Below are 71508 nucleotides of genomic sequence, written 5' to 3'. Positions count from 1 at the left end.
TGCAGAGGGCCTTGCTTTGCTGCATCACCTTCATTAACCACCGTGCTGGAAGCTTCTCTGTCATGCCTGCTTCGATGGCTCCCCTCTCATCTGGCTTAGCTTCCCAGAGTTTATTTTTCCACTTATCTGTTGTGAGGGCTGAGGGGAGGCAGAGACACAGGGAGAGAAAGGGGAGATACTCGGGGCTTGGGATGTGTTTTTTAATCTGTTATTCTCCTGTATTGGCACGGGCGTCTCCAGTGCGGGGATTAAGCAGCAGACAGAGTGATGGAGCTCGGTGCTGACCCCGAGGTCGGCTGAGGACCGGAGGAGGAGAGAGGAGAAACAAAATAAATCATCTCATGGAATGAAAGGGAGAAAGGGCGGAGGATTGTGAGATTGTGTGTGCGGGACAGACAAAGGGAAGCGATACAGAGCGGAGGAATCGAGGTGCTGGTGGGGGTAAGGGTCTTTTTGAGGTAGGGAGTCTAAATCCCAAAACATGACCTCAGAAATCTGGAGGTACCTAAAAAAGTCGGCATGTAGGAGCAGTACTGTGCTTCCTCACCTCATTTCCACTTGGAAGAAGGTACTGAATAAGAAGAGTTCAAGGGTCGGTAGATTCAGGCCCGTTAGCTCCAAGGAAACATCATATTCCTCTGCAAGCAGTTTTGTATCTCTTATATCAGAGCAGAGACGCTGCTGTGTTTTCCCTTCAGGAATGGTGTCCTGTGGTTTTTAATTGGTCTCGGATGCATTTTCCATACGACCCAGTAAGAGAAAGATCAAGTTTGCGCTTGTTGTTTCAAGTGTCATTTATTGTTAGAGCATGTACACATCAGTGGGAGTCCACTTCCTCTCGAACTGTAAAAGAGTGTAGCATCAACAAACGCTCTGAAATAAGTCGAGTCAACATGCGCCAAGAATCCAGACATGGGGTCGACTCAAGTCAGCAATTATTAAAGAGGAGAAGTTTGAGCTTTTATGAAACTGTCTCAGCTTTTATGGATGTTGAATTCTGGTCATTAAAAGAGTTGTTGCTGTAATCACTCATCCCTTCATGGTCCATCTTCCTCCTGGTAGTTTCATGTTGATTCAAGGGGCTAGTATACTCGATCAGATCTGCTAGTTAGATGGTAAAACAGCTTCAGGAACCTGACATTCACAGAAATGTTATCTGCAGAGTTAAGCTGAGTCTATTTCTCATGTTTTAAAGGAGCAGTTCGCCCCTGGAAAAAGCCTCAGTCAGTAGAAGCTGGTGTTCTCTGAAATCAATAGAAGCAATAATATTTAAAATTGGCGCCGAAAGTTGTACAAACAGCTTATGGTTTCGCCCATGACACTGTGCACGATGCTAGTCTGCAGCTAGCTGCTACATCGTATTCGCTTCCACTAATGGTGCCAGTCTCAATGTGTAGAGGCTGCTGTTTGTGCAGATTCTTCTACATTACAGACGTTTTAGTTAAATTCACTTTTGTTCAACATTTAGTGGCTCCAACTCAAACATGATCCGCTCAGTGTCAGGCACAATTTTTTACTTGATAAGCCAGAAAAAGCTCAACACTAGGCCACAGCTCAGATCCAACACAGAAGTAGAAACTTTACAGGCGTTTTGTAACCTTCAATTTTATGCTTTCACTGGAAGTTTACGTACTTTTGCTTTTCAGCACAGCACTCCTGATCTTTGCTCCACTTCCAAATTCCTGGAAGCTATGGAAGCTTAATTCAATCATTTCTGTGTAGCTGCATCAACATGTCGCTGTACTCTACCATTATTCCAGCCTGGACAGATATTAAGGTGTTTTTCACAAATGGAAGACTGCTCCAAAATCAATAGCAATCAGAGGGAAAACTGATTGCAAATGCTCTGAATTCCTGATCCATGTTGTTCCCCTTATTGTCTGCAGACCTCACAGTGTCCCTGAGTCTCTGCACTCTGACATCGTCAGTGTTTAGTTTCCCTGCATTTCCTTCGCGGGGCTTTATTTGACAAGATTGCTTCCTGGCTCAAGGTCATCGCTCCTCATTCACCCTTCTCTCCTCCGCATATCGATGCCAGTAGAGCCATGCTTCTTGGCCGCTAAGGCAAAATCGATATCCCTGAGCGCTCGGCGCTTGTGCTCTAATATCCTCCAAACACCACCTGCCAAAATATTTATGCTGCATTCATAGGAGATGCTTAGAGTTAGACACAGAGGAACAAGGAAAGACACAGCTGGCGGCTCGGTCGGATCTTAAATAGAAGTCTGTGAAGCTCCTGATTTACACTTTATTGCTGTTGTTATTACATGTTGCAGGGTCAGTACAGCTACCTCAGCTTTGTTTTTGAGGAGTGTGAATATTATTGATGTGCAGGTAATAGCTGGGTGAATCACCTCATGTGGAACAGGGTCCTTTTTTCTTTCTCCACAAGAGCGAGGGCAGCTGTTCCTCCGATTGTTCTGTTTACTTAACAGCGACAGAGAGAGTAATGAGACTGGAAACGCTGGAGGGAGCAAGCTGGGACATGATTAAACGATACAGCATTTGCTTCCAGAAGCAGCGAGCACTTCTCCGCACACTGACCACTGGAAGATGGAGGATGTTTGCCACAGGTGTTTGGCATAAAAAAAGCTCCCAGCCCCGGCCAGATGGGCAGACAGAGAAAATACAGCTCGTGTTAATCTCTTGTTGTCTTTTTGCCCTTGAGGGCGAGTGTATGTGACAGCCGTGTGTTTGTATGAGGCGTATTGATGGTTTGACCTCTTGCCTTGATAAACTCCTCCGTGCTTCATCCTCACAGACAAACAAAAGCAAAGATCAACAGAGCTTTGGTATTCTGCCGGCGCACGTCCCATTGTGCCGCTTGTCACATGGCTGCGGGGGGGATCGAGGATGAGAGGGGGTGGCTGGGCTGGCCTCGGTGGTTAACATGCAAATGAGAGGTTTAATGGGTCTGGAAAGGTCACTAAGGTCAGGCTCTGTCATAATTCAGTGTCAGATTAAGGCACCATCAGTGTGACTGCGTGGGTGAGTGTGGGTGGCTGGTCAGCGTTGCAGCTGGACTTTTTCCTCATGTGACATTGATGGAAAGGCCTCTGATTGGCTGCTGCATGCCGCCCGTAAGTCCTGGTTGATGTCTGTTTAAGGGCTGAACCTAAATCTGAATTTTGTCAGTCCAATCGGATTTGGCTGTGCTTCGGCAAAACAAAGCTGTGACTATTTCTGTTTCAGTCCAGTAGCACACTAAACTCCTTCATCAGCCTTCAGGCAGCTTAGCTCGCAGATGAAGAAACACATGTTTCTAACATGCGACAGCTTTATTGCTTGTTTCTACTGCTTTTAAATGTGGATCCATTTGCTTAAAACCACATGAATGATACAAAGCTAACAAAAGGGCTAAGCACTGACACACAATCTATCCTCAACTTATTAGCATGTTGACGCAGGTTTTTCAGACCCGGGGAAGACCCGAGTGCGTCGATTGTCTATTTTCCCATTGCCAGTGAAGTATCCTCCTGTCGGTCTCTTTTCTGCTGCGTCACCGTCTGACGTCACAAACGCGCGAGAGACGGGGTTAGTAAACAGTGAAGATGTTACGGTGGTTAGGTCTTTATTGTGTCTATTACTCATTCAGTCTGTTTATCGAACTCAGCGCCAACAACTTTGGAACGATGTTCGAGGGCTGTCACGTCAGTGTGCGCCATAGCATCGCGCCGGCAAAGGGGCCAAGATAAGCGTGTCGGAGCCGAGGCAATAATTACCCGGTCTACTGCTGAGTCATTTGACCCGAGTCCAAATGCCGATTGTAACCTTTCCCACTCAGCAAAAAAGCCGTGTGTTAGCGGGTTTTATGACTAATGGGAAAGTGGCTTAAGTGTCGGAGAAACAATGATTGACATTGACATTTTTTATCTGCTTTATTCAGTGTTTTTATTGGTTTAAAATGCTGTTTGTTTAGGAGAGGAGAAGACCTATCATTTAACCAATTAACAGTTGAGGAATCCTAACGTAAGAACAAGCTAAGCACTGACAAACAAGCTAGCTGCAGCTCATCTCTCAGCCTGTCCTGCAGATGTTCTGTGCCCAGGTTTCGTGCTGGCTTTATTAAGTACTGAGTCTGTGTGTTTTGGAGTGGAGGAGACGTCTGTTGATAATTTATCTTCTATTACATCTCTAGAACTGAAGAGTCATTCTGAGAGTAAAGTTAACAGTCTCCTGCATTGCTCTGTGTGAAGTGATTCAACTCGGGGTTTTTCTCGACTGATGATTCGAATGGGTGACTTTAGGGGTCAGCACTTGTCTTACATCAATCAGGCACAATAAAAGAATGGCAACAGACACGCAGAGAGGCCAAAAGAAGACGCGGGGTTGGAGAGAGACAGACAGAAGCCAGGGACAGAGAGCGAATAAAGAGCCGAAGAACAAATGCTGATGATGATGGTGGCAGGCTGGCGTGATGGTGTGGGTGGGCAGGCTGTTTGGGAACAATCAATTTTGTATGATACCTTTTTTTTATTTTATTGATATGCTCCCTGGGGAGGTAAATGCCATCACGGCCTGCGCCATAGATGTCTGCTTGGTGGACGATTGATTGGTCTGGCATTTGATCCTCTGGCTCACAGTGAAGGATGGGGTGATGGAGTCATGAGGGCACCCATTGCCGCCCTCCCCACCCTTCCCTTCCCTCTGTTCCCCGCCCCTGTCTCACCCTCCTATCCCCTCCTCTCCGCTCCTTCCATCATTTATCTATCCCCCCCACCGCTATATATCCCTCACTGTCTTGTTTCCCCGCACAAGTGCCTGTTATAAACCAGCTGAAGTGAGGTTTTCTGAGGTTTAAAGGTTTTGTTCAGGGTTCTATTGCGCTAAAAGCCTTATAAATGGCAGACGGCTAAAAACAGCCATCTATTAAGCATCCCATCAGCTGTCCATGGTGGTGATTCATCCTGTTCTCATCTGCCTGTGAAAATTAAAACATTTTAGTATCCTGCTTTCAGGGATAACTCCGGTATTTTTAAACCTGGGATCTATTTTTAAATATGTAGTGGTGTAAATGACTAATAGGGACAAAGAGTTCTGGATTTGATTCGCTTCAGCCTGCAGCCATGAGACGGGCTGTAATGGCTACAGTGCAATGTAAGAGCAAATGCAGTGTGTTGTTCTGACAGGCTCGGCTTGTTATTCATCATTTCTGACAACATAATAAAAAGGATCCCCACAGAGATAGACCTTTTTGTTAAGGTGAGATCTGCCTTTGGGGGGTGCTGGTTTAGCTCAGTTGGTAGAGCGGGCGCCCCATGTACAGAGGCGACAGTCCTCGTCGCACTGATCGCAGGCTCGACTCCCGGTCTGCCGATCATTTGGTGCATGTCGTCCCCCACTCTCTACACCCCACATGTCCTGTCTGTCTTCAGCTGTCCAGTCAATTAAAGGCAAAAAGCCAAAAAAAAGATCCACTTTTGGAACAACAGACGAAGCCACCAGACTCCATTGAAAAAAGCTGAAATTTTACAGAACAGAGGAGTTACTGGTCTACCTCTGCCTCAAAGGGTTAGTTTGTTTGTATACTTATGACTCTGGGGTTTTAAAGTAATGCCGAAGATTTTCATTTAAATGTCTGTTAAGTCTCTATCGCTGAATGAGGTAACACAATGATGATTGAGCCTATGGCCCACTGATGAGAGCCTTTGCATGTGCAGTATTACAGACTGGGTGTCTGTGGTGACTTTTACTTAAACAATCCCAAGCGGCGCACAGTTAGTGACGCGTTTTCCATCAGCCAGCAGTGGTTGGTCTGCCAGAGAGGGTAGGTGGAGCTAAGCGGCTGCTTTTCCGCTCTCTGCAAGTGTTGCGAGTAAACAGTAATCTACTATGGCTGAACAAACAAAGAAAAGATGGATGACTACAGATACAACTTCAACAAGAAGTGAAAATCCAAAGAAGAAACAAACTCGACGCTCAGATGAAGCAAACAGTCTGAAAAGGAAAGCGACCGTCAGCCAGGAAAATCAAGAGTTACAGCCGGAGCCAACTGTGGACGTCACACATGCAGCACTGTCTGGATATCTGGGAAGTGTGCTCCCGCAATTACAGTTTATCGCCATAGGTGCCGCCAAAGAGAACGAACAGAAAAATGTAGATTACCACTTTAAAGTGGTAGCTTTGATCCAACTCAACTCAATAACACACAAAAAAACCCTGAACAGGTGATGGCAGCAGGAGACCAGCAACTGCAGTTTTCTGCGAGGTAAAATTAGTGTTTTTGTCAATGGAGTCTGGTGGGAGGAATATAACTACCATCTCTTGGTGGTTAAAAAAGGATCTTACCTGAACAAAAGTGCCTTCCTGTGTAGCAGTCCTGCCCGTAACATTGTTAGACAGTTTTATGGCAATACGACCCTTTTAGTGCGATCACATTTGCCCTGAAGATGTAGTTACAGCCCCTGGAGCAATTCCAAAATGTTTTGTATCTGCATTTTTTAATATTTGAATCAGTTTGTCTTTGGTAGAAAAAAATAATTATTCAATTTAATTCCCATTTAATGTATTTTCCAGGGTCGTAGTGCGCTAAAAGCCAAATTGTGCAGATAAAAACTGCCACCTATTTAGCACCCCTTTCAGCCGTCTGTTGTGCTGATTTCTTATGTTCCTGTGCTACATTGAAATGTTATTTTATTGCAGCTTCCAGCATTAATTTGCTAAGTAATCCGACGAGCACAGAACTACTCTGCCTTTTCTTCCTATTTCAGTTGAAGCTATTTAATTAACAGCCGAACACATGTGTAACACTCATTTAACGATGCAAAAGACACACAAGCAATAAAGGGCTGACGAAGACCGAGAGAATAAATCAATTACATATTTAATTTGCTACTTTAATAAGGCACTCGATGCGTATGAGATACGTTCTCTTAAACGGGTGATGAATGAAAAAGGAGCAGACATTACCACGTGGCATGTACGAATAAAAGAGTGCACTGGAAAAGGACGGGCAGAGTATGAGAGCTGTAATTGGATATGTGTGAATTAATTTGTTCAGTGAACATGCTATGAATCACATCAGGTCATAAAACCCAGATGGAGCAGAGGGGGCATTGGCACAAGGTGGTGAAGGCAGAGCTTTAACATATCAGCCTGGGAATATGCTTTCAGTGGTCTGCAGTGCCACCATGTGGAGAGAAGAGGGACTACAGGGATCACGTCACCCCTGTTTAAACCGCTTTACACTGGCTCCCTGCTTGTTTAAGGATTCATTCAAAGATCTTGGTTATAACCTTTAACCCCTTAATGACCTGGCTACAGGTTATATTTTAGAGCTTTTTAGTCTTTTATGAATCTTCGTTTAGTTTGAGATTCTCCTGCAGAGGTCTTCCATCTCTCCCAGAGTCCAGGTTGGAAACAACAAGCTTCTGGAACAACAGGAAATAAGGTTGTCTGAGTCTTCTTTAAAGTCTATTGTAAAGGAAGCATTTCCTGGTTTTATCTCAGCTTCCTGTTTTACTTTAATTGTCTTTAATTATAACTTTTAAATGTTGTGCTTCATGTTTTACAGTATTGGTTTCATGTTTCTTGCTGTGAATCACTTTAAACATTGATTTAATAAGTATGCAGGTTGGATGGAGGTGTTTTTGTGCTTAACATTTAGTGAAATCCCCCCTAAATCGGCCAAATATTCTACCTTTCAAATTAAAATTCCTTTTGAAACTACCGCCATTTATACAATCGCTAACATCCGTTTGTCCAATCTGTAGTGACATTTTTAAAGCTCTATACACAAGTAGCACCACATCTGACTGTTTGACAATTCATGTTGTTTTCACACAATAAGCAGTCACTTCGCAAGTTTCACAAAATTCTTAAATTTCCCTAAATACAAGCTCACCCAATACCAAAATGATTGATCTTTCTTGTCTCATTGACACACGCTTATACTTTAACAGCATGCAGCACAGACAACCTCATGTTCAAAACCTTAATTATAGCACCAAGACTGATTAGCATCATGTGTATTTTATTTTTACACTAAAGACCATGTATGTGAGATTATATGTTGGTTAGTAACGGTTATTTTCAATTTCTATTTTTTTTGTCATTTTCTGTTATTTTTAGGTCATTTATGTGATTAAGTTTTAAGGCCAGAAAAGTAAATTGTTTTATTGCAAGTGTTAACTTAACGCGACAATGGACGGCAGCATTACTGCTTACTTTATTTTATTATATTTAATATGTGCCTTATGTCTATTATTAACCCTTTTAATTGGAGCCTCCCAGCATGATAATTTCACATGATTGTACTTTTATAACCGGAGTGACAATAAACCTCTTGAATCTCTCTGGAAGCGAGATGATTTGATTCTGCTCATTAAACTTTTACTCCACTACTCTTTCCTGCTGTACATTGTATAAAGCAAGGAAGACTCATTTACTTTGGGATAGTATGTTTGTTGACCTAAACAACATTATGAAAGGTGTTAAGAGGATTCATTGTTTCAAGTGAAACATGAAAGGTAATGCAGTTGTTGTCACGATAACTGTTCTTTCAAAGGCATGTAAGTATTGATTTTTTTTCTCTTGGACAGAAAACGTGTGATTGTTTATTTAAAAATATATTATGAGCTCAAGTTTGTGTTTGTTTTTTGTGTAATATGTAAATGTAGACTTTCTATTTAATGAACACTGTGTGGTTTTGAGAAGGATATGGGTGACTTGCTTTAGATAAAGTAAAGAGTAAACACTTGTTAGTCATGTTAAAAAAAAAGAAAGAAAATCAGAGCTGGATAAATATTAGAACTGATGTCTTCTCCCCTTCGGGAGGAACATACTCTGTTTGAGACCGCTCTGTGTTCCTGAACCTGTGAAACCCGAACACCACTTTTTAAAGGATATTGATGAAAGTCCATTTCCTCCTGGGAACCTCGGTGTAAAAGAATGCAGAGTGGGAGAGCAGCCTGGAGTCGCTCCTATCACTGCCACCTCCTATAACCAAGTTTATGAAGACGTTTCTTTGGCGTGCTCCACGTAAACGTCAGTATAATAATCCTCAATAATCCCCACCAAGAGGGTGATGGAGGATGTATCTGACAGCTGGAACTATACCTTTCCCTGTGGATCGGAGAAGCTTTCCACCCGGGAGCAGGAACACAAGAATGTTTCTGTATGTTTCACCAGCCATTCATCACTGAGAAGAATGTGGATGGATCTAAAAGAGGATTCATGCTCATTAATTATGACTCAATGAGATATGATTCATCAGCAGTGGGAGAGAGATGTAATCTTAGCGCCCTTCTTTTAATCTCCTTACAGTCGTAGGTGTCTTTCTTGTGTCTAAAGTTCTCACACTTTTGAATTCGGTTGTTGCAGCAGAACAAAGACAAAACAGCAAGTCAGTAAATACGGTATGAAAATAAGAATGGATAAATTAAATAAAAATATAACGTATATACAGCTGTTACACAGGTAGGAGTGAGTGGCAGGATAAAGTGACAGTTATGAGATAAAGTGACGTGGTATGCAGGATGAGATAATACAGCATGATTCTAAGGTTTATGGTTCAATATAAGGTGCAGTATAAAAGTGGCAAATAAATACAGCGCGTGAGTAATATAATGATAATATAATATAACATACAGTATGGTGTGGTAGCCTAATAATAATAATGTAATAATGCATATTATGAACATATACTTACCAGTCAAAAGTTTGGACACATTTTCTCATACAAGTGAATGGGAAAGTGTGTCCAAACTTTTGATTATTAATTAGAAAACTAGTTAGGTAGTGTAAAGTGTCAAACTTTTATTTTGGAATTACTTTTCTTATTATTCATTTCTTTAATTATAATAATAACCTCATATTTTGTTCCATTTTAATTGTAATTCCCTTTAAATTATGCATTTTATGTCATCCTATATTGTACGTTATATTTTATCGAACATGTTTTTGTCATGTATGATGTTAGCCTATTTTTATATTTTGCTTTTATTTAGAAGAACGTGAGCATTTTGTGTCTCCTTTTTGTAACAAGTGTGTAAATGATTTCCTCTGTCAGATTGACTTTAACTTTATTAAATAAAATAACCGGAAAAATAGCTTGATCGAGCGGAACTATTAGCAAAACTAAGTTGATTCAGTCGGACTCATTTCAGTGCTGCACACTACAGAACATGGCGAACTTTGAAAACATGTTGAAGAGCAATAAGTATGACTCTTTATTGTAGCCGAAGTATAGTTTATTATTACATTATGAAGCACCGATAATGGAGGCATGTAGGTAAGTCGTGAAATTAACCCACATTTCAAAACGTATATGTTCATTTCAAACGTATTTCACATGTAATGCTGCCGTTTTGCCTCCTTGCTAGCTTCACCTGACGTCTGTTTAGTAACTAAATCAGGTACACGACGAAATATCAAACGTTTTTATCTTAGATATTTTAAGTGTAAGCTTGAGCCGAATATTTCTTATTAAATATGTGATTTTTTTTAACGTAATAACAAGAAGAAGTGGTAATAACGTTACATTTGTCGTGCCCTTGTTTTTATTAGCAGAAAGATCTGTTCAAACATCTCACACTGGAATCCCCTTGAAATGAATCCACACGTTCTCGTGATCTTTTGGAAGATCTTTGGCACATGGAAACATTACGTTGAGATATAGTTGTAATACACTTATAGCCAGGCAGATCTAGTTAAAGCTGAAGAATTCGCTTCACTCCTATTAAAGCTGCACTCCTATGAGAGTTCTTCGATTTAATTACAGTGTCCTTTATTCTGCAGCAGACAGGTCTGAAATCTACAGGAGAAGATGCTTTGTCTCCGGCTGCGTCTGTGGCTTCAGCCTGGGACTCAGGTTTGCACAGTTTCCCTGCAGAAGATCCATAAACTTGCTTCACTTCAGAAAGCCACAACGCTTCAGCCAAAGAAAGTCCAAAGCTTACTTTACCCCTTTAGTGACCTGGATGCTTACCTCGACAGGTAATTTGTCTTACTTCTAAACATCTGTATTTGGCTTGATTCTGTTCGGCACATACACGGTAATTGCCTTAAGGGTTTTAGGTTAATTATGATTTAATTTTCAGGTCCGTGGACAGGACACCATTCCAGCTCTTTCATCCCAGTTTGGAGGACATGCTGAAAGCAGAAAAGCTCTTTTACTCTTCACCGTCTCATAAGATTGATTACTACATTTCTGCAGAGAGGATTGACCATGCACCTGCACTGAAACAGCCAGAGGTCAGTGGGCAGCCTGCTAACAAGTGGGTCATGTTCAATGCTGTAAAAATGGATCGCTTTTTTAATTGTTATTCTCTTTCGTAATTTTTTTATGAAATACTAAAACAAGAACTTATAGGGAGAGTGGAAACAGCAGACCATTTATCCATTTACATAAGGTCCGGGTGAAATGCAGCCGGCAGTGGGAGCAGAGGGCCCTGAAAAAGAACTGCGAGAAGAGTTGTCTGGCAAAAAAGTTAGACGTGGCTCAACTTTCTGAAGCAAATGGAATTCTTAATCTTGGTTTATGTAAGATTTATGAGCGGAAGTTTTTCTATGTGATGTCTCTTTGTTCAGCCGTTAGCAGAACTTCTCATGCACGTTAAATCCTCGTCATATTGGTGAGTGTAGAACATGGAGTGTATAAGGAACTGCTGCTCTTATGATCTGTGTGAACCTGTGTGTCTGCAGCATGCTCTGGTTCACAGTCCTTGATCTGTTGTCACTGACATGTTAATGTTGTTTATGGCTGAATGCTGCTGATTGTGTGAGTTTAATTTTATGTGACTCGGTAGGCTGTGAAACTAAATAATAAAGAAAGTTGTCTCAAACTCAAGCAGGTATTCACGGCATAAATCATGGGTCCAAATTTACAGAAGGATCATCATGCTGTTTGCTGTAACGATTGAGACCTTAAACTAGTTCGTAAAATGTTTACTGATGTTAAAAATTCAAGTTAAAAGTGGAGTAACTTTGCATAGACTTCTTTACTGAGACTTTTTTACCCAACAAACAGAGTTGCCCTCTGCTGGTCATTGGAAAGAATGCATGTGTAAGGCATGTGTAAGGCATGTGAGGCTACGACCACTTTTCATATACAGTCTATGGTATTGATCTTTTTTTAAGCTGCAGACATGACTGGGATAACCAAGTCAAATAAAAGTTCACTTTATTCTTTTTTTGTGGCTTTTTTTTGGCTTTATTATATAGGACAGCTGAAGATCGACATCAATTGTGGGGAGGAGAGAGTGGGGGATGACTTGCACCAAAAGATCTGCAGATCAGGAGTCGAACCTGCGACCAGTGCGTCGAGCACTGTAGCCTCTGCATATGCGGCGGCTGCTCTACCAACTGAGCTAAACCAGCGCCCCGGTTCACTTTATTCTTTAATGACCTAAAGCCGCCCAGACCGCCAAAGTCTCCAATATTAAACCCTTTCATGTTACAGAGTCATTTAATTGACCCTTGCCTGCCTCGTCTGATGACCCTCCTCACCAAACTACTTTAAATGCACTTGTTTGGCTCGTTATATAATTGCAAAGAATATACATTTGAGAGAGGATGCATGTTTAAGTGAGTGTAGAAGTTGAACATGAAGGCGTTGCCCTATCGATAAAACTCAGGGACCCTTAGTCTATAAAAAATGTAGCACAATGTCTCTTTACCCTCCTGCAGCCTCATGCATAATGAAGCGAGGGTTGACACTTGATAATAAATGAGCAGATTTATAACCTTATAGACAGCCGTGTTCACCAGAGGGCTCAGAATGGAACATTGTGTTGAGAGGACACCGTGGTCTCGTTGGCATGCTGGGTTAGTTACCACTCTGCCTCTCTGCTCCGTCAGAGGATGATGTATTCTCAGCTTACTGGCAGCGTCAGCCTCCATCCATCTGTCTTGTGCCGGAGAGATGGATGAGCCCGGGCCGTGTCCTGCGGGACTGAGCGGTCGTTGGGACTGCAGAAGCAAAATGGGAGCAGCTTTGAAAGTAAAAGAGGAGTGTGGCCGTTAAAATGTTCGCTTAATAAGGACAGCATGCACCTTTTGGGGAGGATATCTGAGCACAGACTCATAGAGACCAGGGAAATACCATCAAGAGACTCAAAGTTTGACTTAAAAGGGAAATTTAAGCCAAAGTAACTCACACTAACTTCTGTGTATTCTCAGGTGTGTTTCATCGGCAGAAGCAACGTGGGAAAGTCGTCTCTCATCAAAGGTCTGTTCTCCCTGACTCCCGAGGTAGAGGTCCGAGTCTCCAAAACTCCAGTGAGTACTCTGAACTCGTGACGGACATGTGAAGTCTTGTGAAGTGTTTTCGTGCTGAAAAGGATCTGAAGCTTCGGGGCTTTAAATCAGCGAACACGGTGACATGTGGTGGCTTTTAAAAGCTGAAGCAGCCCTTCATGAGTGGAGCTAAAGCACAGCTACACTTTGCTGATATTCTGAACTGTCAAACAGAAAGAAGACCAGTGACATCATCTGTCACAGAATATTCTTCACTTGACACAAGCTTTGGTACAACAGATCAAACTGTGCTCTCACAGGAGTGAAACAAGCTTTGGAGCTTTGGCTTTCGTCCAATCATCACTGACGTACAGTTTGTCTGATTCTTATTCAACTTCCAGCTAGTGTAGTGATATCGAAGAGTTGGATTCATGTTGTTTTACTTTATTTAGATCCTTAATTGCCAGAAACCACAAAGATCCTAATGTTTCACTTACATTATTTGTGCAGCCTTCCAACACGTGTCTGCGTATCCACCACCAGGCGAACAAATGATCCTAAGCTTAATCCAAAAAGTTCTTGAAGATGTTTCACCTCGCATCAAAAAAGGCTTCCTCAGTTCTAAACTGTCTGGTGGACGGAGCGAGAAATATGAGCCTCTGTAGGTCATTAGTAACGACTCTCCCTTCGTTACACATCTATTAACATCTAACATACTAATGACGTCAAGAACTCCAGTTGCCCTTTTGGATTAAGCTTATAATTACCATGACCTGGATGACTGAGAACCTTCACAGAATAACAAATGATTTTAATATATATTTTTGGCCTTTTATGCCTTTATTGAGAGAGAGGACAGTGGATGGTGTTGGGCACAGGGGATGAGGGTGGGTGATGACACACGGCAAAGGGCCGAGGGTGGGACTTGAACCCGGGGCCACCTCATCGAGGACTGTAGCCTCTGCATAGGGGATTTAGGATAGGATAGACCTTATTGATGCCCCATTGGGGGAAATTCACTTGTTACAACAGCTCAGAGTAAATGACCCAAGTGATACAAAAGAACAATAAAATACAATAATAATACTACACTATATACACCATTCACTTATTGTGGATAGTTAAGTTTTTGTACCAAAGTTAATTGCACCAAGTCGAAAACACACACAGTGTGCATCATGTTGATGTGGTTGATGATAAGCCGCTGAGCTGAACCGGCACCCTAACGTGTGTTTGTTGCTTTAAAGCAGCGGTAGCAATTTATTTTAGAAGGAGAATTTTTAATGTATTTGCTGAAATTGTCTTTACATCCTGACAGGAATCAATAAGTGGATGACTCAATTTAATGTGGGTAACGAACACGTGTCGACTATGCCGTCGTCAGCATTTGATGCTGACATTAAATTGAGTCATCCATGATTCTGTGAGTGCCGGAGATTTTTTACCGTGCACCCGAAACGCTATTTTGAAACAAAGTTTGGAGCTGTGCTGCTGCTGTATTCAGGAATCAATAAATCAAACGCTCTGAATAAAGGAGTCAGGTGGGCTTTCATGTGTTTTTAGAAGCTTACTCTAACTTACTCTTACTCTTTCCACGCCAGCTTTAAAAATAAGTAGACAAAAAATAAAAACAAGTTCTGTTATTTTTATTTAACTCTTTACTAACTGTTCTTATTTTATCTTCTCTCATGAAGACAAAGTCTCTGTTAATGAAATAAGCAATAACTGAAGTTTGATATCAGCATATGATCCGTCTCGTTCAGACTTGAACTTTGAGCGTCTTTCTCTCCTTGTGTTTCCGTCTCAGGGTCACACAAAGAAGATGAACTTCTTCAGAGTGGGCAAAGCGTTCACCATCGTCGACATGCCGGGCTACGGACACAAAGCACCCAAAGACTTTGTGGACATGGTGGAGCCGTACCTTCACATGAGGAAAAAGTGAGAGACTTGTCTTGTTGTAGTTTAGAGTCACATGGTCTCAGCAGCAACAGAATAAATAGCCCTCATACGCATATGATTGATGTCTGGAGGGCCACAGTGAAACTCTCATTAACCATCTGTTCAGTAATAAATACAAACAGTGAGGCTGAAGCAGCCCTCCTGCTCGTTTACTCAAAATGATTTTTCTACAATTAATCACCTTCAACGTTTTAATTATTTACAAAGACAAAGACGCAGAATACAAATCATCAGCTGTACAGACTCACTCAGGAGAAACACAGCACCCAGGGCCGACATGAACCATCCAGCGCTCAGAAAGAAACCGCCAGGCCAACAAGAGATAGAACAGGAAGTGAACTAAAAAGAACTCTGTGATCTTCAGCCTGGTGAGGACGTTCCTGCTGGTCGACGGCAGCGTGGGTCTTCAAAGAGCTGACCTGATCGCGCTGGAGATGTGCGAAGAGATCAGACGACCATACGTGGTAGGACACACACACACACACACACACACACACACACACACACACACACACACACACACACACACACACACACACACACACACACACACACACACTCATCCTTCATAAGCAGTAACATCAAGGCTATTAAGGTCTGAAGGATTTCCAAATGAAGAATCTGGAAATCTTAACTCAGGACAGCTGAAGAGAAACAAGAAATTTGGGAAGTAGAGAGCGGGGGAAGACATGCACCAAATGGATCGGCAGACTGGGAGTCGAACCTGCGATCAGTGTCCTGTGTATAGAGGACTGTAGCCTCTATACACGGGACGCCTGCTCTACCAGCTGAGCTAAACCAGCGCCCCCAGATTTTAGTTCTGATTGATAATGTTTGTAAACATTTCAGAGCTGCAATTATTAGATTAATAATTTCTACGAGACTCCTTAAAAACACAGATCCTTTCTAGATGGAATTGTTTTGCTGAGCGTTGCAGAGCAGCTTGTCCAGCTCCATGACGGTCTGTGTTGGGGGAGGAGATAGACTTCGAACCTTTCTGCAGGAAAGCTCTTTGTCCTTTAACCAGGAGACTCTGTTTCCAGTGTGAAACCTTCTGTCAAAGTGAATCTCTGCCTGAGAAATAGCAGATTGCATGTTGTACAATGGTTTCTGCCATATGGCGGAAGTGGTAAGTTACTCAACTTATTACCCTCTTCCTCGTTTTCACATTTGACTCATCCTTCTTCTAAGTCCTCCTCATTATGTCCACACCAAATTAATACTGAACGTTCTCACTCAGCTATTTAAAAACTGCTGTCCCCTCTGAAACGCCACCACTGAGACGTTATAATGAAGCACCCCCACTCTATATGCACTCTGCAGTCAATTATTCATGCTCTTAGGTTATTAAACACTTTGGCCATTATTAAGGCCGAGACAGCTCAGCTTTAACAGAGACGAACTCTCACTGCTGAAAGGCAAAGGAAGCCGCAGCCATGAGATTCTCTCAGTGCAAGTTTGTGAATAAAAATTGGAACGCTGAAAACACTTAATAATTATAAGCACCCAAACGTCCTTTACAGTTATTATAATGTTAAATCAGAAGAGAAATAAAACCAGTCTGACCAAGTCTGTACATGTGCATAATTTAAAAGATATTAATCCTTTACAGTTGTTGACAAGATTTTAATGTAAATGTCTGTTAAGTCGCCAAGTGAGGTAACACAATGGTGACTGAGCCTATGGCCCACTGATGAAAGCCTTTGCATGTGCAGTATTACAGACTGAGTGTCTGTGGCGACTCAAGCGGCGAACCAGTTAGTGACGCGTTTTCCATCAGCCAGCAGTGGTTGGTCTGCCAGAGAGGGTAGGCGGAGCTAAGTGTCTGCTTTTCCGCTCTCTGCAAGTGTTGCGAGTAAACAGTAATCTACTATGGCTGAACAAAGAAAGAAAAGATGGATGACTACAGATACAACTTCAACAAGAAGTGAAAATCCAAAGAAAAAGAAACAAACTCGACGCTCAGATGAAGCAAACAGTCTGAAAAGGAAAGCGACCGTCAGCCAGGAAAATCAAGAGTTACAACCGGAGCCAACCGTGGGCGTCAGACATGCAGCACTGTCTGGATATCTGGGAAGTGTGCTCCCGCTGTTACCGTTTATCACCATAGGTGCCGCCAAAGAGAACGAAACTGAGATCTTCGAGATTACAACTTAAAGTTGTCAACACTGAAGATACATGTCCCTGAAGCTCATATGTGGAGCAAAAACTACAGTTAGGCTTTAACTCCCCCAAAACCTTTTGATAAATGCGTTGAAATGAAGTTATGATTAGAGATATTATTAACCTAAATTTATTGATTAAGTCATTATTATCAAAATGGGTTTAGCTCACACTGAATGCTTACTATTTATTTTTTCTGAAGCTACCCGACTGAAGTGAAGGAAATACGATTGAGATGCTGATTTAAAGAGTTGAAAGTAACACGTTACACTTCACAGAGATAAAATCTGCTGAGATGTGAATGTAATGTAGTACATAGAATTTTCATATAACGCAGTACAACTAAGTAAACGGAAAATAAGGAATATACACAGCACTAACATAAACATGGAGCCCATCAAGTAAGAAAACCTGTGCTAACAAAACATGGGCCGTCGATATGCAGACGTATTCTAACATATAGAATAAAGGTACAACTTCCTGTCGCTCAGAGTCTGCCAACACTGACGTTGTATTTATCCATTTAGCAGACGTTACAGGAATTACATATCAATGCAGTTTACAGCATGTGGGCTCAGCAGTTACTAACAATAATATGGACTCTGCTGCATGTCCATGTAATTACTTATACGACAGAACTCTGACATATGTCAAAGTTAAACTGTAAAGAAACAGAATCTATGTTGACCTCAAAGCCAATAATTGTTTAAATGATGCACAAATGTTTTTATTAATTTTCCTAAATGTGCTGAAACATTTGCCAAAGGTTACAGTGAAGCAGAAATGTGTTTGTGTTGCGTACAAGTAACAAAATGTTTGTGCAGGATTCTCACTGAGCCAGTAGATGTCACAATTAATCTGTAATGCTTTTTTGTTTGCTTGCTCAACGTGATCCTTGTGCTCTGTGATTCAGAGCTGTGGATCAGCTGATAAATGAATTGTATACAAACAACAATCTCTCTGCTCTAATTTTGCATGATTTTTCTCCATTTGGTTCTGCATACGTGTATTGCAAATGAAGCTAGAGTTTTAATGTGCGAAACATTTTCTTTTGCAGATCGTGGTGACAAAGATTGACAAATGTGGGCACGGGACGCTGCTGACAAACTTGATGAATCTTCAGGATGTGGTTAAAACTCAGACGGCAAGCTGCTTCCCTCAGCCGCTCCTGGTCAGGTGAGAGACACACTTTCTCTTTGTCTACCTCAAATAGAAAGCAAACATTTCCACCACTTCTTCTTTGTATTACAACTCTAAAGTCATGCATACTGCAAAAACCGTGTTTCAGATCCTCTGTCAAGAAGAAATGTGTCTCATCAGCGTCTTTAACCGCAATTAGTTCAACGTTTGGTGGTGTAAACAAAGAGAAGTTATGGTTACATTGTCGCTTACGTGCAGCGAACTTTGTTTCTTGAGGTCTAGCAAACTGCATTCTTGTGCATGAGATAAACAAAGAAGAGAGCACTCCTAGAAAGAACAGCTCAGCGGTGCTACAGGTGTTGTAAAGCTCCACAGGGTGTTTTAAATAAAGCTCAACTCTTCTGCTGAGTCTGGGGAACATCAGAGCGAACACAAGCTGTTACACATTAGGAGTGCTGTTTGCTCAAAAGGCAACAACATGATGCTTATTTTAAGAGAATTTGGACATTTTAAGATAAAGAATAATTCAGGAAATCTCCAAATGAAATATATAAATATGGTAATACCTATGATGAATTATAAGCACATTCCAGAGACATTATGATGCATTTATGAGGCTCCATAAAACATTACAACCACCATGCTTTTAGCCGTTGTAAGGAAACTGTGTTGTGTAACTCAGGGCTCAGATTTATCTGGTGTGTCTTTCTTATGGAGGTATAAAGCGTTATGAATGTTGAACTTATAAGAAGTGATTTAAACTTTTTTTTAAAGCTGTCATGCATGATTTGAACATTTTACATTTAATTTAAGTGTTAAAAAGTCATACTAATGTCTTACGAATGTGCTTATAATGCTCTTCACACAAGAATGGTAGAAAAAGGATTAAATCTAACATTATATTAAACTGCACTCAGGTCCAATTTGAACGTGCAGTTAGTAGGTGAGTCTATAAAACTATAATTTGACATCTTTAGCAAAACAACAAGACAGATGATCAGAGTGTCTCCGGTCTGTCAGCGGCTGTGACGCTCTCTGATCGTCAGTGAAGTCGGTGAAACCACTTTGGAGCCACATGGGTAAAGTTACGTTCCGACCAGCTCTGCTGCACGGGGATTTTATGACTGAACAAGAGCAGGACTTTGACTTTTCCTGTATGTGTGGAAATCTGATGTTCTTACAATCTGTCTATGCTTGAGATCTCCTGGGTCGAGGACTGTCAGCCATCGATAATGGATGATCCTTAATCAGCCCGACCCTCGTCCTTTTGTTTCTTATTTTTCCATACAAAGATCATGAGTGAGTCAATACATCGAGCAATTTCTCATCCTTTCTTTCTGTGTCCCTTTTTCTCTCTGTCTTTCCATCAGCTCTCTCCATTTTTTGGGGATCTACCTCCTGAGATGCTTCATTGCTCATGTAACAGGGAGCATCAAGTTAACGGACACCTCTCAAAGCTGACTCGAGGCAAACCTTAGACTAACTTATTGGAGCTGGGACTTACTAAACTCCACTTACATCCACATTGCTGGTGCACATTTAGTTCACCCAGACGACCGCTTCAGATGCTTCTGTTTTCTAATAAAATCTAAAACACTGTTGGTTTGGCTGGTTCTCTTTTTACTATAAGTTCTGCATTACACTATTTATTTTAGATGCACATAAGTATTTGACATATTGTTTAAAAAGCATGACCTCGATGGATAACTCAAAGTGTCACAACATGAAGTACAGCTCAGGATTTTATGATGATGTCAGTTCCAGTTCATCTTAAAGTTGTTATGGACGAGGTCAGAGAAGACGTTCTTAACTGACCTGTCTGTGTTTGGAGGGGTGCTGTCATGTTGAAGAAGAAAAGAGTCCTATTTTAACATATTGTAGGATCTATGTGACTTGTGGGTTCAAAAGTTTAAGGATTGTTTCAGTGGTTTGCTTCAGTCGGCAGCCATGAAACGGGCTGTAATGGCTGTAACATAATCCTTAAAGGGCAAATGTGTCCACAAAGTACATCCACGTTTTCCCCAATGACAGGTTTAGATTGTTGTTGTTCAAATGTCTGACGACTTTACAGAAAGGCCTTTTTGTTACAGAGTAAGATGCTTTTTTAATCAGAAACAGCTGTCACACTGCTCTCTTCAAAGCCACCAGACTCCATTCATAAAACTGTCATTTTACTCTGCAGAACACTGGAGTTGCTGCCCTGTTGCTGCCTTGTTTGGTTCGTATTATGTGTTAATGTGTGCAACACAAATATCATGTTAAATACTAATAAATTAAACACTAAAGTCATAGAAAAAGTCATTTAGAAAAAAATATTTTTTCACCTAATCTTTTTTCAACTGGTTTCACAGATAGATAACTCAATGATCCACTTAAACTTTTTATTTTCCACCTGTTTAACATCAGAAAAAAAAGATGTCCTCTCTTCCTTTTATTGTGAAAATCTTTACATTTTGTTAAAACGCTCTTTCAGAGAGTTTCCTGTACATGTTTTTAACTGACATGTTTTATCAGATGATTTCAATGTCATGTCCTGTTTTATCTTAACGGCTCTCCCTCTAACTGTTTTATTATGCTGTATAGTCACTTACTTACACAACAAAGGTTTATTATAATCCTGTCAACCAGATAAAAAAAGTTATATGAAGATATTGTTTCCAAAATTATATGCAGACAAAGGTACAGAGAATTTAGCTTTATAGTTATTTAGTTTTCTCTTTTAATTTACAAGTTTCTGTCTTTATATATCTGCCTTAAACCAGCATTTCCCCCTGAAATAAACACAGAGTATGCATTTTAAAAGGCACTGTTTCAGTTCATGTTTAAATTTTTACATTTCTTATGTTAAAAAATATCTGTTTTTTATTCTCCTATCAGACATTCACCCTATTCCAATATGACATATAATGGCCAAAAATCGAGTGGATTTAGCGTCAGAGTTATTTTGATGTCTTTGTTAAATGACTAATTTCTGTCTTTACATTTCTGCCTTAAACGAGCATTTCCCCCTTAAATGACTAAGTTTAAATTCATATTTAAATTGCTTCATTGTAGTATTAATGCAGTTAAAAAATATCCCTATTTTTCATTCTGTCATCAAACACTTACACCATTCCAAACTGTGGCCTTATGTTTACACAACTTTTATTAAATAAGTATAGTACAGTTTAAGATTGTAAAAAAGATATTTCTCTTAAATGCATTTCTACTTAAACGCTCCACTTTAAAATGTTTGTTTTAAAAATAAGATTTTATCCTATAAACTAATTTATAAGTATTCTCTAACGTGGTAAAGGCTCTCATAGAACCAGCTGTTTGTTAGTGGAAAGACATAGAGTGTCAAAGTCATATCCAGAGACACACAGCAGGATCAATCAGTGGTGAGAGCGACCTTCAGAAGTGAAACCTTAATGTAGTTTGACCTGATGAGCTAGTCTGATATCATACTGTACTTATCAAGGCCAGTTTCAGTCCACTAATGATGTAATGAATAACTGTAGGCCACACATAGCACACACAGAACAGCTTCTGCCTCTGTGACTGTCCTGGCATTGATACTGATATCTGCACGTTTGAGAAAGAAGACAGTTTGTGAGTTCTTTTTAAGGTTCTACAACAGTATAGCTCTCTATCTGTTTAATAATAAACTGTTAATTTTAACAAATATTACATAGACAAGTGTAGATTTACAGTAAATTTAAATCAATTTCTATGACATTATAGGTCTACTTATTGTATGAGCAGCAAACATATGTCTGTTCTGCCATAGTAGCTACATTTCTATAGCAGCTTATGAGTAAGAGCTTCCATTCAGTTGAACTGGGTGCCATCTTTGAGTCTGCACTCCAAAGTCCATCTTCACCTTTGTGGTTGGAAAAAAAAAAAACAATCCAGATTCCCTCTTACAAAAGGAGACAATGACTTTATCAAACAGGTCTTTTACACTTTGTGTTAGTGGATCAAATAAGGCTGAGCGGTCGGGACGCTCAGAAAAATGTGTCGATTGAACACATTAACTTTGGCTGTTGGAAATTATAAAGGTTATTATTATTATTATTATTATTATTATTATTATTATTATCATTATTATTACTTCAAAATAGTCTTTTAATTTATTAACAAAATGAGTTATTGATTAATTGGGAAAATAATCAGCAGATTCATTGGGAGTGGAAATAATCATTAATTGCAGCTCATAAGAAAATTACTGCAACTAAATAAATGTTACTTATTATTGGTATGCCTTTTTGTATCTACTCAGTAACATGGTAGAAATTAGTTGTTTGTGCATGTCCTTCATATTTTAATTTTTAAAACTAACTTTTTATAACTTATTTTTTACACTAACATTTATATATTCTATATCTATTTATATGTATGTTTTTAGCAATAGATATTTCTCGCATTCTAATTTAGTAAAAACTCCCTTTAAGCATAAATATAAAACTTTCAGTAATTCATTTCTTATGAATTTTCCTGAATATTTGGAAAATGGAAATATTGGACTCCTCATTCTTGTATGCTACGCTCTAAACATCCACCAACAAAACATGGACACAAATAAAATAATACTTTTCCTGCATACGTTTGTGTCTTTTTACTGTGATTCACAAAAATGATCACTAGACAACCACGTTAGTCACAGACTGGTGGAAGGCTGAACTGTTGTAATTAAGCTGACAGTAATCGGAGACAACGTTCACCACGGGCCGGTGATCTGTATTTGGGTTTTGTGTTTCGTAACCAGATATTGGTTATTAAATTTGAATTGCACAACAGCTGAAACATCCACAAACAGTTTTTTTTAACTACTTGCATTATCACATGCAACAACAGCTTTTCGATGCTGTAATACAACACTTATGGAGACGATGGTTAACACGTAGTGTGCAAAGAACGCTACAGGTAGAAGGTTAAAAATGCACAGCAGATCAGCAGACATGCACCCATAAACGTTTTTATAGAAGTTAGTCAGCAAGGGGTCAAGGTCACACACTGAAAATCTCTTAGTGTAATCTCATTCACTTTTCATCCTCCTGTTTGCCAGCGGGACAGTTTCCCAAACGGCTCCTTTATCTTCATTTCCTGGTTTTACAGGTGGGCTCCGTGTGAAGCACGAACATATCAGATTAGATTGTTATCTGTTCTCAGATGGCCGTCAGATAATGGCCATGACATGACACAAAGCGTCGCACACTCATTCACACACCGGGAGCACAAAGATCCTTAACATTTACTGCTGCCTGAATCAAGGACGAGTCAGATGGAGAGAAAAGATAAAAGCTGATGGGAGAGATAAAGACACGATAAGAGTCCCTCTGAAGAGCTACCAGGAGCATCTCACTGACCCCTTCCTCATACCAGAGCACTGATTTACACAGACAGAGAGGATATACACACCTTTACATTTCACAAGACGTTAACAGGGCTGCGAGTCAATGCATAAGATATTCATAGATTGTTAAAAATTTAAAGAATGGTTTGCTCCTGCAAGGTGTGAGCTACATACTCAGATTATGAGGACCTAAAAACTCTTTTGCATAACTTTATAACCCCTCAGCTTGATTACTGTAATTCCATATATGAGTTTTACCCATTATACTTTTTTTAAACTCCAGATGGTTCCAAATGAGTTTCCTCCAGAGGGTGTCTGGGCTCAGCCTTAGAATTAGGGTAAGGAGCTTGGAGTAGAGCCGCTTCTCCTTCGCATTGAAAGGAGCCAGTTGAGGTGGTTCGGGCATCTGATTAGAATCCTGGGCGCCTCCCTTTGGAGGTTTTCTGGGCACGTCCAACTGGAAGGAGACCCCAGGGCAGAGCCAGAGCTCACTGGAAGGATTATATATTCCGTCTGGCCTAGGAACACCTCGGGATCCCCCCAGGAGGAGGGAAATGTTTGGATGGATGGATGGGTTCCAAATGTCAGTGAACTGGTTACCAGTGAAATACAGAATTGATTTGAAAATGTCTCTATCTGTTCTTAAAGATTTTCTCAGCATTAGAATTGATCTAGGTTCCTCCCTCTTGCCTTAAAACCAGCGGTGTAAATCACAATTTATTTGACACCCCTACAAAACTTACTGATGTAACAATGCTCACCAAAATATGATTTAAAATTATGTCTGTCTATCGTGACCGAAGGCTGTCCAACAGTGAGTCCAGTTCTGCTCGGAGTTTCTGTCTGGTAAAAGAAAGTTTTAATTTTATTCTTTTTAAATGAAACATACTGAGCAGTGTTTTGTGGAAGCACTAAGTGGACATGCATCCACACATTGTATTTACTCAGTTTTCCTGTGATAACGAGTAATTTAAAGGGCCTGAGCCGCCTCTACTTCCTGAGGAGGCTGAGGTCCTTTCACATCTGCAGGACGATGCTGAGGATGTTCTCTGAGTCTGTGGTTGGTCGGTGCTATCCTGTTGTGTGCCGGGGCAGCAGGCTAAGGGGAGCTGACGCCAACAGGCTGAACAAGCTGATCCGCAAGGCCAGTGACGTTGTGGGGAGCAGGACTCTCTGACGGCGGTGTCAGACAGGAGGATGCTGTCAAAGTTACGTGTCATCCTGGACAATGGCTGTGTTTGAAATGCAGTACTATATACTACATACTTCATACTACATGCTACATACTGCATACTGCGTTCGGCGGTAGTCTGTAGTATGGAGGAGCTTTTCAAATTAATTTTGCAGTATGCTACGCCAGGCTGAAATAAACAATAACCGATGCTTCTTTAGCTATAGCGCCCCCTTCTGCTGGAATGCTGCTGCTGTCCGTCATTTCAACTGCCGCTGTGATGTTCCAGCGCTTTGCATTGTGGGATACAGTAGGCAAGGTAGACTGGTCCGATGCATACTGGAGATTTTCTCTGAAACAGTACGACATTATTTTTGGCATACTGCACATTTTGCTTTTGTTTGCATACTACATACTACATTTACATCAGTACGTACTGCTAGGATAGTATGGCATTTGACAAATGTCTCCCACCCACTCCATGATGTGCTGGTTAAGCACGGGAGCACGTTCAGTGACAGACTCATTCCCCCATGATGCACCACAGAACGCCACAGGAAGTAAATGCTAAATGGACTGTACTTATATAGCGCTTTTCTAGTCCTTGCAACCACTCAAAGCTGTTTTTACACTACATATCACATTCACCCATTCACACACACATTCACACACTGATGTGATTATGTTACATAAAGTGCCCAACTGTCAATCATTTATCACATTAATACGTTGGGTGCAATTTGGGGTTCAGTGTCTTGCCCATGGACACTTGGTCATGTAGCCTGAGGAGCTGGGCATCGAACCTCCAACCTTCTAATTGAAAGACGGCCGACTCTACCACTGAGCCACAGCCGCCCCGACGTCATTCTGACTGTAGCCATCAGACTCAACTCAACTGTCTGACACCTGCTTTAAATATTCACTGTATATTGTTACACTAAATGTATATACACTACACAGTGTAAATCTAATTCACATACTTACTTATATAATTTACAGTTTTTACATATTTTGTATAATTTACATGTCTTACATTTTCTGATAATTTACACATTTACATATTTTACTAAGTTTTACTCTTTTTATATTTTCTATATTTTCATTAGAATTAGTTTTTAAAGACAACTTTTCTCATAATTCTGAGATAATGATCTTGTTAATTCAGAATAAAGAAACACAGAACTGAATATTATATTTTTAAGATGTAGAATAAACATAAGATTAAAAAACATCTGAAATGCTCAGATAGCAGTTCCAGTATCAGTCTGAGGACAAATTGTAATTTGAAAGTGCAGATAAGCCATGTTTAACTGATAACTTATCTCTGCCCATAAGGGCCCAATGGTGGCCCACCTGGGCCAAATCATGCCACCCTAAACCCAGTTTAACAGACCACAAGCTGCTTGTGTTTGTCAGGGCAGAATATCGCACTGCTTTTATGTTTACAGATTAAATTAATGCTTTTATCCTATTTACTCCATTTTAGTATAAATGTTTAAATATCAAAATGTGACCGATTGGTGGAGTTCAGACGACAGACAGTAGAACATACAGGGGCACCACATTCTTGAGCAGCTGTTGGCTGGTTGTCCTTCAACTTTACAGTTTAGCATTACCTGTTCATGACAGAGGCAGACACAAACTCTTCAACGGGACCTGGGAAAGTAAGAACTAACTTTGTATTGGACAGTTTATTGAAGAATATAATTGAAGATAAACTAAATAATTCAGATGGATCCAGAACCAGTTATAGACTTTACTAGTCATCGCAGTCAGTCATGAAATCTTTAACTTTGGTAAACTTTACCACATCAAAGCGGCAGGGAGTGAGCTTCAGCTGTAGGTAATCGCTCACCTGAATTAAGAGGCTGGTTATGTAACTTAAACCTTTTATTGCTTCCACACTTGGCTAAGCATGTGCACCGTGTTGACATATCGTAACTGTAAAAAAACATTGAGTCCCACGTTTTTATGTCTTATTGTTTTACAGCCTCAGAATAGGCTGGATGGAACTGAGACACTTAAAACCAAAGAGGCTTAAACGTCACTTTACAAACAAATCTCTACTTTTTTCACATTTAAACACTTTAGTTTTCGTCCGTTCGTCGGAGGAATTTAATGGAACATTTTCAACATGAAACATGCTTCCCGATGTTAGCATTGGACTCATCGCTTGTGCAACACATTGAATTATTAACAAACTCTAAAGAATGGCACTCATTTCTTTTGGACAGCTGAGGATCTTAAAGAACTTAAAGAACAGCTTTCAGAGGATGGTCCTCTTGATTTGTTTGAATTGTGCAAATGAGGGAAGATTTTTGATCTGATTTTTGTAGCTGCTGTTGAATTGAATGCTAACTAACTAACTGGTGTTTTCCATTCATAGACTTTATAAAGGAAGGGGAGATAGCCTCATGTTTCCTAAAACCTGCATTCTTTCTATTGGCCAGCAAGGGACAACTCCAATAGTTGCAAGAAGACCAACTTCTCAGTTGATTTTTCGCCTTAATAAATAATGTTCCTGTTTACTTTATGTTCTAAATCGTTAGTTAAGTCTTCTCCAATACAACTTGGTGTTAATTTTGTAAATGGTGGTCCCAATAAGAGTAATATCAACCATAAAGCTGGGTATGCTCACCTCCAGAGTTAGTTTTCAACCAGGATGGAGTCGTCACTATGGGTACGATCCTGTCGTCCAAATATGGTCACTTCTGGCTCCAAAAAGCAAAGATGGCTACAGCCACAAATACAAAACTGCACACACAGTCTACATCCACTTCTTTTAAGCAAGCTTTCGTCTCAGCCGTCGGACCCTGTCTCTCAGTCAGCGGCCTCTCACACACATTCAGTTTTTGCATATTTACAGCTCTGCCCTGACTGACCCTCCAGGACTCTTTTTCAAATGTCCTTCCAATAGTTTCTTCTTAAGATTATCATGTTGCATTACTATAGTGTTCTTTTTTATGTGGTCTTTGCTGGGAAATGAATAACCAGCTATTCTTCAACCACCATACTTTCTGTGTTTTATATATAACTAATTTTTGACTGGTTTAACTTTTAAGCCATGATTTGGTGTTTAAAAAATGGTGGCAAATGACTGTTTTTATGGGCACTGTGCAAAGAATACCTTGTGCGTACAGGGTGTGCCCTGTCTTAAAGAACTGCAAGCATCTCCCCCTGCTTACTGGCAGTCTAGGGTGATGATGCTGCAGAGCTGTCCAATAAAGTTTAAGAGCCCAAGGGCCAATAAAAGTTGGCACTGAGGTGCAATCACAATTCTCTTTTCAGAATGATTCTCTTTTATATGCATGTTCTTCTGAACGCTGACCCCATAAAACATTAAGTATTGGTTAATTTTTGATCTGATGATTTTTTCACCTGACGATTTTCCCACCCAGTGTCACTTGGCTGTACCTGGGCAGGCATAAAGAGGCGCGAGCTTGACAGTTCTTCTCACTGTTCTGACATCCTCGTGGAGATACAGCAGATACAGGAGCAGCCTTGTGGATTCTAAGAAAAACAACATCCAAAGAAAACTCTCACTCATCTCTCCAACTGGGACACACTGATTTTTTTTTTCTTCTGCTCACATTAAAGTGTCCACCATGTTTAAAGTGACAACTGCAGTGCCTCTCTGTGACCCTCTGGCCACAGTCTGTTCAGGCACAAACTGCCTGATTCCTCCGAGTAACTTCAATGAGATCCTGGGCGTGGTGATGAGCACAGTGCTCACTGTGATGCTTTCCTTGGTCATGTTCGCCATGGGCTGCACTGTGGATACCAAAAAGCTTTGGAGCCACATCAAGAGGCCGTGGGGCATCTTCATCGGCTTCCTCTGCCAGTTTGGCATCATGCCGTTCACAGCCTTCGCCTTGTCTTTGGCCTTTGATGTGCTGCCTGTGCAGGCTATTGCTATCATCATTATGGGATGCTGTCCTGGAGGCACCGGCTCCAACATTATCTGCTACTGGCTGGATGGAGACATGGACCTCAGGTAAGAAACCAGCTGGCTGGTTGGAAGGCTCGTTGGAAAATCCAGTGTCCTCCACCCGTCACACTGGATGGTTTTCTTGTTAATGGCAAAACTAAATTAAAAGATGAATTGACTCTTGTCTCAGTTAAACAAAGAAGACTTTCAAGTACTGCACAGGAACACAGTGAATAGCCGTGTTCCCAGAGAGTAGAGAGCAAAGATATTTGATAAATAAATGTGTGTCCCTATCTTTTATCCAAATTGTTAACAAAATGGTCATTGGGTCTATGGCTCCTTGCAGTTGCAATATTTTTTGGTATTACGAATCAGGTCTGCTGAGTTGGGAGTAAACTGCTACTAACAAACAAAGGGAGTAAAGACAATGAGAGTTCCCAAACAAAAGCAAATTTAAAGCAGAAGAAACACATTTGAGCTCACTTGTTACACACACAGTTAAAACTGTAAAGGCAGATGTTGTCATTAAAGTGAGGTCCAGAAACACCTGCAAACTGCTGATCACTAAACATTCTTCCATAGAGAAAAAGAACTGAGATGATACTTTAATAAATGTTGTGATTTTGTGCATTAAAACCCATTTATATTAGATCATTACAAAACAGCTGCAGAGCCGATGCGTCCTTCTTGGTGTACTTGGGTTAGTAACAGGAAAACACTCAAAAGACGCATGTTACCATGTCGGTTGCTAAAGAGGCTACTGGGGTACAATCAGGTACCATGTAACTCAATATATTCAGGACCCTTATTGGCCCTCATCAGGTAGAAGTCATTGTACAGTATGGGCTAATGGTTGGGCCACCAAGAGCGTATCCCCAAATAAGACGTGTCGTTTGAGACAGCGGAGACGTATTTTTAGGACACATTCTGCTTGAAAATTGGAATGGCGTAAGAGAAACTTGTTAGACTAATACACTCCCCATATTTCCCCCACCTCAGTATCAGTATGACAGCCTGTTCCTCCATCCTGGCCTTGGGGATGATGCCTCTCTGTCTGCTCATTTACACCTCCACCTGGACTTCCAGCGACACCATCGAGATTCCATATGACAGCATCGGTAAGTGGACAGCTGATGGTTTATTACTAGCCTATGATGCTAAACAAGTTCTGTTGGACTTCCTCAGACACATGAGTAAATATATGGATGATGACATTTATTTTTAAGGATTTCCTCAAGTGCTGTTTCATTGTGTTGTATAATCACTGTTTGTTCAAAGGGGTAGTTGACAGTCATGAATTAATATGAATCTGTGTTTCCTCAGGTATCACTCTCGTGTCCCTTCTTGTCCCGATTGCTCTGGGAATCTATGTCAAACGCAGGTGGCCCCGGGTGGCCAAAAAGATCCTCAAGGTAAGAGTACTTACAGTATCCATGTGAATGTATTCAAAGAGTGACTTCTAAACCATATAATCTGACATTTGATGTAGGGATTTGTGGTGACATTTACACTTTGCATGGCTTCATCAAATGTTTCTGTATCTGCTGTTCACAGGTAGGCTCCATTGCAGGTTTTGCGCTCATCATCGTCATAGCGGTGATTGGAGGGATTCTCTACCAGTCCTCCTGGACCATTGCTCCGTCCTTGTGGATTATTGGAACCATCTACCCCTTCATTGGTTTCGGCCTGGGGTTCTTCATGGCCCGCTTTGCAGGTCAACCCTGGCACAGGTAGCGTAAACACAAATCATTAAATCCTAACGTTTTAAAATTAAGGGCTTGAAGATGTGGAAGCTTTACGAACAAATATTGTGATGCTTAAGGACGCTGACCAAGCTGCCATATTTGAAAAGTTGTGATAAACAACATGGAGTTCGTCTCCTGATCGCTTGCTTTAATTTTGTGAGACTGTTAAAAGGATAATATAGTATAATTATGTTTTATAAATCACAAAACCACTACTATATCAAACATACACAAATTCCTTAACTTATTTACTTATGTGGTTGTTTACCCGAATCCCCCCCCGGTATAAACAGAGTCTGATCGTTTCCTTGTTTAGATGTCGAACCATCGCATTGGAGACGGGTTTCCAGAACTCCCAGCTCTGCAGCACCATTGTCCAGCTGTCCTTCAGCCCTGCTGAGCTGGATGTCATGTTTGCATTCCCTCTCATCTACAGCATCTTCCAGCTAGTGGTGGCACTCATGTCTGTGGGAGGTGAGAGCAAAAAACAAACCTGCAAAAGTAGTAAGCTGTGCACTCCTGAGGACATACACACTATATTAACCGAGTGGATATAGTTCTGTAACAGTTTACAATAAGGGACACAAACCTTTGAGAAGTAAGTAGACAACAAAACAGCCAATTACAAGTGCAAAATTAATTTAAAATAGTTAATAGCGATTCTTTAACCACTCAGCATAATGTGCCATGTTAGTTTAGAGACCACAAAAGATTACGTAATCGCAAGGTAGTGGTGTAAGAGGGACTACTTGGCAACTACTCCTACTACTGGTAAAATGTGTCACTACATGGACGATGCACAAATAGTAATTCATTTGTAAGTATTTTAAGGTAGCTGATCTGAGTTTCTGAATCCATGTTCTTCCTCTGCAGGCTACCAGGCTTATAAAAAGACATGTGGTAACGGGTCAGCTGATGCAGACAGCGAGGATCCATCCCAGGAGGCTGATGACAGAGAACCAGAAAAAGTGAAGGAAGCTGTGGACAATCATGCCTTTGAGTTGTATGAGAATGGTGGCATTGAAGAGAAGGGTAAGGGTGTTAAAGAGAACTTCACAGCTGTGAGGCTCTAAACCTGCAAATTACAGACTTTGAACAAGCAGGAAGAAGCATCCAGGACCGCGGCACTACTGATGACAGCAGCCTCACCCAACTGTGAACACACACTGCACTCTGCAGGCTGGAGGTGTGCGCTGCAGGTCCTACTTTGAAATAACATTTTCAAGAACAGTCTTTCCTAATATGGCGAAATATTTACATAAAGGCATTGTACTATTGCATTGTGTTATTTTGAAATGTATTGTATTAAGTTATGCAACCCTCATTTCCCTTTAAAGGTTAATTATGCATATTTAAACTTTTATAAGTTTAGGGCCCTATTATAAAATATTTCTGGGACTTACGAAAAGGTACAATATTGTTTGGACTGCTCCGTTAGATCTCTTCAGCCGGCAGCCACAAAGTGGGCTCTAATGGCTTCACAGTTATCCTTGCAGGCAAAAGAGACTGGTCAAAGAACGCCAAGTGAAAGGTTTTTTTCCACTGACAACTCAGATTATTATTGTTAGTGTTTAACAACAGGATCCCTGCAGAGATAGAGCTTAAGAAGATAGACAGAATGACTGGTAGCTGGTTTCATTTTAAACCAGAAGCAGCCGTCACGTCGCTCTCTTCCACAGGACTCCATTGACAAAAACAGAAATGATGCCTTGCAGAACACAGGAGCTGAAAAATGAAGATATTACCTTAACAAAAAGGTTGATCTCTTTGGGGATCCTTTAGTAAAGTTGTCAGAAACTTAATAACAATCCCTGCACTTCTTGGCATATTTGCTTGCAGGAATTATATTGCAGCTACAGCCCCTGTTGTAGCAATCTACGGGTGCACTTCCAAAGCTTCTTGTTCTTTTAGGCCCCATATTTTAGCGTCCTCATTATCTAAACCACAAAATATTAAACATTGGACCCAGGTTTAAAAATACTGCAATAATTCTTTAATATGTTAATATTTAATTATTCACAACAACGTCACTGTTTACCCTGTTGTGCCCTTTTTCCTTATTCTCATTTACAGGTGTCCTTTTTGTTTGTGTTATCAATAATTCAAACTGACAAACATGCTCTTCATGTGGATTAGTCATGTACTGATATATAACCCATCGTAGTTTTGGAAAAGACAGTTGTAAAATGCACAGACAGAATATAATACATTTTGATTTAAAATGTATGTTATTTATCTTTTACTTATACTCTGATGTAGCAGATGAAATCGGTGGTTATTACAGACCAACTTTGGCACTTGGACCCTGATGCAAACTCCTGCCCTGCACTTCTTTTCAGTTCTTCTATACTTCGTTTATGCTTTGTGATAAATAAAAGTAAGAGTATTGAAATATAAGAAAGCATTTATCACATGTTTAGACTCATAAAATGTTCACTTGTCCTAGCTAATTGTTTATTTATGAAGCATGCAGAAATTATTATTGTCTTCTGTATTGTGCAAATGTGCACGACTGAGAATTTAAATGCATATTTCAACGCTTTTTTGACTTTTCATGCATGTACAGTAACAAAATAGCAAAACCCCTCCTGCTTTTTTATATTGACCTCTGTTTTTAGGAATGTGCCATCTGAAATAATTTGTCTTTATTCCAAAACAATGACATTTTTGTGTTAAAGATTAATATTTTGATATCAATAAACATGTTAATATTTGGAAGCTACACCTCACTGTTGTAAGTTGTTATTTGATATAGAAGTGATTGTAGAAGGATTCACCAGCAAAGAGCACACCATCAGGGATAAGATTGAACAATTTATTGATTAATGAGATTGATCATAATGATGCTTGGGCGTAGAGAGGTCGAAGTTCTTGCGGTTAGAGTTTTGGGGAAGCTTTACTGGGGATCCGGCGAGGCACCCGGGCACGACGAACCCCCTCAGGGCCCTACGGATAGGAGGACAGAAAGAAACAGAAAAAGAACAGGGGTGGGAGGGAAGGGTGCAGAATGCGAGAGCTAAAGTGGAGGAGAGGGTAAGGTTTGAATTTAGGCGAGGTGTGCTCCTGCTCCTGAAACTTTGCTGTGGCATCAATATAAGTATGTTTGAATATATGAAATTATTTCTCAAAGGATGACCCTGATGCCCTTATGTAAAAGCTGGCACATGTACATAGTCTAATGTAAACTGTAGTAAACTGTAGTAAAATGTTTCAGCACATGGACCCTGGACAAGGTTACAAACCTATTGCCTTCCAATCATAAAATAATTTAAGTTATTGCAGTTTCAAAGTCCAAACTGTTAAAGCAAAAGCACGTCACAAAACCACATATAATATGCTGTAAGTGCTGTCACGTGATAATAATAGCGTACAGCTGTCTGTGTCATAACTTAAATGCAGAGCCAAACATACACTTCACACCCTTCCTTCCACACACGCCCCTCCCCCTGATGACTGAAGTGTTGCTGCCTTCACAAACTCTTGGAAATACTGGGAATTCTCAAACTTACACATCACCAAAGTTGCAAAGGGATGTATCTTGAGTGCAAAAAAGACCAACACAAGGATATTAAGAAAACATGCTCAAAGCTTTGACAACACTTGCAAAGCATTTAGAAATAACACAACGAAAAATAAAACACAACCTAATATCACAGCACAATGAAATAGAACCAAAATACACACAATTAAGCTAAAATGCTTAATTGTGAGTGACCAAAAAAAAGGTCATATTTGTGAGCATATGAAGAAAACGTCCAAACTATGAATGTAATATAAATACTATAAGATTATAGAATATTATTTAGGCCTATACATTTTAGCTGATTGTAACTGTAAGCTATTTGCCTTCCTTTAACTTCAACATAAGGTAGTTAGCTTTGCAAGCTAGAGAAACACTGGTCGCTGTTGAATGAATAATTGCACTTGGAAAGTCAAGTTGCATTTTTTGCACCACAAAGGTGACCAAATCTAACAGTGTCAGTGGTAACCTTAGTGTTTCAGGGTCCTCTGACTGACATTAATTTGTTAACAAACAATTACTTGATGTTCACACCTAGTCCATTGTCAGAAATAAGTGCCAGCAATGTCTCAAGTTAAGGAATATGAATATAATTATGCACACAATTTAGTCATTTCTACCTTTAAATAATAATCCATGTATACCATTTAAATGACTTTATTAGAAGTATTAGAAACCTAACTTGTTACTAACTTACTTGTCTGAAACATGTGTAATCACAAGGGCCTCTATTAAGAAAAGACAAAAAACAGTTTTGTATCGATGTTGTGTATTTCAAATCCTCAAACGCTGTGTCCAACCAAGACTCCAGTAAGCCACATGTTATTGTAACGACGTTTCAACACTGAAGTCACAGTTTACGAGGATACCCTGAATGCAGCAGAAGCTCGTATACAGAGAGACAACAGTCAGGGGAAGAGGAGCAGCTCGGCTCTCGTAAGTAAAAGAAATACTTTTTTAACACGTTTTTTGCCTGTTACTGAATTTCACAGCAACATTGTAACCCTATAAAACATTGTGGCTCTGAAACATAAGCAGCTTTATGTAGTATTTTACATCAAAGGAAGTTACAGTCGACAGGGAGACGCTCTGTCGAAGTCCATCATCATCTTTTCCTCTTCTCAAACTTTACCGTTATTAGCCTGGTTGGATTTTACTTTAACTTGAATTTGTCAGAGTGAGACATCGACAAGTGTGACTACAAAGCAATACCTTTCATAGTTAACGCTGGACACATTCATTTTATCAAGAAAAATCATAAAGATAAGTTACGTCGTCTGGAGATTGAACTGTACAACAACCGTTCGAATTCTTCCTGAAGTGGTTGTCATGCAATTAGCAAGCCATTGACTAACGTTAGTCAGCCAACGGTAATATTACGTTGTGCGTAGGATTCCTGATGGTTGGAAAGGTTTGATTATTTAAACATTGATGATAACGGTAAAGTTGGCTAGTCTTGTAATTGTTATTTTTATTTTTATTTTTAAACTTGAACACTATTTCAAAATCAGGGGACGGGGAAGGGGAGACTGGGGACGTTTGCAACACTTTTTAAATTTATGTCAGTTACTTTAAGACTACTTAGAATCAACAAATCAAATCTATAGCTGTGTCCTTATCAAGGGGCTGCATCCTTCGAAGGACGTATTTGAAGGCCGATTGTGTCACGGCAGGGCGTCGAAGGTTGTCCCAATTTGAAGGCTCCTTCAGATGCGGCTGCCAAATGCGTCTTCCTTTTGGGCCACGAAGGATCCATTGGGTGCATCCTTCGCAGCCCAAAGTATCCCGAGATGCATTGCACACCAATTCAAACAAGATGGCAGACTCTTAAACGGCAGAGGAAGACACTTTTACATGTAAAAGTTTTTGGTATGTGACGATAGTTATGCTAGCTAGTTAGCCCGCTAGCTATCTGTTGCTAGGCGACAGGAGCGGCATTCAGTGACGCTATCAGGAAATCCTCCATAGACCAGACTGTCTCATTTCAGTTCGGCTTTAACATCTACGCAGGCCATGAATGGAGCATCCTCCGTAGACCGCCTCCTTCAAAGGTTGCAGCCCCTGGATTGGGACACAGCTCATTAAACTTATATCAATCTTCTAATTTTTTTTTTTTTTTTTAATTCCTCTTTATTTCAGTGTGACAGGAAACATGGAACAATTCTTCCTGTTTCAAACTGCAACTAAAGCTTTTATTTAAACATCCTTTTTTTCAATACATCCTGTCAGCCATTAGAGAACATAATGTACTCCTACCGTCCTGACCGTCTAACTTTGAGGTAAAAAATAAACACAAGGATCTAAACTATGACAAAAAAAACAATTTTGCCTGCAAATGTTGAATGCAACTAGTGTAAAATAAGATGTGTTGCAACTGCCCCCAGTCTCCCCTAAGCTATAAAGTAAGAGCAGGTGTGATGCTTTTGAGAGGAAAGCTTCTCAGGTTTAAACGGTCACATTATTTGGAAATTGGTCTTTGAAAGCAAACAGGAAAAATATTAGTATACTTTTAATTATTAGCATTACAATTATTAAAGTATATGATGACTGAGTTAGGAATGAATACAAAGGCATTGTTTGCGTGCTATCAGGGTATTTCTGTTGTTTAACTTATTTCACACTACTTCATCCTTGTGTAATGAGTAGGATTAACTGACTAACATGAAGAAACACCCTGTTGCATTTAATGATTGCAACAGGATTTGATTTTCCTCAAATCTTTCTTCATCACTGTGATATTGGCCCATACTGAACAACCAGGTAGAATTAGTTGTGTAACATCAGTACAAACAACCCAGGCTGTGAAGATTTAACTCAAGATCTGTAAAGGGTTCTGCTGACATGAGTGAATAAAGCCAAAAAGTCCAAAGAGGTATCACAGACTAAAAAAATATTCAATTACTTGTTTTTCTTCTAAACCAGTGTGTGTCAGGAGTTCTGCGCTGATAAATACCTCAGAGAAAAGCTTGATATACAAACTCACCGAACATGTTCAGGCAAGAAAAAGCCATGTTGCACAATCTTTCACAATTTAGCAGTTAAAGACTTAAGTAACTGTTTTTTTGTTGACACTTCTTTACAACTTATTAAGAACGAAATATTAGAAATGGTGTAAATTATAATAAATCCCAATGAACACTGACACGTGTTGTAGCTGAACAGTAGAGCCTGACCAGCATGGGATTTATGACACTGATTTTAAAGGGCTGCTGTCTTTAACAAGTGGCTTTATTAAGAACACTGACATTAGATTGTCAACCAGTTCTAGTGCTGCAGACAGTGTAGAGTAAAGTACGGAGTCTGCTACTCTATATGATGACAGAAGTTTTAAACCACCCTTTGCACTATTTCTCCATTACATTACATTACATACGTTATGTGAAATAAGGTTTTCATATGTGCATGTTGTAACACATAACTGATATGGTATATGTAATGTTATAAATTGTCGGGGGATGGGGTTGTATTGGTAATTAACATATGACCTAATGATTGTCACTTTACATAGGCTATACTCATTATATTAATGTCAATTAATGTTGTAGGGCCTATAATACCAATGAATACTAGATCTAATGGTTTATTTCATATCCAGATATTTATTTTCAGTCAGCGATATCAATATTATTTTAGTTATTTTATTTCACTGAACAGATTGCTGAATCCCGTTTCTGTTTGTGACGTATTGCACCTTTTATCTCTGATAACATACAAACTAGATTACTTCATACAAGTCACGCTCAGGTGTTTGGACAAGGCAGAACGAGGTGTGTGAATACAAAGAGGTGACCTCAGGGCTGTTTGCTCATGTGACAGGCTGATAAGATGTAGTAGAGAGGCTAACACTTATCAAGGTGAACGGAGAGGAGAACTTTCCAGCAGCTAATGGAGGGTGTGGAAAAGCTCAGTGAACTTCCTCGTCCATAGATATTGCATCTTGGAAAACTACTACAATGATAACCAAAGGCAAAGAGTAATGATAAACCTCTCCTGACACTGGATCCTCATGTATATTGTAAAGGGCTGTTGAAGTGAGTCATCAGTTTCCTTAATAAATGTTTCCATTTCTTTTTGTGACAGCAGAGTCGATCCGCATAAATAACTTACAGCTTTTTCTTTATAAGGTCAAATCCAACAACGCAGAGCCGCTGCCTGGAAGGCATTTTATCACTGCTTTATTTGGTTAGACTCCAACAGCTGGGTCACATCCGCCCTCCTGCGTTTTCATTTTAAAAACGGCATTATGAGACAAAGTTGATCTTATCCAGATGAGCACCATTTCAGAACGCATCCTGTTCATACTAACATTTCTGAAAATGCATATCCAGGACCATTTCCATACACTTACATGCTCTTGCCAGTGTAAACAGGAAAACACACAAAACTAGGTCAGAGGCTTTTACAAAGCTGTGTTTCATAAACTCTCAGATGCTGGAGCAGTGGGGATGCTAGATGATGCAAAAGATATACGTTTTGAAAGGAACGTTTTGTAGTTGTGGTAACATAGCCTTAACCTTGGATTAACCAATCTGTCAGTTAACAGAAAAATAGCCACCAGCTGTAAAGGTTTAATTGTTTAAGTCATTCATCAATCATGCTAAAAATGCCAAGCGTTGATGGCTTTAGCTCCTCGAGTGTGCGGTTGTAAACTAAATATCTTTTAGTGTTGGATTGTTGGTTGGACAGAAGAAGACATCTGATGACGTCCCCAGCCTTTTCTCACAAATTTTACTGGTCAAATTTGTAATAATTACTTGTGAAAGCGTTGTGAACCTCTGCGCCCTGTCAAAACATGCACTGTCCTGAGGTTTTAATATTTTGCTAAGAAGCAGACAACGTCTGCTGGTTCTGTGTAATTTAGTCAACTATATTTTAACAGAAACAGAACGGTGATGTTATTAGTGCTGCACAATCATTCAAGTCAACCTTTAATAAATGTTTAATTATTATTTTACTACACTTAGAAAGATGTTGTTAAGAAGTCTTAGAGTTGATCTAAACAACAACAACGTCTTTGTAAAATACTGTTCTAAATAAAACAAAGACAGTTATAGATTGACTTTAGTAAGAGGGATAACTTTGCAAACTGTACAAGAGGACCAGATAGTCTGTCTGTCCCCAGAGAGTCACCGTCTTTCTTTGGCAGAGTGTTTCCCTGCAGACACCGGGGCCTATAGCAGCAGTCAGGTGCTCTGAGTCACAGTCCCAGCTGAGCACCCAAAGGAGCCCAGCTCTCTGTAGCCGTAACAACTCACCTCACACTGTGCTGTCAATTGTGTGGATGCAGAGGAACACAGTTAGAGTGCAGTTAGAGCTGTAAGATCACAAGACACCTGACTCAGGTCATTTGTTACTAGAGGGTACTGAAGATCCAATCCTAATTAGTTTATGGTTTCAGTTGCTAGTTACAAGTCTTCTAATACAGCATGATGTTTATTTTGTAAATTTTAATCCCATTTAGAGTTAAAAAAAAAGGTATATTTTAGGCTGTTGCTGACTGTGACAAGTTGCTATGGTGACCAGGAAAGGTATAGCAATGCAGCCAATTACGGTCACTCGTGGCTGAAAGGAGATGGCCATCAAAATGGTAGTCCACAAACCCATCTGCCATGTCCATCTGTTGGTAGTGAGAGCGAGTGTCTGTAGTCTTTATGTTTTCCTGTGGTGTCATACACCAGCACTGTGGGTAAGCTTAGGTAATCAGAGGAGGTTGTACAGCAGCTTCAACATTCCTCTGTTGTGATTATCTTATCAGCATGGCTTTGCTTTCTAGTGGCCTCCTCCATTTTCATTTATTAGTTTACTGCTCTGTCAGTGGGTCAAGCTGATCGTTAGTTTTAACTACAGCCTCTCCTGGACCACAGAGAAACTTCTTCAGATGTTCTGTTGAGCTTCAACACTGAAACATGTGTGAACAGGTTACAGTTTAAATGCACACACAGGTATCAGTGTGAATATATTCCAATTTTAAAATTGGAAAGGGCAATGAGTAGATTTCATACAATGTTTGTTAACTTTTTCAAATACTTTGATGTTGTGTTTTTTTAGAAAATGGTCAGGTGAGAGCGGCCCATGCCAGTTATGAGTCAAAGTAGTCCCTGCCTGTGGACTCGGCTCCCCCAGAGCAGCCCGTCCCCATGTGACCGCTACAAGCACGCCTGCTGCAGCTATGATGGACATGTCTACATCCTGGGAGGAAGAGAGAACAGCTGTCTGAGGGACTTCTGGAGGTACAGCGTGGGTAAGGACTGGATGCCCTGTTGAACTGTTCAGTTTTAGATTGGTGTAGACAAGTAGAGTTTTTAACTCAAACAGTGAGGATTTATTGACTTTAAAATGATGTGAATGACACATTGGCAATAATATTACAGTGTTTTCTATGATGGTTTAAATGGTATAACGTTCAGAAAACTGCTCCACATGGGATGCTCTTTAAAAAACAAATACAAGCAACATAAGCTGTGTGTCGTGAATCAACATAATATACATTATGTGTGCAATATTACAGTGTGTAACGAGTGGACAGAGTTAAACTGCACCGGTGACGCTGCACCAGAAGAACTGGAGGAACATTCTATGGTGGCTCATGAGGTACAAACTCAATAAATTATTATATTTTACTTGAATAAAACATTATTAGTGTTCAGGCAAAAAGTCAAAGCAAATTTTCCCAGTTTGACTGCATGATGATTTTTGGTGTTTGCATGGTTAAAAAAGACACTTGAATATCTGCCCTTCCAGATATGTCTCAAAACTAAATGCTGTCATGTCTCGCACGCAGCAAAGTGAAACGTCAGCTGATATCAGTCTTACTACAGCGTCATAAACACAGTCGTGATTTATTTACAATAAACTGGTCAGAAGTAACGCAACTGCAGCTATTAATGCTTACTCATGCGGGTGTCAGAGTTGCTGAACCAAGAGTGGTAAAAGAAGCCTCTTTATACCCATATGATTATTTTGGTCTATTTTTATGAGTTTATAATAGTTCCACAACTGACTGAACACACATTCAATAATAAGAACCCTTCCACAAGGAGAAACTGAATTTTACGTTGAAATAAACCCCTGCTTTTGGTCTGAACACACCTTCTTGTTGCTTATGTATCATTGATTTCTGTTGCATGTTTAACAGCTTTGACCTTTCTTAGGGCTTCCTGTACGTGTTTGGGGGAATGCTGGATTCTGCATACACCAAGTGGAGGTGTTCCCTCTGGGTGTTTGACATTGGTGAGTTTCACTACGGAGGATGAGCATGACTCAAGTCAATATTGGCAGCCGTTGTCTGCAAATGTTCAGACTTGACAAACAAATCTTGTTCTTGCATGTCGATTCCAGTCTCAGGCACCCCTGTGAAACATTCAGTGCAGTAGTTCGGATGAGTGTGAAACCTGTGAAAGCTTTAAGATACTGTGTTTCTGAGCCTTTACATTTATATAAAAATGTTTTAAATGTTTGATAAGAAAGGAAAAGTCCCAAATGATATACAAAGTGGACTGAACAACTAGCTTTACTATCTGGATGCTGTTACAGGGACAGGACATGCTTCCTGCTCTAAGAATACCACAACCTGTTTGTTCCCGTTTGTCCCGGGTAGAGCTTAGCTTTGATTCTCACTTATTCACTTGTTTCTTCATGTTTGTGTCCAAGACTTTTTGAGGGAGGATGACTCTGCTCATTTCCATATTTAAACATTTGAAATCACCATGTGTACAGTCTGCATGTATTTAGTCATTATTCTGAAACAGTGCCACAAGGAGAACATGTACGTGGATACTGTTTCCCTTTTTTCTATTTTTTTGTCATGATTATTTTATATCAAATTAATCTCTAGCTTCATTTATACCTAAGCTCAACTTCATTCTCCTTTGTTCCTTTTCCTTCCAGCAAAGCAGAAATGGGTGCACTTCCAGGGAAAGACGAGCTCCCCTCAGGTACAGAGAGCCTTTCATGTGGGAGTGATTTGAAGAAGTAACAGATAGCACGAAACCACTCATCTCCTCTCACTCTTACCGGGTTCTACCGGGTACCGGGTCTTTGTCAGTATTCTTACAAAAATAGCAAAGGGCCTGTTTTCAACTAATAATACACAACATTTTTGTAAAGAAAATCACGTTTTGCACTTGTTAACAACACGTTAGTGAAGGTTCTGTGCAACACGCCTGCTATCATACACAGCAGACTTTCATCAGAAAGAAAAGACATCACAGTACTGATGAAAGTCAGGAAACATTCATTTCATTGATTGGTGCTTTAATGTTTATTGTCACAAATGTCATAAAAATGTTGTTTTACTCACACAAACAGACGTGAAAAAGATAAAATCATTGCAGGCCTTAAAAGAGATTTGGTAGGTTGGTAGAGGTGGTTGTAAAGTGTCAGATGCGACATTTATAAGCAGGCGTTTGACACAAACAAAGAGAAACTATTGTGCTGGGAAAGTCCAGTCAAGTCGTTTTATTTCAAAAAGCCAGTGAGGAACTTGTCTTCTCCCACACGTCTGAACACATCAGGGCCGGTTACCTTGGAATCTAAACAAGAGAATTAAAGAAACATTGAAATACAATATGTCAAACAAAGGTGAGGCTGGTTTTAACGGTGATATAATTGTCGGGTTTGCTTGTAAATAGCTCTAAAGTTGTTTGTGTGTGTGTGTTTGTCTCTGTGTGCAGACCCAGATGCCCACCAACAGAAAGGGACACAGTGCTGTGGTGCTCGGCTCTGACATGCTCGTCTATGGAGGTTTCGTAGACATGAAAGGATCCTCACAAGACTTCTGGAGTTTGGATTTTGGTGAGTTTAAAATATCTTTTATTCCTTTGTTAAAAAAATGTGTTGAAGAGCTCATTCTTGTTTTAGCTACTCATGAAAACACACTTATCTTATCTGCATCTACTGTAAAAAAGAATCAATATGTTTAAGTCAAGCTTAAGTGGAAATCTGGTATTTTTTCATCTCTGCACTATTGTCTTTTTCATGTTTGGGGTTCTAAATAACTGGCAGTCCAAGAAACAGACTGTAATGGCAAATGTATAATCCTTGGGGGAAACGGTGCCCGATCAAAGTACATCCACACAAAACACAATCAAAACGTGATAGAAAACAAGATCATACTCTTACTTTTTACCAAGGAAGGTTTGTCTCTATTTCTTTACTTAAATACAGCTTATTATGTTGTCTGAGAATATATCAAGTATTCAACCACTTCTACTGATGACAAGACAGACAGAAAAGGTGGAGGATAATTAAGTTTGCCTTGGACACAGCAAGTCCTCATATTCTGTATTTTTATTGTATATTTTTTAAATTCCAATAACACATTTCTCACACACGTCACAGCTCCATCATGTGTATTAATTGTAGATTCTTGTATGTTTTTATATGCACGCAGATACCATGGCTTGGTCCCTGCTCAGTGGTTCTCAGCCGGGCTCACTAGGCCCAGGCCCCAGACACAGTCACTCAGCCATGGCCTACCAGAGCTGCATGTACCTGTTTGGAGGCTTGAAAGGTTTACATGAGCAGAGAGACTTCTGGAGGTGGAACTCCACCAGCAACATGTGGAGTTCACTCAAAAACAAGTGAGTAGTGATTTCTTCTTTCAGTGTCATCCCTGGTAGAATACAACTACAGAAGACTCATAGGAGGCTGTTTCTCCAATGTTTGCGATGTGATGGTCCCTTATACATTTGTATTGTCTGAAAGGTAATGTGACAACATCATCAGTTACACAAGACAAAGACACTCTTTTTAATTACTCTTCAAATGTTAACAATATATAACATAATGCTAGAAGTCAAATAGATTTGTAGGTTTTTTTATACTAAGTGTGTCATATATTGATCATCACCTATACACCAGAGTCTTGCCCAGCAATGACAAAAAAAGTTGTTTTCCAGGCATCCTTAATAATATTTTAGACTTTGTTATTTCCTGGAAAGCAATAAAATATTGACTTATCAATCACTCTGGGGTGAGAACTAATATTTCATCCAATTAAATGCTTTCTATAATTTTTACTTCTTGCATCTTGACTATAAATTCTGCCTCTTTTCATTTTCTCCTCACGATTCCAGCTGATCAATACCCAACTTTAAACTAACTTCAACTTAGCTAACTGTATGCATAAAACATGCCTCACTGGTGATTATCAAACTAACATCAGTTTGATGTTTGCCTGGCAGAAGCAGGCCTAGCTGTTAATTATTTTCTTTAAATCAGATTATTAAATGTATTCCACTTTAACCCAAATTGGTCCCGTTTATTCTGACTGAGGTGTTTATACGAACCTTTTTGATCAAGTTTGGGCTTTTAAACGGCTCATAACATGAATTGTAGGCTCCATGTGCACGGAGCTACTGTTACCTGAGCTGACTTAGATCCTAGTGTGTCTGATCTCCTAGTGTGTCTGATCTCCTAGTGTGTCTGATCTCGTGGTCTAAAAGTGTGTGATGTTGCTTTTCATAATCACATTGTAAATACATAACAATACTGTACTTATCATCAGAAGACAATTTTTGTCACGTAAACTAAATTATACTAGAGTGTAATACATGATGTAATGAACCCCTAAGTTGCATCAGTTATACATGCCAGTTAACCTCACAAGCCGTTTGTTAAAGCACTAGAACAGGTCATCCTCACATCTCTCTGGTGTCTAAAGAACTTGATCCTGTCAGGATAATACCTGGATGTCTCATCGCCTGCTGAGCAGCCCCGGATCAGTTTTCACCTCCCTGTGCTGCCCAAACACAGGGTGACATGAAGAGACTCTGTCAAGCTGCAGGAGGGAATTATGATAGCAGCATTCATATCATAAAAAGTCAAACAAAATGAGTAATGGGATTACTCTCCTCGTAGCATAGAGGAACATATTTCTCTCACAGTTTCAGTCAAGTAGTGCTTGATTAGCAACAGCGCTGTGCAGGTGTCAGAGCACAGTTACAGTATGAAGAGAAATTCTACACCTGCCCTTGTAGGATGGCAGGGTTTCTGAGATTTTCATTTAAATAAATATTTGTCGAATCCCGATCTTTGGTGGAATGAGTAAACACAATTGTGATTGAGCTTGTGGCCCACTGATGACAGCCTGCAGCATTTGAGGATTTAGGACAGGGAGTCGAGTTGACATTCCCAGGTAAAAATCACAGTCAGAGTTCTGACAGTTACCACAGTACATTTATTCATTTCTAGTGTATGCAGAATTTCCCGGCCTTTTCCAGCTCTCTCTTCTCATATATTTGTTTTACAAGTTCAGTATAATTTCAGGATTTCCAGCCCATCACAATCACAGCTGGACATTAAATAGCTACAAAGGCAAAAGGCCTTTGCACAAAGTAGTCGATGTTTGGGTTGTGTGTTCCTTCCTGCTGACACCACCTCTGATTGTTTACCTCAGGTCTGGTCCCTCCAGGCTGATGGGACACTCAGCTGTGGCCTACAAGGACAGCATGCTGCTTTTCGGGGGAGGAAGGAGCCAGAACTCTCCAAAGAACTGCCTGTGGAGGTACAACTTCACCTCGCAGACCTGGGGGCAGGTTCAAATACTCCTGGGCTCCACCCCCCCAGACAAGATTCACCACTGCTGTATCGGACTGGGTCCCAGCTACACCTCCAACACCAGTAGTTTCAATGCAGAAGTCCAACCCACACTGCTGGACAGGAAAACAAGGCCCTTTAAGAACAGGTGCTTTCCTGCACCGCTCACTTTTCTCGGATCAGACGGAGCGATAGAGCTGAAGACGTTCAGCCCGGACAAGTGCTATGCAAGAAAAACACTCACACAATCCTCCGAACTGCACAACAGCAAAGAGTGCTTGGTGGGGAGAGACGCACAGCGGATCGGAAACTGTTTGAGCTTTGAAAACAAGGCTTTCAAAACACAGTGGAGCTGCACGGAGGAGGAGCTGCTGGAGGAGGAGGAAGAGGAGGATATATCTCAGCATCTGCCTGATCTGCTGCTGGTGCTGGGCGGAAGACCCTGCACCACACACAGTCCCATGTCCATATGGCAAATGACTCTGACTGACTCCTAACAGCCTGCCAAGAACAAACTTTACTAACTTCATATATTTTTGTATGTAACAACAAAAACATCAGTATTATAGTATATGCCGAGCTTTGTTTAAAATGTTTAAAGGGTTTACATGAAAACAGGATAATAAAATACTGTTACTGTATCACATGGCCTTAATGCAGAAATCAAATGAGATGAGAAAAGCTATAATATTAAAAAAGCCACTAACATTGACTCTACTGAACATTACATCAAGAATGATCTCATAATGGTATAGTTGTGAAAAATATAAGGGACGTCATGATGCCATACTGGCACGTCAGTGCTGCCTATAAGATGATGCACATGCCATTCACCGCACACTCCTATACACTAGGTGGCGGTATGCACCCTTAGAATTGTTGCATAAAAATGTGTGTATTTTATTTGACATGTAACCCTGAGTGGGGTCAGTTTTGTTACCTGTTTCTCAGTGAATGTGTACATTTAAAAAAGCTTTTATGTCTGCATCTACCCGTGGGTCATCATGATAAGCGTGAGCGCAATCAAATGACTATCAATAAAGTTTATTATTATTATATTATTATTTCACTACAGGAGACTTGATCTGGCAGTCGGTTAAAAACTTGAACATATCCACAAATGAGATATCACCAAAATCCTATATGGTGCATCCTTAAAAAAAACGAGGCACGGTGAAGAACTGAAGCAGCTGTCGTATATCTTGTTGTATATCTGAATACAAATCTGACTCTTGTGTGAGACGAATTCAAGCTTTCAAATTCACGATTATGTAACTAACATCATTCTTATCTTCCTTAATACATAATGATTTAGAATAACCATAAATCAGCTGACTAATAACCTCAGGGAAAATATTCTTAGTGAGTTTATGGTCTCGCTCGCTAGTTCAAAGTCCTCTTCAATAAAGCCTGATTTGATGTAATTTACGGTCCAATTTAAAATCAAATGGGCCATAAACGCAGGGTTTGTTTTAGTGCCCGCCTACCTGTGGTTGCTGCCATGGATACCTGCCAATCTGTATAGAGGTGTAGCAAAGCGTATCCGCCGTGGCTTCAAAAAACAAGATGCTGAATGCTGAATGCCAAACGCCGAACCGATATACTTATGTGACCTATTTTAAAGAATTAAGTCTTCAGTAGGAACCAGTGTGCTTGGAGATGGGAGTAACAAACAGGGAGGAAATTCAGAGTATTGGAAGAACAGTGCCTAACACGTTTTCAAAAAGAAATTCTTATCTCTTCATCATGTCTTTAATCAACATTTTCTATATATATATAAATATGAAAATAGAAATACTCATTTAATACCTTTTAAATGAATGCTACATGTCTTGTCCATCACTTAAGACACATTTCATAAATACCTTTGAGTGTGACAGACTCCTGCTTGTCAATGGGACAGGGTCCTCTTAAAGGGGTCGTATCTTTTGAACGGATATATTCTCATTCTCATATTTTCATGGGTTTCACATTTTTGGGTGTTTATCAGTGAAAAAGTGAAAACTGCATAATGAAATCAACCAATTGTCATTCAGCTCAGGCTGCCTTTTTGTTCGCTTGTACTCAAGTCGATGAGTACCATTCCGTTACTCCTGGTGATTCTGGTTTGTACATTTAAGGCTGAATAACTGATCATAGAGCAGCCATGTTTTCTACCACTTTGGAGTGACAGTGCAGTGCGGTTAGGGGGGGCTACGAAAAATAATTAAATTAAAATATGTATAAAATTTCTAAAACGAAACAATCTTTACCAACATGATTCAAAAACATGTTAGAATAACAGAAAACTGATGGCAGAGCTTAAATATGTCCCCTTGAAAAACATTTGCAGTTTGTGACTAAAATCTGAAATGCTCTATTTAACTTTTGTTTTCTACCTGATGACATTATGTCATGTGAAGCTAATCCAATATTCTGTTTACCCTGTGACTCTGTTGGAAAGTAAACTAATCAGCTCTGACGCAGCAGGCTCGGCTGCCCAGCTTCGTTTGACCTGTTGACCTACATTGCAGCTCCTACACATGACACAGACCTGCTTCTGAGAGCCACGACAAGTACCTGCACTAGACTGAGAGAACACATGATGATAATGCGGCACATGATGTCACGTTATGACCTAATCATACTGTAATGAGTTTACTTTCCTGTCAGAAGATCACCGGGGGCGCTACCCACCCGGGCCTGAAGGGTAATAGTTATTATAACCAGGGATCTTTCAATCAGATCCTGCCCCTTCTTTTGTGCAGCCGTACTGTCACTTATAAACAACCTCAACTGTCAAGGGAGAATGCTGGGAGGGTCACGTACTCACCAGGGAGAGGCCGAGGCCCTTCTTTGGGAAACAGTCGTTATTCAAGAGTTCATTCACCACTCAGAGAAATGAAGAGAAGAGAGAGTTTCTGTTTCTCAGTTCATTTTCTTTGTTTAAAGATTTTTGTGAACACTCAACTATGTATGTGTGCCTGTATGATTTCAACAAGCGTTATTTCCTTCAGAGAGGTGCTGTCAGTCTGTTCTTGCTAAAATAATTTCTGCTGAAGGTAAAGCCTTCATACTTTTCTGTCTTCGGTAGCGACTCCTTAGTGTAGGGCTGGGCGATGTGGCCAAAATCCTATATCATGATTTTTCATATCATGATAACGATATATATCACGATGTATCATGTTTTCTGGTAATTTAACAAATAATTAGTCCATATGAAATAACCACATGGTAAAGCCTACTCCTGAATAATCCTGTGTGAATTACATATAAAAAGTACTGAGTCTCTGTTTTCACTTGGGCTGAGCCTGAGTCCTTACCTGCACGTTAATGTCCCTCTGTGGTTCGCTCCAGGTTCACTCCCGCCTGCAAGGATTACAACGTAAAGCGTTGTCAAAATTATGTAAAAATTGATAAAGCAGCTCAGCTGCTGGTTTTGTGACATCACGATAGAGAAGATGTAGAAAAACACATACGACAGACATTTTCATTTTGTCTTAGGGAGCCTACCTTAACGGATTCCAAACGTTTCCACCTGTTAGCCGAAGAGAGAGAAGAAGAAAGACAGTCGACTAGTGTATTTATCCTCTGAGCAGAGGTGTTACATTGGGTGTCAGCACACACCCACTATCCCTTATGTCACAGAGGTGTGTGTGCACGTGTAAATTGAGCCGAGTTGAATGAAAGTTCAAGGTGGATGAGTTGTGCTCAGTGAACCCAAAGTTCATACAGATGTTGGTGCAGGTTGTGTGCCCTCTTTGTGAACCTCTCAGCTCTGTGGTCTTGAAAGTTGCTGAGATAATCTGTTTACTGTCTTATGGTGAGATCATCCGTCATGTCATAATCCATCATGCAGGTATCCTCCTCGTCTTCCTTGTCAGGAGGGAGTCTCAGCTAATTGGCAGTAGTTGATGATTTATAGACGCTCACGTCATTAGAAAGCTCCCAGACGTCTAACATTTCTGATATCCAATATTTTGTTCTAGTTATATTATATTTGAATAGTCCATCTGTAGCACTTAATAGTGAGTTGTTGTGACGCTGGTTGTTTGTTTAGGTCGACTGCAAGGAAAGGCAAATTTATTCAAAGGCAACCTCAGGGCTTTGACAGAGTACACTGGAAACAGCAGCAAGCAAATCACATAAACAACAGAGCAAAAGAGCAAAAGAATCAATATAAAGTGCAAAGAATAAATATTATAACACAAACTAACAAATAAATTGGTTGTATTTTTCATCAGCCCGCCTTTAAAGTGTCCACAGCAGGAGGCACAGCTATCTACCTAGCTCTGCAGCTGCAGTGTGTAAGGACAGGTTTGTATCGGTAGATGGCGCAATTTATTTGTTAACCGACATCACGACCGTCCGTAAACTCAGCTGACATAAGTTCAAACTTTTATTTATTCGTAATTCCCCTTTAATTGGAATCCTCTATTCATATTATAATAAACATCGTGTTGATCTTCATTTGGATTATTCTGTTTGTAATGTAAACGTTTTTGAAAACAACAATGAATGACGTATTTAAAGAGACTAAAAGAGTCCTGTGTGTAATTTAATATTAGATTAGATTAGTATAATTGTATTTGTACCCTCAGTCTAACATTAAGCACAGTGAAATAACGCACTTTTAACAGCATGGACTGCACATAGTTTTCAAACTAAACCTGTGCTCCTCAGACCTGGGATCTTTACGTTAAATGATCAAATGTAGTTTCACCTTTTAAGTCAAATAACGCAAGCCATCGGGGTAAAATTATGCAACTTCCCCGGGGCCGGCGTGTTACCATAATAAAACCTTGTTTCATCCGTGCAGTCGTGGCTCTGAGACGTAGTAGTCTTAATAATCCCCCGCGTCCAGTTGGTGGAAATCCCCACGTGGTTTCGACTCCTGTATAAAAACTTTGGGTGTGCGGAGCCCCTGTTGTCGTGATTGCAAAAGGCAGAAAGGGTCTCTGTGAGCAGCAGCATCTTGCAGGACGCACGGAGCTGTTCATCTACTACAGTCGCGCGCATCGGACACGGTACCCAGCAGCAGGCGCAAACACAAAAGACGCGGGACTCACCGAGACTCACGTTGTGTTTTTCTCTTTGGGGACTGCAGTTGTAAAAGTTTCTGCATGTTCTTTGAATGGGAAAGAGCGGACTGAACGCCTTTGGACACCGGAGGGGGGTTAATTTAGAGTCCTCGTTTGTTTTGGTAGATTACACGTCTGACCTGAACGTGCTGTGACAGAAGCGCGTCAACAGTCCAAACTCTTGAGTGCGCATCGCAATCACAGAAGATGAACTTTTATTTTGTGCAGAGAAAAGAAGCATTGTTGGATAACAAAGTGAATGCATAATGACTGGAGTTAATTAGCTTCGTATGTTTGGGAATACAAAGATCTCATTGGCTTCTCTGGATATCTTGAGGCGTCTCACTTTTGGAGCACAAGTGGATGTTCTCCCGGATTTAAATTAGCTTTTACCTTTGTGTGTGTTTAATTTTTCCACTCTTATCCTTCTTAGGATTCAGACTGTAATCTTAACTTTAGAAAAATGAGCTTTCACAGCTTGGCTTTGTCCTGTTTACTCGCGTGCGTCCTCTCCGCGCGCTGCAGCTCGGTGACCGGGACAGACTCTCAGAGCTCGCCCCAGGAGTCGTGCGCGTCCTGCGGCCTGAGGACGCCGGATCAGTCGGAGCGGGTGAACATAGACTTCTTGGAGGCGGTGAAGAGGCACATACTGAACCGGCTGCAGATGAGAGACAGACCCAACATCACCCACCCCATCCCCAAAGCCGCGATGGTGACGGCGCTGAGGAGACTGCACGCCGGGAAAGTGCGCGAGGACGGCCGGGTGGAGATCCCCAGCTTTGACGGACAGGCTGCGTTCAACAACGAGGTTCAAGCGGAGACCTCGGAGATTATCAGCTTCGCCGAGTCAGGTAATAATCAATAATGCATTGCATATATCTAAAGCGACCTCTCCATGAACCCTTTCACCTTTTGACTTCCTGTAGTAGACACCATGGGATCCAGGTGAGTTAATAACTTAAAATCATGGATGAAATTTCAGTCTGTAAAGCTTAGCATGTTAATCTCACTAAGCATCATATCAGTTAAAAAAAAGAAGCCATAAACTAATTGGATCCAGTGCAGTCATTATTTTTATCATCTTATTACATCACAGTTCCCTCCTGCTTCGTTTCCAGTGGTTCGTGTTAATTCCTCCTGTTTTAGCCTGGTGGAAATTAAAAAGAAACTAGACTCAGAGTCCTTAAATTACCCCTATGTGTGTTGTCTATGGGATAAAAGGAACCTCTGAATCCAATTTCATCACTAAAGCCGCGCTCACACTCAATACTCCAATGTATAAAGCCCTCTTTTAAATACACACAAAAGTCCCTCAATTGGCCATTTATCCCTTCCTCTAAGAATGTGTATCTAACTAATTCTCACAAGTCCAAAGAGAACACCCTTTCCTCTCTCTCTCTCTCTGCCTCTCTCTCTTCTCTCTCATACACACCCCCTTTCCTACACACACACACACACACACACACCTAAAATCATCCGGGCCTGACAGAATCCAATAATTGTCCGTTAGCGCTGTGAGAACGACGTCTTTGACACAAACTGTTAGTTTAACAAAAGGAAAACATACAATTACAGACACCAAAATAGGACATTTTAAACACACACACATACACACATGCATCCTGTATTTTCCCATTGGCCCTGCCGCTACAATTAGCCTGAATGGGGTCCTACCTTCCAATGGGAATGATCTGAGTACCCTCATGACAAGGGAACAAAAGCCAGGCAATTATTATAAGAGCTCTATATGTTCCTGCTGAACTCAACATGTCAACGTTACGCAGGGAAAAGCAGAGAAAACAAAGGAAATCAGAATAATGCATGAGACATTTGAGTTTGTGCGGGGGAGTTGGTGTTGGGGGAGTGTGGAGGGGTATGGGGGCTGATATTGTGTGTGTGTGTGTGTGTGTGTGTGTGTGTGTGTGTGTGTGCCCATATTGCAGTGTTGTAAAGAATGTTTTTGTCGATATAAAGGTTCGCTGGGCTCTTTTTGCTTCTTCTTCTTCTTCTACTTCTGTTTTTTCCCCCTAGTTCTATTCTTCCTCGCACCTTTGAGCCTTTGTGTGGCATTGTACCATGGAGCTGGCTCGGGTCCCTGCTCCCTAGACCCCGTCTGCCTCCTGGCCAGCTGGCTCACGCCCCCCTCTAGATCGGATGCTGCCAGCCAGGGGGCATGGCTCGGAGGCAAGGTCTCCAGAAAGCTCTGAAGCCAGGGGAGCTTGTCCCCCAAGCATGAGGGAGCCTGAATTGTTGTTGTCACAGTTTAGGAGAAGGCGGGTTGGGGGGGCGAGGTTGGCATATGTTTAGCCAACAGCGAGCCAGCAAATGGATGTGGATAGGTGTTGATGTGCCTCGGAGCAGTAAGGTCACCTTGCGTCCCCTCAGCACGGGGTTAACTACGTGCTTGACAGCCAGGGAGCCGGCTCGTTATCTCCGGTTGCCGCAGCGCAGAAGTTAGAGGTCTGCCAAGCGGCCCGGGCAGGTGAGGGAGACGATGCCAATCTCCCTTCTCCCCTGACATGGTCCCATGGGTCCCTGCTGAGGGATTCGGTGTCCCGTATCCACGGGAGCGGAGCGGGGAACACAAGCAAGGGAAAGAAGGGAGGGCAGAAGAGAGAGGGGTGGATGGAGAAGTTTAGATCTGCGCTTCTTGATTGCTCACTATAGCCGTTCGGACCCAGTGAACTTGCAGCGAGTGGTCCAAGAATTAAGACTTCATTATGGAAGGTCATTAACTTCAGTCCGGTTCCTTCGGAGGATCGGGTTGGCAGGTTTACTTCAGGACACAAGTCTTTCATGAGGAGCTGTCAGTCATGGCCATCCTGGACCTGCTCCATACATTTTCCACATTCATTCACAAGTGTGTGTTTCAGTCCTCAATGGGCCTGGCTGCCTCTGTATGGGTTGTGATCTTATAAATGATTTATGCAAGTTTATTAAAAACGGCCTTTTTGTAAAGCTTAAACAACAACAGAGCCTGTGTCGCAGTGGCTTTAACCTCCAGCCAAAAGTCCAGCGACCTGCCTCTCCATCCTCTCCCTCCCTCCCTTCCTCACCGTGTGAGGAATTCCTGGAGTGCCGAGACTCTCGGGCCTGAGGGATGGCTGCTGCAATATGCACGTACGCCTCTCTGTTCATGTCAGAACCACAAGCGCTCTGTGCCGCACCCCTTGTCCTTCCATTGCGTGTGGTCTTGTCGACAGCAGATTTGAGTAATGAGCTCTGGAGCTGCCTGCCTTCCGTGGCTTCTTACCTGACTTGGTGGCGCAGGTGGGGACACGCTGAAGCAGCTCTTTATCCACACTAGCCCACCCAGGTGTCCTGCCTGCTGATACTCTTTCCACTGTGGGGTCAGGCGAGGCGTGTCGGGGCCAGCTCTGAATTGTTTGTAACACAGTGGATGAAGAAGAGAATATGTGTTCCTTAGAGGGACCTCAGTGCAAATAAGTCATGTAGTTTATTGCTATGTGCTCCCAATTCCAAGGAAGCCATATGATGAAGAGTTGGCATTTATTCAACCACACTGTCAACAAGATGCCTTTAAACAATTAGTTCATGAAAAAGATTGTTTAGCAGGAATTTGAACTTGCCGAGAGATATTACACTTGTAGTCCAAGACCCTACAGAGAGGAGAGAGGACAGGAAGAAAGAAACAGTGTGAAAGAGGAGAGGGTAAGATGAGTATTTACGGGAATCTCGGAAGAAGCATGGTTTAGGTGTGGTACTGCTCCAGAAACTCTGTTGGGTAGCTTTAATAAGTGGCTGTTCTGGAGCTTTCGACCCTATCATACGATCTGTATCTGCTTTCGACAGAATTCTTTCAATTTAAAGTTTAACCGTTATCCTTCCAACATACTTAAAATACTACCAAGTGAGGTGCAAGCTCTGCTCCTGATGAGAATCATGCGATATGATGGGAAGCTCCAAAGCAGCTACTAAAGTATCCTTGAGATGAGATTGGCGTGTCATCAGGAGATGGTGTTAACGTTGTTATAGTGGAGCTCCTATCCTCAATCCAGTCTCCTCCATCCATCCATCAATTCTCTTCTGCTTTTCTGGGGTCAGGTCGCATTGGCAGTATCCTGAGCAAGGTATTCATGATGTCCGTCTCCCCAGCAACCTTTCACAGCTCCTCTTGAGGGATCTTGAGGCCTTCCCAGATCAGATAAGATATGTGATCCCTCCAGCCAGTTCTGGGTCCACCCTGAGATCCACTTACAGCTGTACATGACCACAAAACCTCCAAAGGGAGCCGTCAAGTTGGCATCCTAAACAGATGCCCAAACCACCTCATATTTTAAGAGTTTAATCCTAAACTTTCTGCCTTTCTTATCTTTTGTCTCTTCTAAATATCTTTTCCTTTGCAAAAACATCTAACACTGTGGGCATCCTCTCTGCAATGTTGTCAGACAATCTGAATAACAATCTGTGCCTGTCAGTGGCAAAAACATTCACTTGTCAAGGGCATACCTTGTACTTGATTTGCCCTGAGATCATTTTGTGGCTGCTGATTGAAGCGATCTACTGGAGCAATTCCAAATAGTTTTGTACCTGTTAGTCATTTTGACCCCAAAATGTGCAGAAATGGGCCCCGGGTTTAACACCAGAAGCAGCTAACTGCTATTTATTCATGATCAGTATTCTTTTTAGGCTTCATTCCTTGACTTTTTATCACTCTGTCAGTGTGCTCGATGGTGTGAGATACCCCTTTCATCTAAGTTTGGAGCTGTTGAGGCAAGTAAGAATGTAGTGCGCTGAATTAGGTAAGGGTATTCAGCTGATTCCTTTATGTAATTCCCTTCAGATGGATTTCAATATGTACTCACCGTGCACTTGATACTTTACCCACAGGCTTTGGTATTCAGAAGGCTCAAAGTTGATGTATTCCTTACTGTGGGGTTGGGTGTGTGTGTGTGTGTGTGTGTGTGTGTGTGTGTGTGTGTGTGTGTGTGTGTGTGTGTGCATGGATGGATGCAAATGTGTGTGTGAAGTGCTTGAGCTCCCAGCTGACATGTTAGAGTGGAGAGCTGGTCTGAACAGGTTTCTATGTGAATGTAAAGCCGTGCTTTACAGGAGGAAGAGGCGTGAGGCGCCTTAAAGAGGGGGGGCCCGTCTTTGGTGGCCACCTGTTGACACTGACACACACTAATCAGTCGGCAAACAAAGTAATTTAGCTGCTTTCAAAGGCGCTGCTCTGCTTGGGCACATTGTACCAAATCTCCTGAAATAGAAACCTTTCAAGTTACCTCAGGGTAATTTGGAAGACATCATTAGGCTTAGAAAAAAAATACTGCCAGGGAGAGCCCATCGCCACCCTAAGACTCCCGGGATCTCTTCATTGTGCTGCTGCAGAAAGTGGCCAGTGTCATGTAAATGGCTTTTATTTTTGCCTCATCATGCTTTTTGCTGGAAAGCCACGCGTTTCAATGGCGGGCTGCAGCGCGGCTGTCTCCCAGTGCCTCACAGGGGGCTTTGTGCTGTCACTCTCCGGGTGCTCACACATGGAAGGAGGGGGAAAGGGGTGGGGTACGGTGGGGGTGGGGTTTCTGGGGGGGGGGGGGGGGGGGCACTAACATTGAACTCAATGAACCCCCCGGGAGCCTTGGCCGTGTCCGCCAACCCTCCCACCCTCCCACCTTTCCTACTTGCATCCTTCCTCCATTCCTTGGTCTTCCTCTTCCCTGTTCTCCTCCCTGTCCCTCCCTCCCTTTCTCTCTCTCCCCACCTCTCTCTCTTTCTTTTGGCCCCTGTCACTTACAAAGCTGGACCTGAGGCCAACTGGGCTTGATCCCAGAACTGGCCTGTCACAGCTGGCCTATCAGGAGCTGCCACAGAGGTCACCTGACACAGTGATTGAGAGCAAACAGAGAAAACAAGGGGGAAAACAGCCCTTTAAAGACAGAGCGGTGCCCTTTATTAGGAGGCTTTCTGCTTTTTATGGGGGTACATGCTGTGTTTGTGTGTGAAGAAGGGAAACAATCTTAATCCTTTTTTGTATATTTGACAAAAAAGTAGTAGAACAAGGTTCACCAACTGGCAATGCCCAGTATTTCTCTCATGGCCTTCAACGGCCAACGTAGGTTGTCTGTTGTCATGTTTCAGTTGATCAATGTGTAGCATTTTGGTCACGTGATCACAGGCGATGTGATGGTGGCTGAGGACATCAGATGTGTTGTTACATCGCAGAAATTATACCTCATCCTTCAATGGATCCCACCAGGGCTGTGTGCGCTCGCCTCTTTTATTCGTTTCATTTGTAAATTGGTGCCTGAGAGATCATATGTTGAGGTCTGTTCTTATGCTGATGACGCTCTAATCTTCATCATGATATGGAGCAAGGCAATGGCCCAGTCCTTAATTAATCTGTTTATTGATTCTTGGTGGGGGTCCCAGCACCATGTGTCGTCAAGCGTGGCCCAGTGGCAGCAGATTAGCTGTTTGGAGGGTCCAAACAGAAAGACATGGACTCATGTTAGGACCCTCAACATCGTCATGATGTTGAGGGTCCAGATGTTGAGTTCTAGATGCGTCAATAAGGGCTGAGGTTTGGTGTACCCAAAGGTAGCACTTTCAGAGATACAAAGATACGAATTGTCCTTTGTTTCAACCTTGAATGCCTTTTTTTCTCTTCTCCATGACTCGTGGTGATTACTTGGGTGATATAGTTTTTGTGAAATGTTGGTGTATAATGCCTTGTATGTATTTATGTTGGACAACCATCTTTAAAGTAGATTTTCCCTGAGGGACTTTAAAGTCTTACTCGAAAACACTCTGTCCTCCTCACTATAAACATCAACTGACTCATGTTAACAACATTTCATTGCTATTTCAAAGTCAACATTTTAAAAAATGCTTCCCACTCAAATAAGCAATGTGTCATTGTTGCATGAAGGCAAATAGAGAGTTAAACCATTCCTGTTTTCTGTCTCCAACAGATGAACACACATCCAAGACTGGTCTCTACTTCCTTATCTCCAATGAGGGCAACCAGAACCTCTACGTGTCCCAGGCCAACCTCTGGCTCTACTTCCGAGTCCTGCCAGGCGGTCCTGAGAAGGGCCTCCGGAGGAAGGTGACGGTGAAAATCCACTACCAGGAGGCCGGGTCTGCCAGCGGTGCAGAGGGAGGCCCAGGAGGCGGCGGTGGTGGTGGAGGGGGAACAGGTCGCTGGACACTGGTGGAGAAGCGGGTGGATCTGAAACGCAGTGGCTGGCATACTTTCCCTCTCTCAGAGGCAGTGCGGGCTGTGTTTGGGAAAGGCAGCCGGCAACAGGACCTGGAGGTCCACTGTGATGGCTGTGAGACAGCCGGCGTGGCCCCAGTGCTGGTGGACCCAGGTGACCCTTCCCATCGGCCTTTCCTGGTGGTGCGAGCTCGTCAGGTGGATGGAAAGCACCGTATTCGCAAGCGAGGGCTGGAGTGTGACGGCACTAGTGGGGGACTTTGCTGTCGGCAGCAGTTTTACATTGACTTCCGCCTTATCGGCTGGAACGACTGGATCATTGCACCAGCCGGTTATTACGGAAACTACTGCGAGGGCAGCTGCCCGGCCTACATGGCAGGTGTACCGGGCTCAGCCTCATCCTTCCACACGGCAGTAGTAAACCAGTATCGCATAAGAGGGATGAGCCCAGGCTCAGTCAACTCCTGCTGCATCCCAACCAAGCTCAGTACTATGTCCATGCTCTACTTTGATGATGAGTACAACATTGTAAAGAGGGACGTGCCCAACATGATCGTGGAGGAGTGCGGCTGTGCTTGAGTCCACTCTGACCCCTCATGAACTTGGAACAGTCAGAAAGGCCTTTTGTACAAACGGGACGTTATTGTACGGTACACATATACAATATATTTATACCTACTGTATCTGCAAGCAACGTGCACACTGGTACAATCAAGCAAGTATCAGTATTGTGTCCATGTGTGCATGCGTGTTTGCAAGTGTGCTTGCGAGTGTGTGTATTTATCAGAGTGACATGCTTGCTGTCCGAGTCTCATTTGGCGACAGCCGGTCAGCAACAGGACGAGAAGGGAATGATAATCACCAAATGATACTTTGCTCTAGTTTGCCATTTCTAGTCAAAAATAATGGCTCATCTCCTCCTCTTGTATGAAGATAACAAGCGCTTAAGGAAAGTGACAGGATCAGCCGATGACATTGTTGGCTTCAACCCCACGCTCCTAACCCCGCTCCTCTGAACCCTCTTAAAGTACTTTAAGCACATGACAGACTTTTGTTTTTATAAAGCACTGACAATTCATCAGCTTATACAATTCAGAACACCAGCACTTCCCTTTATTATGCCGACAGACACAGTCTGACTGTCCTCTCTGGTGGAATTAGACGGGCAGCGCTTAATGCCTTGCAGGATTATACCATCCGAAGAAAGGCAAAAGAAAGTCCTCTACAGAGCTGCTGCTGCTGTCATTCTTGCTGTTGACTATGGGCCTCAACCTCAACTTCCTGCCTAAGAGTGCTGCAGGCCCTGCTACCATGACAACCAGGTGAAGATAGATCTCGTAAGTGCACTTCACTTGTGCACTGGGAGCAACAGAGAGAGAACTGCTTCCTCCTGCCCCATTTAGGCCCAGTAGAAGTGGGCCTTTGGATGTGGAGACTCTAGTTTCGGCCCATCGGGCCACAGTGCAGTGCAGCACTTGCAGAAACTGAAATGCACACCCTGAATAGCACTTGTATAAAGAAATGCCTTCCAAGGGGTACTGAGTGTCCTGTCCTATCACTAAATAAGTGCCACATGAGCTATGCAATGTATAGTAACCTATACCCATACTCAAAATGCTCTCTTAGACTGAATCATCTTTCCATCTTTCTCTCTATCTCCTTCCTTCTCTCTTAAGTCCTCGACTCTTTATCAATACTTGAAATGTAATCTTTCGCCTGCTTTCCAAAGCGAATGATTGTTGTGACGTTTGCACTGAAAAGTTGCGGGATTAGTGAAACAAAAACTGCCATTGAAAAGTTATTTTTATAGAAGAAAATTGAATTTTGTTTCAAATGTATTTTACCTAATAAATGGAACCAAAGAGGCCAAGATTTTAGCTATTGTACTAAGATGGCAAGGCCATTGACTTACTGTGTACAATACTGTTTTGATCATTTGCAATAGGCCTACCACTGTATCAGGGTACGATATATGATTTCATTTCTTAGCTCTATTTTCATTCTCTGTTTTGTACAATAAGCAACACTACATTTTTCATCTTTAATTCTATTTTTGTTTCAGTTTTCTATTTAATAAGAAAGTTATTTTTAGTTTCTGTCTAAGAATCATTTAGTCAAATAAATGTCATCTGTACAGTTTATGTAAAATAAAATGTTTTCTTAATTATTTTGTAACTTTAAATTCTTCCCTGCGTCATGTTGTTGAGACTTTGTGTGTATCTTTCTCCTGATGAAAATGGGTTGGGCCCTATATTTTAAACTGTAGGGTTTTATAATGACAGAAGAGAAGCTTTGGGCTCATTAAAATCCAAAAGGTGGAGCTGAAATAGCTGTGCACTACATGAAAAACACTTGCACACCCTGGGCTTCGTCTGTTCTGGTTGAAACATAAAACATTTCTGTCTTGCTGTCTGTCACGACTGAGTGTCTCTTATATGCCGGAGCTGTAAAACAGTAATTACAACTATGATTAACAGCTACAGTGGAATCCAGTGTGGCTGCCAGCACAAAGACCTTCACATACCTGCTTGAGTCCTTTTGGCTGTAGCCTGTATTGATGTGTGTTTGCGTGAGCACTTTTATTTTACTATCTGTAATTGCAACTGGTAGATACGGCAAACGGTTTAACATTTAGTCACATCTCATCAGTGGAGGTAGATATAAACAATTCATACTCATAGTTCAGATACTCACAACTCCTCAGCTTTTTAACATTGACATAAACTTATTCACAGATATTAAATATTTACGGGTTATAATACAAGACTGCATATCTATGATGTTACTTCAACTCCTTGCCATTCTAATTGATATAACCTACAACTCAATTATTACAATTATTAGCAATTATTCTAGCTATAAAAAAAATCAACCCTGACTCATCAACATTGAAAGACAGCTTTGGTTTTCTAAACAGTCAGAATGTAACAGATATCTAGATTTGCATCATATCATCCAGGTCTACACTAAGTCTCTGACTAGACTCTTCTCCTCAGTCGTCCTCCGGTGGTGGAACGAGCTACCAAACTCCACTCGGTCCGCAGAGTCCCTTTCACCTTTAAGAAGAAGCTAAAGACCCAGCTCTTTATGAACACCTCTGACCTTAATGAGATTGATGCTACTGATGATGATGACATCGAGGGTGTAGTTTATGCTGACTAGGATTTTAATGACGATGATAATAACTATAATGATCTTGTTGAAGTTGCTGATGATGATTGTTATTATTTAAGAAAAAGAAAAAAAAAACGCCCTACACGCCGCCTGTTGGCACCAGTGTCCGGTCGCACCTGAAGCTGTTTGTTGGCACTTACTGACTTCGTTCCCTCCTGTCCTGATCGTTGCGTGTGTTGTATTAACTCTCAGATATTCGTCGCTTTGGAGAAAAGCGTCTGCTAAATGAAATTGTAACAATATTTGCTAGACACTATAACTCACTGGAAAGAACTAGAAGGTTCTAGTACCATTAAGATAACAACAATACCTTTAATATCTAGTATTCAGAGACACTGGTTTAGCTCAGTTGGTAGAGCAGGCGCCCCATGTACAGAGGCTACAGTCCAACTCCCGGTCTGCCGATCCATTTGGTGCATGTCAACCCCCACTCTCTACTCCCCACATTTCCTGTCTCACTTCATCTGTTTTATCTAATGAAGACAAAAGACAAAAAAATATCTAGTATTTCAATTATGGGAATCAAGTAAATGAATTTCTGTTGATTGCAGATCAACATAATTAATGTTGACATCATTACTTTGGTTATTGGGTTAATATCCAGGACATATCAGAAATTCACTTGCTGATATCTGAAATGTGAGATTTTCACAAGAATCTTTTTTTCTACACGGGGAAATTCAAATGTAGAACTCTATTAAAAAAACAACACCGCTCCCCTTCAGCCCGTCTTTAAAACGAAACGTCTAACAATAGTGGGTCATACGTGGAGCCACGCAGTCTGCTACATCAGAGCACTTTTTCCCTGTGCAACATTCTGTTTCTCAAGGTAGGTCTACAGTTGCCATAATTTCAGTGTGTAAACACTTTGTGCAACAGCACAAGGCTTGCCCGGCCGAATGTCTGCCTGTGCCAACACCTACCAACGGCAAGGTCTCATGTAATGTTTCTGCAAGGCTCCATCAAAACACATCACATGTTCTCGTAAAATATCAGTCAGATAATTGCTCTAAATGTATCTATTAGGACCTGCCAAGGAGCGCAATGAGATTTGTTTGCCTGCGGGGCAAATAGCATGTCAGGGAGGGATCAGTTTGAATAACGCTTTACCTGTACCTGGACGGTTGAGTCAGCAGCAGCAGCAGATCGTGTCTCCAAAGGTAAGAAAGAAAACAAATCACTGTAACGGTGCGTGTGAGTGACAAGCAGGCAGACAAGAAGAGAAATGATCTGTCAGGAATGATCTGATGCCACTCAGCTTGTTTTTAATCTCCTTGGTGGAGCCTGTACCTCTCCAGAAAATGACAGTGTGTGCTGAGAGCAGGAGGAGAGATGTGTAGCTGTCTTGTCATGCTTCCTAATGCATGCCAAAATCTCCACAGCTGGAATGTTAATGACGCTGAGCAAGAGCTGTAGGCCATCAGGCTAGCTGCTGCTCACTGAGGCCCACACACTCGCATCAATACTCTGTATCAATAATCACCGGAGCATTGGTGCAGATCTAACGCTCTCGCGCAGACTTATATGTATACATAATCTCTCACATGTGCTCATTCCCAAAGTCTCACATATCCACCATAAACAAAACACGAACATGTATGCACACACACACACACACACACACACACACACACACACAACCTCTACAACCCCTCGTTATCAGCTTAAACAAATATTGTCCCTCTGCCCTCCCTCATCTAATACAACCCTAGGTTGAGGTCATGACAGCTGCCAAGTTGACAGGGTCAACTGGTTTATCACCACAACGGCATTCGTTTTTCCAAATCAGCCCGCTCCACATTGGCTAATGAATTTATGACTGCTCATCACCTGAGGCCAGGAATTCCTCTGCTTCACCTCGCTTGTGCTTTTGGCTCTGCGGTCTGCAGGAATGCACCGCACGAGTTGGTGATGATTTTTCAGGTCAGTAACGGATTCTCCAAGAGATTTATCTTGCTTTTTCAAAATGCCACGAGACTTGCATCAACTGTAACTATGTAATATGGGGTCTTATGTGCGTAATGGTAGGCATCTCAAAAGTATTAGACATTAGTTACAATCCACATGCTGTCTTTTAAGTTGTAGGAAACGTTCCTGATATTGGGTTTAAATTGTGCATGGTTAAGATTAAACATTTATTACATAATTAAAGTAATGATCTAATCTCAGGGAAAGTCCCACTGCAGACATTTGAGTGTTTACACTCAGCATTGTCATCGTCGATGAACGGCTGTGGTTGTTGAGAGTCAACAGGTTTGTGTATTTGCAGCTGCAGGATTTACATGTGGGCCACTGATTTGTTTCTGGCAGTGGGTGTTGAGCTTCTTCAGAGTTCACCTCTGTTATAGTGCAGCACTAGCTAACGCTACGCAGTCTTTATCAAGCATTTCATAGCTTTGAGAACAAATAGGTGCATCTCAACTAACTTTGCATGTGTATGCTAACTGCTAACTGTGATTGGATAGTAAAGCATTTTGTGAATCACCATTTAGTTAATTTCACCAACTGAAATGAATCATTTCAGATGGAAGAGCTTCTGCTTCCTCTTCTGATTTAGACAACTCAAACACGATGTTAAAGATATAATCTCTATAAAGATTTTCACGTAAATAAACATCTGTTAGGTCACTATCTATCGACGAATGAGGTAACACAATGGTGACTGAGCCTATGGCCCACTGATGAAAGCCTTTGCATTTGCAGTATTACAGACTGGGTGTCTGTGCCGACTCAAGCGGCGCCCAGTGACGCGTTTTCCATCAGCCAGCAGTGGTTGGTCTGCCAGAGAGGGTAGGCGGAGCTAAGCGGCTGCTTTCCGCTCTCTGCAAGTGTTGCGAGTAAACAGTAATCTACTATGGCTGAACAAACAAAGAAAAGATGGATGACCACAGATACAACTTCAACAAGAAGTGAAAATCCAAAGAGAAAGAAACAAACTCGACGCTCAGATGAAGCAAACAGTCTGAAAAGGAAAGCGACCGTCAGCCAGGAAAATCAAGAGTTACAGCCGGAGCCAACCGTGGACGTCACACATGCAGCACTGTCTGGATATCTGGGAAGTGTGCTCCCGCAGTTACCGTTTATCACCATAGGTGCCGCCAAAGAGAACGAAACAGAGATGTTTGAGATTACAACTTTAAGGGCTGCACTGCACTGATTGTTACATGTGCCATTAGACAGAGAGGTAGATGTCAATCAAAGTATGATCTGCCACGTCATCGTCAGCAAAATGAGCTGATTCTAATCACTCAGATTTTTGTGGATGCTTAACGAGACTTTGACAAATGCCCAGACGCTGTAATAGAATAAGACCCCATCAAAGATTCTTCTCAGCAGAACCCTGCTAATAAATGAGTCCGCTGAGCTAACACAACAGGATTTCTATTACCGGCGATTACAGCCTGACCCTTTGTTTCAGCGCTTTGAGAGCATGTAGAGGCACTCTTATTCTAAGGATTTATGGCGTGGGCCCCCTAAGACACAAGGCTTATTCCACCCCTGTTTACTTCTCCCTCCAACCCGAAGTGACATTTTGACCTCTGGAGCAACGTGGACTGCGGTCCCTGCTCTCTCTCTCTCACGGGCAGATTAGTAGAGTAACAAGGCTTTTCAACTTGAAAGCATATTTGCGAGCACTAATGAGCAAAAAACGTTGTTTCTGTCTTTTTAAAATTCAGTCTTTGTTTGAAAACACGGCAAGAAGGGAAAAGATTTGTATTTAACCATCACGACTTCTGTAATCAGTTTACCAAGACGGTGGCGTAACAGTGGCTTTCTTGTTGACTTCTCACCATGGGAATTACCCTCAGTAGAATAAGTACAATTTCCCTTAAAAGACAGGGAATATGTTCAGTGCTGAGAAAACTGCAACAACACTGCCTCTCAAAGCTTTTCCCAGGTCAGTTATTCTGTTTTCTCTCCTGAATGTTGTAGCCGAGGAGGTGAGGGGGTCAACATGCCGCGGTGCACGGTGTGTGCGCGTGTGTGTATTTTAGTGAGTCCACATAATGTCATGTCATAATGTCAGGGTTGTTCTTCCCCATTTTAGCAAAACAACTGAAGCCTTGTCACCAAACTCGCCTTGCCCCCCTCCGTCCTTCTCCCACCCCAATCTATGTCTCCCCGTCAGCCCCCAAACCCTGTCACCTCCTCACCCCACCTTCCACTATCCTGACCTCCTGACTCCCCGAGCACTGAAGGCACACTCAGGGGCCACAAAGCCCTCATTTGTGTTATGTATGGTGGCTGGTGCTGGCCTAAGGATGGCCTGCCTTAACCTCTATGATTGGAGCGATGTGATAATGGGGATTGAGGGAGGCAGTGAAGGTGGTGGATTGTTTGAGAGTGAGTGCAAACTCACTTTCAGTTTGTTCTTTTCTCGGTAAACCAGAATATAAAGATTGCTTCTAGACCAGGGCTCCAACACAAAAGTTAAACAGGCTCAGTCAGTTTTTTGGGCTTTTTATGCCTTTATTTTAGAGAGAGAACAGTGGATGGTGGCGGAAATGGGGGAAGAGAGAGAGTGGGGATGGCACGTGAAGGGCCTCTGTATATGGTCGCTGATTTAACCGCTGAGCCAAACCGGTGCCTGGATTTTCATGCTTTTAAATCTTGGCCCTAATTTTGGGTCTAAATAAGTTGAAGTCATAATCTCGAAGATTTTAATTTAAATAAATGTCTGTTAAGTCTCTATCTATCGCTGAATGAGGTAACACAATGGTAATTGAGCCTATGGCCCACTGATGAAAGCCTGATGAAAAAAATCACAAGCGGCGCCCAGTTAGTGACGTGTTTTCCATCAGCCAGCAGTGGTTGGTCTGCCAGAGAGGGTAGGCGGAGCTAAGCGGCTGCTTTTCCGCTCTCTGCAAGTGTTGCGAGTAAACAGTAATCTACTATGGCTGAACAAACAAAGAAAAGATGGATGACTACAGATACAACTTCAACAAGAAGTGGAAATCCAAAGAAGAAGAAACAAACTCGACGCTCAGATGAAGCAAACAGTCTGAGAAGGAAAGCGACCGTCAGCCAGGAAAATCAAGAGTTACAAAGTGGACGTCACACATGCAGCACTGTCTGGATACCTGGGAAGTGTGCGCAATTACCGTTTATCACCACAGGTGCCGCCAAAGAAAACAAAACTGAGATCTTCAAGAGAAGCACTTTAAAGGTACAAAACGTTTTGGAATTGCTCCAGTAGATTTCTTCAGCTTACAGCCATGAAACTGGCTGTAATGGCTGCAAAGTCATCCAGCTCCAAATGCGCCCAATCAGATTAAGTCCATTAAAAGTGCTCGTTTTAGCCACTGACAGATTTGTTTCTCAAAGCCACCAGACTCCATTGACAAACAGTGATTTTACCTTGCAGGACCTGGGAGTTGCTGGTCTACTGCTGCCTCTACCAGCTCTACCTAATGAAGAAAATAGTGCCCTGCTTCCGCTTACTCTCTCTGCTTTTCTGATTTTTGGTACCAAAGAATCCTGCAGATCCAGGGTCTTTCATCAGTCCTCCACAAGACACAATTATGATTGTGATTTGCTCCTCCATACTTTCTACGTTCTTCTCCAATTATTACAATATTCTTTGAAGTCTGGGATTTAAGCTGTGGTCCAAATGTGTTCCCATGTGTGCCACATATTCTGTGTGTTTATCTTTAAGATGTTGGCTAGACGTAAGTAAGACTCACCAACACTCAGGCATTGCCAGATTAAAACACAAGAGCATCAGTTGTTCTTCTATTATTGAAACATCTGTCATCAGCTCCTTTGTTGTGTTTATTCCAGACCAAAAGAACTTTCCCATGAGGTCATACAAAGACACGCACGCAGTCTCTGACACAGCAGGAGATGTATGTGCCCTGAAAACAACAGTCATTTGTGCACAAACCTCTGAAGGTGAAATTCATCAGAACTGACCCAGAAAGGGAGCGAAAAACGGCACGTTAAGGCCAGCTGGGGGACGCCTCTGCTGCATGAGCTACAGCTGTTGGCCCCATCATGTTTTCATTCATAAAAAACAGTCATCCCCACATCAGTGTCTGAGCTTTTCCTTTATAGTGACCACTATCACCACATCCCACAAGCAACCACCAAACATCTAAACGGCTTCTATTCTCTCCGAACAAAGGTTCCTCTCTTCTTTTGATGCCACACTTTTCTGAGTCTTCTTCACTTTGACTCAGGCCACCATCACCTCCCCCCTGCTCCTCCTCCTCCTCTCCTCCACCTCCTCCTCCTCCCTGCATATTTTGGTGTTGTGTTTTCGGTATGTTCATGAAAAGGCCCGCAAAGACGGGACAATAGGGCACCTGCCAGAATAATGAGCCCTCAGAGAGAAATGCAGCTGGGGCCGAGAGTCATACAGGAACGCTGATGATGGCCCCGCTTTAAAGTGGTCAGAGATGATCCTCAGCCACACCTTATATCCCCCTGGCTGGAATTTCCCCTCTGACACACACACAAAGCACTCATGCTCATACTAACACAAGGTGCTCTCTCTGCACAAGGAAGCCACGTTAGAGATAAACATCCGAGGCTTTTATTTTTGCGTCACAAATGAGCATTAGTTTTTCTCTCTCCCTCGGACTGCCACCATTACTTCCAGCCTACCTCACACACGACGTCACTTGAATGTGGACAGAAACTCTGCTCCTCGGAAACAAAAGCCAGACTGTTTACATACTGGTTCTACATTTAACTCCTGAGAGTGCACGGCACATTAGTCACCAGGATTCCTTTCCCTTTTAAAGGTGGTAGAAAAATTCCCTCATCAGTCCAAAATACCAGCAGAGAGCTAATTTTAGCCGGTCAACAGGTCCAAGAGGGGCAAATAACAGCAAGATGTCCAAAGGCATGAATAATGTGGAGGAGTGGTGGGGTGACAGAGACTGAGGGGGTCGCTGATTAAAGAGCCACATGTTGTGTTCACACCGAGCATGTTTGGAGCACGATTCTTGGACCACTTCTGTTCGCTTCAGTTCACTTTGGCAGATGAGGAGAAAGAGTTTCACACACAGCTGCGCTCCACAGCCACGTTACACCAACGTGAGGACCAGGCCTGGGGAGTAACAGGACACAAGTAACGGCGTTAAGTAAAACAGTTACAGAAACAAAAGAGGTCATTAGATTACAGAGACAGTCATTACAAATGGGGATTACTAGCAGGATAATAATTTTAAAATACATTTTAAAATGAAGACAATATAATACCAAAGATGCTCTACAACACCACAAAAGTCCCCTTAGCGTGGCTTCTAAAGACCAAGGTCTGATTCCTGTACGAAACCAAAAGTGTCTCTTGCCTGAGGTAAACTAGTTTTTCAACCTTGTTCAGTTAGTAACAGACATTAACTTCATAACTGATTGTGTGATTTTGCATGTACCTTACTACTTTTTTAAACCCAAACCGTGATTTTTTTACCTTGACCGTAAAGTTGTAATCTCAAACATTTCAGTTTCGTTCTCTTTGGCGGCACCTGTGGTGATAAACGGTAATTACAGGAGCACACGTCCCAGATATCCAGACAGTGCTGCATGTGTGACGTCCACGGTTGGCTCCGGTTGTAACTCTTGATTTTCCTGGCTGACGGTCGCTTTCCTTTTCAGACTGTTTGCTTCATCTGAGCGTCGAGTTTTTCTTTTTCTTTGGATTTTCACTTATTTTTGAAGATGTATCTGGCGTCTCATTTCTAAACTGTCTGTCTGAGCGTCTCTGATAACACCATGCACCTGCGCGCACACGTTATGACACTTCACGACACACAAGTCTCACAACACCGCTCCTCAAAGTTGCCAAGGAGAAAATGGGATCAACATGACAGCACAGTGCAAGTTCTGCCTTCCCCAAGCATCTAATTTAAACGTTTAACGTTCACAGGTAAGACCGACCGCTAACGTTAGCTGCACAGAATTCCAGTTAAAAATGTTAGCTAACCTGTTGTAGTCTTCTTCTACTGAAAAATTATTTGTGACGGCCGCGGCCGGGATGGTGTGGGTAAAAACACAAGCTCCAGACTGGAACAAGTTTATGGCAGTTTACTTGTAGTTTGAGTGTGAAGTAGTGTGAACAGCAAACTTAACAAAGCACATTTAAATGTGCACAATTACCACTTTAATTTAAACGGGCATTCACGCATTACAGAAGTATTCTCTTGTCTTTATTTGCAGATTTAGTATTGAAGTAACCTAAAAGTAACTAAAAGTAATCAGTTACTTTAAAATTGTGACCCTTGGATTAGGCTACTGATTACATTTTTTAACAGGTAATTAGTAACTGTTGGAATACATGTTTAAAGTATTCCCAACAATGGTGACAACAACAGACTTTCCTCTTCACCTTGACTATAATAGTTTATGTCTTACAGGGTTAAATGAGTGAGTAACTTTACATTCATTTGAGGAAAACAGTTTAATTTCAATGTTCGGCCACTTTTGTCTCTAGAGCTTGGAAGAAACGTCAGGACGTTTTACTTCTTAAATATATTTTCTGTATGTGACACTGCTTTGTGTTTTGGTCTCTTTGCAAAATAATTGTGCCTTGTAAGCCTGTTTTCAGAAGGCCATATTATTTATGCATGACACAATAATAAAATAAAATCAATCATCAATCGTATTGGGGAAAGTGGAAAATGTTTATGAGTAACTTTTAAGTAAGTAAAAGGCATACTATTTGGAAAGAAATTGGTGAGTGTAAGGTCATGAACAGTTACTCTTCAACCATTTCAAAGAGGCAACTTAGTCTCCAATATCCAGTTATGTTCTCATAATTTCCAAACTTCATCCTCAAGAATTCACTTTTTCACTGTGCATTGATCAGAATCTTTTTTAAGTTTAGGAGTTTAAGGGTTCTGATGGGATACAAGGTCTAAAGCAAGTAAAAGAAAAGTTTGCATGTGTGTGCACAGAAGCTACGTAATGCTGGAATCCTTCAGGTTTAAACAGCCTCCCTGACAGTGCGAAGGAAAACAATGCTCCTCTCTTCCAACGCATGCCTGGCGCCAGCTGCCAAGAGAGATAAACCGGAGAGGTGAGGAAAAACAAAACTGAAAAACAACAAATCCCTGGTATCTCCGGGTGATGAACAGTGACAGAGAAACGTTTACTTTTGCTCGCTATCAGATGGGACGAGTTCATATATCGTCACAGGCGTAGAGACGGGGTCTGATAAACTGACATTCCTGTAGTTTTATCCACCTTGTGTTTGATAGCACAGAGTCAGAAACATGAGAGGAGCAGGCGCTGGGATGGTTTGGGGTGTGGGGTCCTCTCTGGGCGTGGACGCATGGCTCAGGCTTGTGTATATCGCTTGGATCAAAATTAATTTTGCGGCGCCTTGGCTCGGGATCAGGGTGAGCGAGTGTGCCACACACAGTCTTTGATTGTCTCTGATGGCTCAGATGATGCAGAAGAGGCGATAGCATCTGAAGTTACCCACCCTCTAAAGGCTTTTCCCCTACACTTCTCTTTTTTTATCTCAGATTACACGGCAGAATAGGATCCCTGTCCGTGCTGTACCTCTGCGGTGAGCTGCAGCACACACAACAAAGGCATCTGTTGTACTAGGCAGTCATTGTGTGCAATTTAATGTCCCCTAAATACTTTTATTGTTGACTTTTTCAGGTGCATTCTGAACATTCCTTGCGGCTGTGCCAGGAAGCCGCACAGGTTACTGTCAAAGAAGAAAAACACTATTGCTTTTGAGGATAACAAGACGAGGCAGCGACTGGAAAAGAAACAGAATCTGTCTGCTTGAAAGCATCTCAGCCTGCAACAAATCCACCAAAAAACTAATCTGCTACTTATTTCAGCTTCTGAAAAAACAATGTGTGAAGTCATTTGACAAATTGACACACACGTACTTGAGCAAGAGCAGACATGGTCTTTAATTACACAGAAAAAAACCCGAGCTAACCTCACAATGTGTAAATATGAATCATGGGGTTTTCTCCCCAACAGCAGACAATCATAATAATGACGAAGAACTCAGAGCCTAAAATAGGAACCATCTCCGGGGCGTGTCTTTTCATTTCTTTTTTTTTCTCTAGACAGTCCCAACAGCGGCTGGTAGGCCTGCAGACTGAGGTAATGCCCTGTGAGAGATTCCTGCTGACTTACCTCATGCCTGTCTGACTGAGAAACGCCTCGGTTATCTCAGACACTTCCTTCTCTTGACCATGTATATCAGCTGAGGTAAGGACGCAGTGGCCTGGTCCTGGAGCCGCAGGCCGGCTGTAGTGACCTGATTAGATTGGGCCTCTAGAGTCAGGTGGCACAGAGGGTAAAGTGGATCACATGTATAGAGTCAACGTTCTATTTTAATAAGACTATGCTCATTCGCTTCTTATCACTAATACCTTATGTAAGATTAAAAGAGGTTACGGTGAGTTTTGCAATCCTAATATTTCTTTTCAACAGCACATC

The 71508-nt window shown here is 41.6% G+C and overlaps 4 protein-coding genes across 4 annotated transcripts; all 4 read left to right on the top strand.

The window, feature by feature from the left end:
• The first annotated feature begins 10122 nt into the window (after positions 1 to 10122).
• Positions 10123 to 20032, top strand: gtpbp8 (GTP binding protein 8). The gene is made up of 8 exons (XM_069663625.1): positions 10123 to 10231; positions 10738 to 10935; positions 11040 to 11193; positions 13120 to 13218; positions 14984 to 15114; positions 15500 to 15599; positions 18356 to 18474; positions 19809 to 20032. The coding sequence occupies exons 2-8, from the start codon at positions 10766 to 10768 to the stop codon at positions 19897 to 19899; spliced, it is 864 nt and encodes a 287-aa protein (XP_069519726.1). The 5' UTR covers positions 10123 to 10231; positions 10738 to 10765; the 3' UTR covers positions 19900 to 20032.
• An 8517-nt stretch (positions 20033 to 28549) lies between these two features.
• On the top strand, positions 28550 to 31690 carry slc10a2 (solute carrier family 10 member 2). The gene is made up of 6 exons (XM_069662650.1): positions 28550 to 28938; positions 29872 to 29990; positions 30196 to 30284; positions 30427 to 30602; positions 30934 to 31091; positions 31491 to 31690. Exons 1-6 carry the CDS (start codon positions 28550 to 28552, stop codon positions 31688 to 31690), a joined length of 1131 nt encoding a protein of 376 aa, XP_069518751.1.
• A 3345-nt stretch (positions 31691 to 35035) lies between these two features.
• Positions 35036 to 46707, top strand: klhdc3l (kelch domain containing 3-like). The gene is made up of 8 exons (XM_069663544.1): positions 35036 to 35073; positions 40186 to 40378; positions 40646 to 40728; positions 41289 to 41367; positions 42025 to 42071; positions 42810 to 42930; positions 43529 to 43718; positions 45536 to 46707. The coding sequence occupies exons 2-8, from the start codon at positions 40210 to 40212 to the stop codon at positions 46170 to 46172; spliced, it is 1326 nt and encodes a 441-aa protein (XP_069519645.1). The 5' UTR covers positions 35036 to 35073; positions 40186 to 40209; the 3' UTR covers positions 46173 to 46707.
• Positions 46708 to 51198: 4491 nt separating this feature from the next.
• Positions 51199 to 58549, top strand: inhbb (inhibin subunit beta B). The gene is made up of 3 exons (XM_069663308.1): positions 51199 to 51586; positions 57671 to 57847; positions 57899 to 58549. Exons 1-3 carry the CDS (start codon positions 51199 to 51201, stop codon positions 58495 to 58497), a joined length of 1164 nt encoding a protein of 387 aa, XP_069519409.1. The 3' UTR covers positions 58498 to 58549.
• The last annotated feature ends 12959 nt before the right edge of the window (positions 58550 to 71508 follow it).

This window comes from Semicossyphus pulcher, unplaced genomic scaffold (assembly GCF_022749685.1).
Source record: "Semicossyphus pulcher isolate SPU_LCO1_2020_fin unplaced genomic scaffold, fSemPul1.0.p SCAF_15, whole genome shotgun sequence".
In the NCBI taxonomy this organism is placed as follows: Eukaryota; Metazoa; Chordata; class Actinopteri; order Labriformes; family Labridae; genus Semicossyphus; species Semicossyphus pulcher.
Note: the sequence above shows the minus strand (reverse complement) of the source record. Positions and strands in the feature narration are given on the sequence as shown.

Excerpts from the sequence above, each read along its gene's own strand:
- gtpbp8 (XM_069663625.1), top strand. The coding sequence starts at position 10,766 with ATGCTTTGTCTCCGGCTGCGTCTGTGGCTTCAGCCTGGGACTCAGGTT. Across the intron at positions 11,194-13,119 it reads CTGCACTGAAACAGCCAGAG|GTGTGTTTCATCGGCAGAAG; the intron begins GTCAGTGGGCAG and ends GTGTATTCTCAG. Across the intron at positions 15,115-15,499 it reads TACCTTCACATGAGGAAAAA|CCTGGTGAGGACGTTCCTGC; the intron begins GTGAGAGACTTG and ends TGTGATCTTCAG.
- slc10a2 (XM_069662650.1), top strand. The coding sequence starts at position 28,550 with ATGTTTAAAGTGACAACTGCAGTGCCTCTCTGTGACCCTCTGGCCACA. Across the intron at positions 28,939-29,871 it reads GATGGAGACATGGACCTCAG|TATCAGTATGACAGCCTGTT; the intron begins GTAAGAAACCAG and ends CCCCCACCTCAG. Across the intron at positions 29,991-30,195 it reads GATTCCATATGACAGCATCG|GTATCACTCTCGTGTCCCTT; the intron begins GTAAGTGGACAG and ends GTGTTTCCTCAG.
- klhdc3l (XM_069663544.1), top strand. The coding sequence starts at position 40,210 with ATGCCAGTTATGAGTCAAAGTAGTCCCTGCCTGTGGACTCGGCTCCCC. Across the intron at positions 40,379-40,645 it reads CTTCTGGAGGTACAGCGTGG|TGTGTAACGAGTGGACAGAG; the intron begins GTAAGGACTGGA and ends GCAATATTACAG. Across the intron at positions 42,072-42,809 it reads GAAAGACGAGCTCCCCTCAG|ACCCAGATGCCCACCAACAG; the intron begins GTACAGAGAGCC and ends CTCTGTGTGCAG.
- inhbb (XM_069663308.1), top strand. The coding sequence starts at position 51,199 with ATGAGCTTTCACAGCTTGGCTTTGTCCTGTTTACTCGCGTGCGTCCTC. Across the intron at positions 51,587-57,670 it reads TATCAGCTTCGCCGAGTCAG|ATGAACACACATCCAAGACT; the intron begins GTAATAATCAAT and ends TGTCTCCAACAG. Across the intron at positions 57,848-57,898 it reads CCAGGAGGCCGGGTCTGCCA|GTCGCTGGACACTGGTGGAG; the intron begins GCGGTGCAGAGG and ends GAGGGGGAACAG.